Source organism: Fukomys damarensis, unplaced genomic scaffold, assembly GCF_012274545.1.
Source record: "Fukomys damarensis isolate Sample0158 unplaced genomic scaffold, DMR_v1.0_HiC HiC_scaffold_2, whole genome shotgun sequence".
Classification (NCBI taxonomy): domain Eukaryota; kingdom Metazoa; phylum Chordata; class Mammalia; order Rodentia; family Bathyergidae; genus Fukomys; species Fukomys damarensis.
Window position 1 is genome coordinate 39,287,066 of NW_022900914.1, and position 63,571 is coordinate 39,350,636.

General features: G+C 35.7%; 1 pseudogene; it reads left to right on the forward strand.

Moving 5' to 3' along the window:
- The first annotated feature begins 8,019 nt into the window (after positions 1-8,019).
- LOC104852277 lies at positions 8,020-31,882 on the forward strand (annotated as a pseudogene).
- The last annotated feature ends 31,689 nt before the right edge of the window (positions 31,883-63,571 follow it).

The following is a 63,571-nucleotide window of genomic DNA, read 5'->3' on the forward strand; positions in this document are numbered from 1 at the left end:
TTTTTTTTTTTTTTTTTTTTTTTTTTTTTTTTTTATAAATCTGCTTCTGTTCTAGAATCTCTAAGCATAACTTTCATTTTGGTCACCACCTGGGAAATTATTTCTCCTTTGATCTTTTTTTTTCTAGAGCCTTGTTCATCTCTTGTTACTTCCTGTATTATCAGTTCAGGGTGTCCAAGTAGTTGACTGTCAGATTTTTCCACCTCATTGGCCCCAGGATTTGCCTTTGATGAGCTGGAAGTGTCTGGGTTTGAGACTTATTTAGGTGCCTTCTCATCTTTATTTTTGTTGTTGTTGATGGTTTTGGCTTAATTCCTGTGTTGATACTTTTATATTGCTTATTGTGAGTATCTTTATTGCTAATATTTAGAACCCTTAGGGAATGGTTACTTCTCAGAGGTGTCTTCCAGGTATAGCTGGTCTTGAGGTTGTGAGTCTATAATGATCCTTGGTCAATCTCAGTTTTGGTATAACAGGAAGGACAACTGATTAGAACAATCACATCACCTTGGCCCAAGTAATACAATCAGCATCAACCATAGTATCAAACACAGCTTGGAAAATGACAAATTGTTGTAACTATTAATCTGTCATCTTTAACCACATTAACTAGATTGAAATAAAGGACCAACCAGAAAGGCATTATTTTTTAAAAGTAGAAAGAAACAAACACCCAAGAACCTTTGTCATTAGACCTGAGACAACGCAGCTCAGCTCTCCAGGTTGAAGGTAATTTTATCTAGTATACAAAATCCAAGAGATTTGGCATTAACCAGAAGTTCTCCATGTGCCTTTAAAAATGGTCATAAAACCTCTCCTCCAATCTTTCTGTCATAAGCAATGTCCCTTATTCTAAATATTTATCAGATGTCACAAAATTTATACTGGAAGTCAAAGAATAAAACTGTTCAATACATCCTAAGGCAGAGACTTTCAATTGACTGAGAACTCCTTCCATGCCGAGAAAAGAAACAGCAGCTGCTTTCTGAGCTCATCTGTGAAGTAATGGGCTAATCAGTTAGATTTTTCAGAGGTTCCAGCAGAGCTTGTGGAACAGTTAACTCCAAAGCTTTACTTTCCCACAAGTCTCTCTGCTTTTCATGGTAGAAATGGGGCCTATTAGTAAGAAGTAGTTTTTAACAAAAAGGTCAGAGAAAAACGCATACCTTGAAAAACCGATAGGAGTGAAAATTGAACATGAGAAAGATGCCAGGAGAGAATCCAAGAGGCTATTGAGTTTTGAGAGCAGTATGTAGTATACTGCTTTGAAATAATAGCTCCTCGGATGAATAAAGCTGCAGGAATTTGTTGCTGGAGCTTAATTGCTTCAAGCCTTTGGTCTCACTTCCAGAACAGCTACCATTTTAATTGGAAAATCAGGTTTTACAGAATGACTAACAGGAACAAAGGAGTGGACGATCTCTACCACCAAGGTAAAAAAGACAACCCTGAACAGCAACAATAAGCTGTCACATAAGCCACCTCTTAGAACTAAGCAATATAATGTAGAAGAGTGAGTGTAAGATTTAAAGCCAGATGGCCTTGATGAAAAACCCCACTTGCTGCTTGTCAAGCAGTATGTCACTTAGCTCTTCTGAACCTCAACATCCTCTTCTAGAAAGTGAGGTGTCACATGGTCATTATAAGATTCACTGGGAAACAATGCAGATGACTACATTTTAATTTTTTCCCCCTAAATTATAAAGGGGATACATGTTTAATGCAAGAAACTTGAAAAACAGAAAAAGACAAAGGACATCAAAGAAGTATCCATAATCCTACCAAAGAGAACAGATAGTATTACAATATGTCTTTTTAACCTCTTTTATATGAACACACATACACACACACTTCCTTGTCAACAAAAATAGCCTCTCAACTATGAGTATTATTTTTGTAGCTTGCATTTCCACATAGTGATATGTTGCAAATTATTTCTTATACCAACAGTCTTCTACAACATGTTTAGGAAAGCACTTCTAAAACTGTAAATATCAGTAGTTATCAAAACTCAAATGAATAAATATATCCATCTCTCTCTCAGTACATGTATAATTCTAAATACCTTAAAAATCACCCTGCATCATTCCACTGGCAAGTTTTTAAATAAAATGCAAGGTGAGCAGGGTCATTTTTGCCTGCTTTTTCTTATTTTTTCCTGGTTTTTTTCTTTTGGTGACCAGGAAGACAAAAGTAAAAAAAAAAAAGAGATTTTATGTGAGCATCTTTTACTTTGAATGCTTTTGATTTATTCTCTTCAAATTTGCTTTGGCAATGATTCTGTTGAGAGATGCTACCTGTGCACCATGTAACATGACATTCTATTAATATTATTAAAAAAGAACCACCCAGAAAGCTGCCCCTGTTTTCCATGTTCAAGGTCTACTGCTCTAATGAGGAATATATATTCTTTTTTAAACATACTACTAGAAAATAAATTGCAATGCTGAGTTAGAAACAGTAAAAAAATGATGAGTGGACAAAGTTAATTTGGTGTGAGGATATTATGTCTCTTTTTCTCTACCTTACCTGACCTGAGTTTAGATTTTGGAGACATGAATCCTTGTAATTATTTATGTATCTTGAGCAAGCATCTCATCTTTCCTCAACCTTAGCTTTCTCATCTGTAAAATGTAAGGGGTAGAACAGATACTCTCTAAACTTCTAAGGATTTAAGGCCATATTGGAAAGCTAGGAGGGCACTCTGATGGAACACGGAAGATAAGATGATAGGCTCTGGAACAGCTTAGCCACTTACTGCACATTAAAATCTTCCTTATAATTTATTAGCCACCCCTCTTTGCTGGAATCTCGCAAGCACTTCCATTCCCCAATTCTTTGCCTCTCTCTGGCCCTTCCTTTGTTTTATGGTTGATACTCAGATGTTCCCCAACAGCCTCATGCACTCATAAATGGGGCTTTGGGGTGATTGGATCATGGGTATATGATACTGGATTAGTCCACTGACAGGTTTATAGTCTGATGGGAAGAGGAATGGCCTGGAATGATACATGTTCCTCCTCCTCCCGCCAGTGCTGCTGCTTCCTGTCTGTCATGCCCTTCTGCCATGATGCCTTGCCTTGGAACCAGATAACTATGGACTAAAGCCTCTATAATATGTGAGCCAAAACAAACCTCTCCTCTTTTAAATTGTGCTGGGTATTTTGCCTCAGCAGTGAGAAATTAACTAAGGGACCCTGCACCCCTAAACTCTTCCAAATTCCAGCAGGGGCCTCCATCTAGCATCCATTCTGATTGGTTGTGCCCACTACACATAATCTTTATATCATTTTGGATAACCCTCTTTATGTAAGGAACCTTTCGGCATCCTTGCTGCACAATACATGCTCAATTACTACAAAGGTCAAATCAGTATCTCTGGAGTACACAAAATTGGAGACTGTGTTTGAAATTGGCCATTTTTACGTGTAATGAGTAAACCTCAATTGAATTTTGAGAGTTTAACCAGTAAGTATGAAGTATATCAGATATATTTCTTTTTCTAAGTGTGTACTGTTGCAATTTTTGCTTTAAAAAATAAAGCAAAATTTAAAAAGTTTAATTCTAGACTTTGAAACAGCAGAAAATATCATAAAGTATTTTTAAAAAGCATCTTTATTGAGGTATAAATCACATGCCATAAAATTTACTCATTTAAAGTATACCATTCAGTGATTTTTAGGATGTTCACAGAGCTTTGCAACCATCATTGCAATCCAATTTTAGAACATTTTATCACCCTAAAAAGCCAAAACTCTGTCTTTTACACCCCATTTGCCTGCTCTCAGCTTCCAGAAACTTCTGATCTACTTTCAGTCACTGGATTTGCCTATTCTAGACTTTGACTTCCTGGAAATAGAATCACAATATGTGGTCTTCTGAGACTGACTTCTTTCACTTAACGTATTTGTATTCAAGGTTATAAGTGTATTTTTGATGTTTGAATCAAGTTGAAATCAGAAGCAACTGTGGATAAACTTTGAAGTGTACAAGTCTAGTGTCCTCTGGCTTTGTTTTCTAGATTTAGGTCTCCATCCCCAGGCCTTCCCTCCACCAAGCAGTTTTCTCATTCTAGTCTTATCTTTTCCTCCAACCCTCAAGTTTCTCGTCAAATACCTTATCTGTGGATGTCTATTTTACTTAAAACCACACACTTCCTGAAAGTGAGCACGCAGAAGCAATGGTGAGTTGATACATTACTGTCCTCAATGGCAATTGCCCTTAGAGAATAATTCCTTAGAGGCAAGAATAATTTTCATTTCAGAATCTTAACTAAAGGCTCTGCACTAAGTATTTTTAAATACCTCATTTCAGGTCATTCTTGCTAACCAAGGAGGGCCTAATGTTTGCATTTCACATGGGAGGAGTAGGGCTGAGAGAAGACAAGTGACAGTCTCCAAATTGACTCACCTATCAAATGTCCACGAGGTATGTTTGATTTCAAAGTCCATGTCCTAAATTATTGCATTTCATGGAGTCCAAGAAACACATTTTTATAGGGTAGTGTCTCTGTAATTGGGATTCCTCTTGTAACTGGCAAAATGGATCTTTAAAAATTAGGATATTAAAAAAAATAAACTGTTACCTAAGCTTCTTCAAGCTGAGAGTGTAAACTGCCATTCTTCTAACTAACTACAAAGCTTGCTAAATCTACATATGGATATTTCCTGGCTTTTGTTTTGCCCCTTCTATAAATTGGAGTGTTTTTGCACATTAGAAAGGAACAGACCAGCTGCTCCCATGTTATTTGTGAAATTCTAAATTAATTCATTTTTCTGTCTTCTTGGGCTTTTCTATTCTTGGTTGCAGGTCGGGGAAGGAACCCTATGGCCTGGAGTCCAGCTTGAATGAGTCCTAGCTAGGGACACATTTACAATTGGTGCTGTCTTATAATATTGTCTTGTGTTTTTTCTTTCTTTATAGCACATAAAAAGTGGCACATTGTACAATTGATTATGTTTTTGTTTTTGATAAAAACTGATGTAACCCACTCTCTTCCCCTACGGGTTCTTGTTCTGAAGTGTTGGACAAAACATCAAGTGGTGGGGAATGGACCAGGGTGTGGTTTATTAGAAAGAACAAAGAAAAGCCCTCACTAGATGAGGGGAGCAAGAGAAGAAAAGAAGCGCATGGATCTAAAATCTTGTACTGCGTACAGCTCTTTGGGGAAGAGACCCTGTAAAAACACAAGCTGGCCTCTGGCTGCTGTAGCTTTTGCAGCTCCATTCCCGTGAATGTTGTCACCTTGCTGTCAATTTATTCAGTTTATTTAGTTTTGCTCAGGCCTTTGCCCTTTGTCCCTTTATTTTCTGATCTCACTGGTACTAAACAATATTGCCACTTAAACTTCAATGATGAATTTTAGGGCATTAGTGACAGAGATAAGAAGAGAGAAAGAGATGGGGTTTGAGGGAAAATTTTCTGCTCAACACATATACAGATGCATACTGTTACAGTCTGTGTTTACATGTCCTCCCAAAGCCTCTTGCAGATGAAGTGGAACTTTCCTTTTCAGAGGAAGTTGAATCTGGACAGTGTGATGCTTAGATTAAGGATGTGTGATGACTAAACCACTACATGTGAGTGATTAGTTTGGTGTCACCCTAATCCTGGTAGTCTGAATAAGATAAAAGGGGCACAAAAATGCTGTTAAACTTTCCCTTGTTGCCTTTGCTAGCTTGTGTGCACCATGTTGTTTCTGCTCTGCCATGCCTGTTTGTCCTTTCTGCCTTGGAGTTGGCTGATTGTGAATAAAACCTCTATGAACTGTAAGCCAGATAAACCTCTTCCCTTTTAACTCTGGGTGGGTATTTTGTCTCAGCTATGAGAGAAAAGTAACTAACACACCTACCCACTGCTTTTGTGGATAAAAGTGTTGTGGTTAATGTTATCCTCAATATGCATTAATTACAAACACTGCTACTTTGAATTCTCTCACTTTTTACATCTTGGTATAGAATAGAGGTAGCCTTACCACATCAGTTAATGATGAGTCAGAGGTATTCAAACAAATTGATTTTAATTGATTTAATTTTTAAAATATCATGATTATCGAATTCAGGTCCTTGCGCTTGCGAGGCAGGCCACCGAACCGCTGAGCTAAATCCCCGGCCCGATCATGAAATTCTTAAATGATAATATTGCAATTTTGAAAGCTTAAGGGATCACTACTGTAGGGCAAAGTGACATTAGAGTATTGGATTCTATTTGCAATGCCTCATGTAATTCTGAGTTTGTTTTTGTTTTATTTGTGGTTGTATTATTTTTGACACAGGGTCTTGTTATGTAGCCCACATTGTATTTCTGTATTTTCTTCTCATATTTTCTGCCCACGATTTAAAGAAAATGATTATGAATGAATATATCTGTACTCAACTATTTTACTTCCAACATTTTATTTTCTTTATTTTAGAGGTATTCTAAGTGTAGAACTCTGTTATTCTCAGAGCAGGATGAAAATTAAGTAGAAGAAAGAAAAGAGGAAGAGGAATTAAAGGATAAACTTGAGACATTTCTAGATAAGTGGATGCACCTTGAAAACATGCTCTTAAGTGTACTAACTTAGACACTGTCAGAGAGTCCTTTTGTTAGTTTCCAGTGCCCACCTGCCCAGTATATGATGCAGGCCTGAGAAATAAATACACTAAGAGACAGAACTAAGAGAGAGAAAGCAGGGTGTGAGGATGACCAATGCTGGTGTAACTGACAAAGGCCCTGGCCAGTCCCAGGCACTGACTTTTATTGGCAATCAGTTGGGATAAAGGCAACATACGGTTTCTATAGAAATTAATGTAAACAAGGCTCATAAAGGACAACACAAAGCATTCTCAAATTAGGAACAGAATACACAAAATATTTGAATGTAATTACAACATTGTCCTTCTAGTACGAAGGTTTGTCGTGGGAATAAAATTTGGATGCAAGTTACTCTGACCTCTGCACTTAGGCTTCAGCCAGACTCCTGTAAACAAGTCAATTGTGGGGTTAACTCTTCACAGCCTGCTTTGGAGATAATCGGTATTACAGTCCTCTGCAAGACACACATTTAAATATCACATTGTTTCACTGGTGTGAGAAACCAAAAGGATAAATAAGGACCCAAGTGCATAAGAGAGATTGTGAAATAGGGAGAAAATGTTCAAATGGGAAGGGAAACTAGGGAGGGAGAAGGGGGAAAGGAAGTAAGGGGAAAGAAAATAGAAGAAAGTTCTTGTAAATGAAGGGAAAAGGGGCTGAAGGGCAGAGAGGGGAATGGGAAAATAAGAATTAAGATATATCACGTACTGGTGCAAATTCTCTATGATGAATGTTGTCATTATGCATATCTAAAATATACCAATAAAGTTAATTTAAAAAGAAGAAAAGAGGCAGAAGAAAGCTCATATAAGTATTCCATCTGTCTTGTAGTCAAGCTGCCATTCATAGGTTTGTTCTTTTCCTTCAGGGGTTCCTCTGGGCCAAGGAAACAGGACCCAAGGCCTTCTTGTCACACATGGAGTTGAACTGGAGTCAGAATTTAAAGTAGGAGTCTGGGGGAAGGGGGAAAAGAAAGATGGAGGAGAAAAGAGGAGGAGTAGGGGAGAGAGAGGGGGAGAGAGAGAGAGAGAGAGAGAAAGAGAGAGATAGAGAGACTATCATTCACTTGCAGTTATTTATTTCATTTATCACTATCTCTAGAAGCACCTGTAATTTATTTGGTAGGTGTATTTTCAGTTCCTCCTAAGTGTCAGGCATTATATTGGAAGTAGGTGAAAAGAGACAAAGCAGATCCTGTTGTCTGGCATTTTCAGTTTAGTAGAGATGACAGACACTAATAAAACTATTGCACCCAATATTAAAAAATGTGGAAACTTCTATGAAAAAAAAGAACAGAATACATGAGCATAAATAAGGAGGGGACCCAAACTAGGCTGGAAGTTAGTCAGGTCTTCTCTGAGGAAGTGATTTGTTGAGTTAAATCTGAAAGGTATGAAGAGGTCATGAAAGAGAGGAGTCAATGTAGATCCCAGAGAGGCAGGAATGGTCATGTTCAAAGACCCAGAGCCCAGCAGTGTCTCAGAAGGGTAAGGATGCTCTGAGAAGGGCTGGAGAAATGGGGCAAGCCTGCAGGTCTGTAAGGCCACATTAACCACTTACCAGTCAAATAATTTAAATACAGGATGAACAAAGCATGCATATTTTTATTAATTTTAATAAGATGATATAACAGAAAATATAAAAATGACAATTTTATCAAATTTATTTAATCATTTTTCTGTATATGGTATATCTTAAAACATTCACTATACAATGTTACAATCTAGGCAGCATCATCTAGTCTCTTTCCAAAATCTTTTTGCATTATTGTCTTTCTTTGAACAGCACACTTTTTTTTTTTTTCCCTTTGGTTACTGCAGATCAAACTCAGGACCTTGCTCTTGTTAGGTAGATGCTGTGCTGCTGAGCTATATCCCTGGCAGAAGAACACACTTTACACTATTTTGTTGGCCTTTCCTTTTTTCCTGTGAGTGGTATAATTTCAATAAATTGCTTGGCCACTAAACATAATGGTGAAGATGTCAATGATGGACATTGTAGTTGGTGTTTCACAATCCTGTATTTTTCAATTATTGGGTCTATTAGAGCTAATCTAAATTGTAAATAACTTTTTGAACCCCCTTGTTTTGAATAAATAACAAATGAGTTCCATATTGTTTGATCCAGAAGGTGCATAAATATTTTGTAATAATATTTTTTCCTTGCTTTTCAATTATAGAATAGCTTATTAGATATTGGTGAACTCTCTCAATACCATCCATAAAATTATAATCATTGACCATTACTGAAATATTTTTTAGTTTCATTTTTTCTTTCAAGTTCTACTATTTCTGTATTATGAGTAGTTGACAATAAGGACTTTTCTTTTTTCTTTTCTTTTTTTTTTTTTTTTTTTTTTTTTTTGTCTTTCACTTCATAACACAGACTTTTTCTCCCTTTTTTGTTTTTTTCTTTAGTAACAGGGATCAAACTCAGGACCACCACTGAGCTAAATCTCTGGCCCTTCAGTTTTTTCTTTTGAGGTTATTTTGGTGTTTCCTTTCTATTCAGTTGCAGTGTGACACATATGTCCATTCTGTATTGCAAAAGAATAACACTGAGTTCTGGAGAAGTATAAAAATTATATCTAATGTACTTATGACAAGGGTGCTTAGTGTTAACCCAAGTGTGGCTAACTTTTAAACCACATTAAATCACTCTTCTTACATCTTACATCCTTTTCTTTTTATTTATTACTTTTATTGTGGGAACCACAGAAAATGTAAGAGCTTAAAATAAAACCCTAACTCATTTTGCCCACACATCCTACTTATGAACATGCCTTAGCTGGACAATTGGAATGACAGTAGATAAGAGTTAAATGTCAATAGGTGAGCAGGTCAAGCTTTTCCATTATACGTAGGCAAAATTGTAAAATTTCTTAGGAGGAAAGCATTTAGTTATGATTATTCTCTGTGTTATTTTCATGGCACCCCTAAGTTTGATTAAATAAAAATTTTTTTCAGTCTCATATTTTGGCAAAAAATGCATGTTCTGGTTTCTAAGCTTTGGGTTTCATGAACTTAAATTTATAGGAGAGGATCAAATACCAGAAATTCTAAGTTGTCATGTTCCCTCTTCACACCAAACTAAGCCAATTTTGATGAAAAAAATTGTATAATGTAGAGTATAGATAAAAGAACAAACACTTTTTTTAATAATATGAGATTTAGAAATTAAACATAGCAGGCAGAAGATCTGGTAGGAATTTCAAGTGACATTTTACAATAGTTCTCTAAAGGAAATTTTAAGCTCCCGTTTACATAGCATGCCTACATATATATATATTCTTTATTCTTGTGAAGAATAGTATTGCTATAGATAATCATTTTTGCTTCCTTTCTAGCTGATCAGGTGAGAAAAGAATAAACAAAAATAATATCTACCTCATAAAAGAAGTAGGAAAGAAGTTTGGGAAGAATAAATGTTACCATAAAAAAACAAGACAGAGAAAATTTTGAGTAGGACAGTCTCATATTATGGATATCCTAAAAGATAAATACAAGTCAAAAATATATCTGAATGTATTAACTCTTCAAGAATTACTAATTTTATGGCCTTTTCACAGAGGTATATACTATGTTTTTTAATGTATTCAAAGGTTTCATGTTCACTTTATTCATTACACACTTGTAAGGCATATGCTAGAGCCTTTGGGCATTTAAAAGCTATGAAAAAGCAGAGTTCTTGCCAGTGCATTATTTAACATTTGGTTGGAGGGGCCACATCTAAAATGATTAGAGGACAAAAGTAATGCAATGACAATAGTTCAGCAGGAGAGAAACAGATATATACCTGTATGTATATATAGATATATACATGCATTTATTTTCACAATGGATTGGGATATATATATATATATATATATATATATGGAATTAGGTCTGGCTTCATGAACTTAAATTTATGGGAGAGGATCAAATACCAGAAATTCTAAGTTGTCATGCTCCTTCTTCACACCAAACTAAGCCAAAGAGGGCTTAGCTAGGCATAAAGGGGGAAAATAACAACATTTTCATTGCTATGTATGTATGTATGTATGTATTTATTTATTTATTTATTTATGGTACAGGGGATTGAACTCAGGTCCTTGTGCTTGCAAGGCAGGCGGCAGAACCACTGAGCTAAGTCCCCGGTCCTCATTGCTATTTTTATTTTTATTTATTTATTTGGTACCAGGGATTGAACTCAGGACCTTGCACTTGTGAGGCAGGCAGCAACAGCACCACTGACCTAAATTCCTGGCCCCCTTATTGCTATTTTTAAAAACCTGCCTCTTAAAAAGATGGAGACTACTAAATGAAAACCCTCCAACTAAGTAAGGTAAGTGCTATGAAGAGACTGGCCATATGACTTTGGGACTGAAAGCTGAGAAAAACTGAGTTGTAAGACAGAGAAATTTGAAGTTCTTGGTTCAATTCAGGGGAAAGAAGGTAAAGATAAAGATCAAGAGAGAAGTGATGAGTCAGTCAGATAAGGCAGAACTGGTATTAGTCATGAAAGGTCACTGTGCCATTTTGAAATTGTTTGTATCCTTGTGACTCAAGTCCCTCTTTTGTTGTTTTTTCTCATTTGTGTTCTACCTCTGAGCTGCATGTCCAGACCCCAAATCCCTCTTTCCCTGACACTTCTCAGAGCATTATCTGTAATAAATTCTATTGTTTTCAGGAATGTTTGGGTGTTTCCTTTGTTATTGTTTGTGTGTGGAACTACCGAAGAAGCTAAGCATCACACGGTGGATCTCAAGTGGGGAACCTGGGAAAATAGAAAGAAGATGAAGCTATGAGAACCTAAAATTCAGTGGAACTACCAGAAATCTTGGAGGACTGTAGTCCATGGGATTTTATTCAGGTCTTAGAGGAAATGAGGCCCAGATGGAATCCAGTTTATACAAATAAAGAGGAATATAATCAACAAAGGTGATGGTAGGGTATTGGAGCAGGTGTTGCAGAAGGGGAGTTTTAATACAAATATTGGGACAAATGATATTTTATGATTGGTTGTGGGATAGCAATTGAACAATAGGGAGAGGCCTAGCATGAATGAGAAGAGTAGTACATGAAGTGTGTGGTGGGTCTTTCAATATATAACTGAGACTATTTTGACTATAATTAGGAATTCATTGTTTTTTAGGGGCTTTTTGTTTGTGGTTTGTTTTGGTTGGTCCTATCGATTGAACCCAAGGCCTTCACATTAAGCTACATCCCCAGCCATTTTTAAAAAATTTAAAATTTTAGATATGGTTTCACAAAGTCTCTAAGTTGCTCAGGCTGGGCTTGAACTTGTGATTCTCTTGCTTCAGCCTTTCAGGATGTTAGTATTACAGGTGTGCACTACCTGAGACCCCATCTTAAATTCCATTTTGTTTTCCCTTGAAGGAATATGTTTTCAGTCCCTCTTCAAGTTGTTAATAGTTCAGTAAGGACAAGGTCCCACATCACTGACTTCCAAACTTGTTTTTAACAACAGAATCTTACCTGATTAAAGATGAAACAGATAAAACACACACACACACACACACACTCACACACACCAAAAAATCCAAAACCTCAGTTACTTGGTTAGGAAGGGGTAGGTTTTTCCTTTTTTTCTCTTTACACTCATCCATCAGAATCCTGGAGCTTCACTTGGGACAGCCTAGAAAACACCATCCTAAAAACCAAGTAGTTTGATTGGACTTCTTTCTTGATTAAAATATGTTGATTTTTCCAGGAGATATTCCATTTAAAAGTTTGTCAGAACATTTAAAAGGTCTAGTGTTGGGAAGGAAAGGAAGAAATGTTCAGAAACCAGTGGAAGGAATATAACTTAGTGCAGCCCTTTTGGAGAAAATTCATTGAAATTTTAATTGTATAAGCTACAGAATCTTACAGTTTTACTTCTAGAAATCTGCTATGTAGAAATATCACCTATCTGCTCAAAAGTGTACATACAATGATGCTCATTATTTATGACCATAAAATCAGAACCAAATAGGGGAATGGTCAAATAAATTATGCGACTTCCATATAATGTAATATTGTAAAGGCATTAAAGTGAAAGCTATACTTTTTCTCATCTTCTCCTGTTTTCTGTAGTAATATATATATACATATATATATGGCTTTTGAGACAGGTTCTCACTGTACATGTGTAGTCCAGGCTGGTCTTAAACTTACTGTGTGGCCAAAGCTGGCCTCAAACTCATGGCAATCCTGCCTCAACCTCCCAAATGCTGGGATTACAAGATGTGTACTACCACACCTGGCAGCCCATGTTTCTTATATTTATATATTTATATACTAGGATATCTTTGGTACAGTGTAAAGTGAAAATGCAAATTACCAAGTTGGCACATTTTTAAAAGAAGCAAACAAATCCGAATTCCATAGAAAACTATGTGAATACTTCTAATTGCATAGAAAAAAACCTTAAACCTTAGTAATAAATAGTTAGTGTAGGGCTGGGGATTTAGCTCAGTGGTACTGCTGCCAGCCTTGCAAGGGCAAGGACCCAAGTTCGATCCCTGGTACAAAAAACAAAACAAAAAGAACAACAAATGGTTAATGTTAGAGAGTTCTATCTTCTGAAGAAGGGTATAGAGATATTGGTAAGGAAGACATACATATTTTACTCTATAGATATTTGTGTTTTTCAATTTTAAAACAAGAAACATGCAGTAATTTTATAATTATAGAAGCAGTGATGACAAAGATGAAATACTGTAGCGCCATAAAATATTTTGACCATTTTCAAAGTGGGTTTTCTCTCTTCTATAAAAAAGAATTTTTTCTATTCAAAATCCAGATAATACACCCTGTTTCCCCTTTTTCCCCCAGCTATCAGAAAACTCAGAGTCAATGGGGACACATGGAACCTAGTAGAGGCATTGACCTATAAGTCTAGAATATTTGTGCTTTCCTGCTTTTCATTCTATTTTTCTATTTTCAGTTAATTAATTTTTTTCAGGTCTCCCTAAGCTCATTTCTGAAAAAAAAAAATAGTCATAACGAAACGGACTCTCTCACCATCTTACTCTGAGCAGATTACTACATTTCTGATTATGAAATTCTACAGGGTCAAGTGTGGAATAAGGATTAAAGCATTTACCATTTATATTTTATACTCTCATTATTCTCACATATAATTTGAGGTGTCTGAAAGAAAGAATCTGTACACTTATATCAAAAAGCGTGTCCATACTTGGGATTTCATTTTGCTTTTACTCCAAATTTAAAAACTGCAAGGACAGGCAGGGGCCTTGTGTGACAAGTCTTGTCTTCATCCTGTAGATGGTGGGAAACCACTGATGGTTCTTAAGTCAAGGAGTGATTGGATCTGAATCATATTTGAAAAAAATACCTGACAGAGGAGAAAATAGACTGGTGCATGGAAAGGCAGAGATACTCATTAAATATCTGTAGAGTGGTTAGATAATTGATGGTTAAATAACCAAGGTGATTTAGAAGTCTGCATTTGTTGAAAGGGCGTGTGCACCATTTGTTGGTAATGTGCAGTTGGATTATTTGGTCTAAACATGAGCTAGTTAGGCCCATATTATGGGTTTTCTTAGATTCAAAAAGTAGGGGGAGGATCTAGTTCCATAGATTGCAATCATAAGTTCAGCAATCCTCTTCAAAAGTGGGAATGTGCAAACATCTCAGAGCCAAGGCATCCTTGTGGTTAAAAAGAGGCGAAAACAACAGTTTTCCCAGATACCCCCATGGCAGGTGGCACCTTTACTTGTAAAGAGAGGGGCTTCTTCTCTTTGCTAAGGGTAGTGAAGACATACCTGCCTTATTTCTGAGAAGGGAAAGCGGCACCAACTAAGGACACCAGTTGAGGGGTCACATCTGGTTCAGGCTTTGATTCTGTCACTTATCAACAGTTTAAACTTGACCATCTTCTCAGAGCCACTTTTTTCGCTTGCAAACAGGAGGCAAAAATACCCACTTCTATAGGTAGGGGGAGGGGTAAAATAAGGGAAAGCATGTTAAACTTAAGGACTAAGGGTGACTTTTATTTTTTAATCTTGTTTAAAAATATTCCATTTTGTACCTGTACCTCTACTCTGAGGAGGATTTAAGAATGCAGTCATTAGGCTGGGGAGTTAGTTCTTTTTTAGGTCTTTTATATCCCCAACAGCTTGCAGAATTCATAGCTGGTATGCATTCCCGCTTTAGATCCTGGGATGGGGATCACACCTGTCGGGAAACCTTGACTTCACAGAGAATGGAGTAGACACCTCATTCCACACGAGCAGCCTCCAGCTCCCACAAGAATCTGAACCTATCCTGTAAAGCTTTGAAGTTGTATGTTTGCCCCTGACACATGTGCCCCTGCCCTGAGCATGTGTAGTTTATGGGTCCCAGGCTGTCTTGGGAAAATTCCCAGGTTCAAGGCAGTGGCAATCCAATCACCATCTGTAGCTTGAAGTCCACTGACACTGCAGAGCAGGTATCATAGGACTCAGTGGTTCAAAAATTGTTGCCAAATTATATTGGTATTATAAACCTCCCTCCTTCATACCTGGGGTTCTCAGCTACTTTTTATTCCTTTTTTAAATCTCAAATATGGGGTTCTCAGCTACTTTTCTGTCCCCATCCAGCTCTAGATGCCCCTTTTCTGGGTGTGATGGGATGCTTCTTGAGAGGCATGAGAAAATAACTGAGGTTTTGAAGAAAATCTTGTCACCAAGACCTGGAGGTACGGATGCTATGAACTGGCAGTCTTCTTAAAAGGCAGAGTCCTTCCTTTAGCTCATCCCATTCCCTTTCTCCTCTTGAGCCAATCCACTGGGATGACAGGAGATATCAGCCACTACTACTCCTGGTCAGGTCATCCCAAAGAACATATATCTTAGGCTTTTGTTGTGTGACTCACTCACTCTGCACAGCAGGAGAGGACGTGAGGCTACATTGCTCTGACACCTCTACCTTGTCCACATTTCCAACTCCATTCCTGGGGATCCTGCTGAAATCCAGTCTTCCCGGAGCCCAGGGCACCTGCAAGTCTCTATGTGGTGGCAGGTGGCGTGGAAGTACAGAGAGAAGGAAGAGTGCAGTGAAGTAAAAATAGACTTTGGTCAGAGTTTATTAATGAGGTGTCTTTGGCTCTGGGGGTTGGACTCACTCCTGCCAAGTATATTTATGTGAGTAAAAATACACACATTTTTCTGGGGAGAATGTCAGAGGGATGAATGACTCAAAAAATGTTACTACATTAATATCAATATTTTGTGTGGATTATATTTCAAATGCATTGGGATCAGGGATTATATGCTTAAAATAGATAAACCTCTTTCCCCAAAGTCCATGTTAAATGTGACAATCATAGAAGTTCTTGTGATTTTCCCCTTTCAAATATAATTTTTTTGAGAATACCCTTCTCAAAGATCCTCCAGGTGTCTGGCCATCTTTGCTTTTGTCAGTGTTTCCTCTCATTATATTTGTGACATTTGCTGTGCGGAATAACTATATCATCTTAAGAATTTTACTAGCAGATGAGACAAATGGAAAAGAAAGTACATTTAAAAAATTGAACCACAGGCAGGCACAATTTAAACTGTCTTTTTTTAATCTCTATAGTCAATCCTCATTTTACATTATGAAGCAACGGAGGCAGCAATAATCAAGCAACTTTCCCCAATTCACACCATTTTAATATGAACCTGAAAAACTCTTCAGACTCTTCTGCCAAGAGTTCCCTGAGGGAAACATATTAATTACTGGTGAAATTTGTATTTTAATACTAAAATCCTTTTAAGCCTCCTCCTTTAAAAGTGGCTATTATAGATGAGAGTTTTGTAAACTCAAACACCCCATCCCACCCCTGCATTGTGTCTCCTCTGGAGTTACCTTGTTGGGTGGATCCTGTTCCATGCTAGAGGTATGAGACTTGAGGAAGGGCTTTGGGTTGCAAAGGTGGCAAACAAAGCAGCTTGAGTTTTAAGAGTGCCCTTGTCTACCACCATACCACCCTGAACACGCTGGATCTCGTCTGAATTTTCAGTGCCCAAATTCACCTCCATTTGGATAGTCCCTTGTGCATATGTTTGAGTTGCATTATCAAAGGTCCCCTTCTGCTACCTTAGCCTTGACATATTCCAGGTTTCTGGAAGAGGCTTAGGGCCAAACAAAATTTGTTTTTGTTAAGTATTTTTTGAAGGAATGTATGAGATGAGAAAGTCAATATAGTGTGAGGAGATGTCCTACCTTTAAACTCAAAAGCTAGGATTTAGAAGTATATGATGAACTGGTTGGATTGGGTATCTATCCTCATGTGAGAAGGGGTTTTGAGGAACTGCCTAGGAGATGACACATCTTGGGTGATGCAGGCAAATTTGACCTGGTAACAAAATTTGAGTGGAACAAGTAGAAGAATTTACATCTTATGGTTTGCTGCTAGGGAGGGACTCCCCTGATGGTTCTGGCCAATATCCAAGATTCCTACACAAAAGTGTCATTGTTTCAGCTTGGATAACAGGTGTTCCTAAACCAATCAACTCTGGCCAAGATGGGGACCGTGAAAGAACATGTCAGCCATGAGATGACCCAATTGGGGAGCTGCTGGCAAAGTGGAGGAAATGCCAAGCAGACAACTTCATAGATGGTTCCCATATCAAGTCTTAGTAAAAGAATGACTGGAGTGGATTTGAAGGTTAACTGTTTAGGCCAATGCATCAATACATTTGAGAAGATGAGGTAGAGGTGCAGAGTTCTAAAAAGACTGTTCAAAGAAAGCCAGTGGAGTTATCAGTTAAGATGGTGGATTTAAGATATGATTCTAATTTCATTTCCTCTTGAAGTACCTTAAAATGATATTAAGGAAATTTTTATAAAAAAATAAATGTACAAGTATAGGAGACATGATGAGAGCAACAAAATTTTGGAAACTAGAATGCTGATTAAAATGCTTCCCCACAAACACACACACACACACACACACACACACACACACACACACACAAAACAACAAAAACAAATTCCAATCTGGCTTCAAACCACAAAAATCCTTGAAAACCTCAGGAAATGGCAATATGAAGTACATTTGGGACTAAGGTAAAGGTATGGCCTTAAATGAGAAAGAAAAGGCTACTTGAGCAGTAAATAGATTTTCAACTGCTTTTTTATTTGCTCTGTGACATTAGGTGATTGTACCTCCACTATCCTGATAGAAGTCTGGAGTTTTTGTGTCTGTGGGCATAGTTGAGAGCAAGGATTCCCACTAAGGGGGAAAGAAAGAAAGATTATATGTTCCAAATCCAAAGCCTTGTTCCATTATTTGTTTCTTTCATGCCCTCATAGACTAGGAAGAAAATAAGAAAATTCTCCTTTGATAAATATGACCAGAACAAGAAAATGTAAAGCTATTTACTTCATGAGTCCCTCAAGTAACAGCCCACCTTTGTCACCTGAAGTTTCCAAGTTTATAAGTTTTGCCCATTTGTTTAGTGTTGTAATCAGTATTTTTGTTCCCTACTATTAAGACCAGAAAATCAAGGATTACCAGATATTTGAGGATAGTCCTCAACAAATAATGATGGCTACCCAAATAAATGCAAGAAAAAGGCATCATAGAGTCTATTTAGGTAGAAGAAAATAAAAAAGATTTTGTATGTTCTCAGATAATAGATAACGCAGTTTACAAACTAAGAATATGATGTTATTTAAAAAAAGGATCATTTAGAACACAAAAAGAACTCTTATAAATGAAAAACATACCAGGTGAAGTAGTATATGCCTGTAACCCCAGCACTCAGGAGGTAAGGATCACTAAGTTTGAGGCCAGCCTAGGATACATAATGAGTTCAAGGCTAGCTAAGATACACAGTGGGATCCTGCCTCAAAAAAATAAAAAAGAAAAGAAAGAAATGAAAAATGTGAGCATAAAATTAAAAAACTATTTAAAAGGGTAAGAATGTAAGGTTTAAGATTTTCTCAGAAAATATAATAAAAAATAAGCAAAAGAAAGAAAAAGTAAGAAAATGAAAGGTCTGTAATAGAAGGTTTACCATCCAAATTATAAGAATTCTGAAAGATGTAAATAGAGTTGAGATAATCACCAATGAAATAATTCAAGAAACTTTCTCAGAACTAAAGAATGTGAACTGCTAGATCAAAAGGTCCTAAAACAGTGATGGCAAATCTTTTAGAGATGAGTGCCCAAACTGCAACCCAAAATAAATGCCAACGCTGCAATTAAACCAGAATACTGAGGTTTTCTTTTAGAAAAACACAACTCATATGTTAACATCTTTTGTCTTAAAAAAAAACAGTATGCTATATGTTTACCACCACTGGCCTATAAGGTCCTATGCACAAAGGATAAAAATAGACATAAGACCCTGCATTTTCAGTTTGCAGCGGATCTCACAAATTATGGAGTCTTCTCCTAGATACAAGAAACAGGCATTCCAGTGTGGGAGAGAGGTGAATCTCCTCTGGAATCCCTATGAAGATGTTAAAGGGAGATTCCAGGACACCCTATCAACAGACAGAAAAGGAAACCACTGCAGTGAAGAATGTGAGACTCCAGAAACAGATATATTGGTGATTGTCATAGCTAAGTTTCTACTACAATTTTGCCTTCTTTTCCAATGTGAGGACAGAACGCTTGAGTGAATCTGTCTAGACTCTGATCCGTGTCATAACCAATCGCTGGTAAAGTTCCTGCTCTTTATTTTATGCCACGCTTCTTGAATCAATGAGGACATTCATTTTATCTCCCCAACCTTTCTGTTTAAACCTACATCTGAGAGCTGCAGGTAAGTTAGAAAATAAAGAGCATCACCTTCTCTTGACTAAATTTCTGCCTCACTCAACACCAGAGTCACCTGGCAACTTTGTCAGATGAACAGATTATACAGAGCCCTGTGTTTCCCAGTAATGGCTTATGTCCTGTCCAACTGAATTCTTCCAAAAGGGATCATATAAACTTAGAGAGGCTGACACCAAGATATCCTGTTGTATTCATCCCTGAGGTCTCACTTAACAGTGTGACTTTGGGCTTTCTTTAGGCAGCTATACTAAAATTTACAAACTAACAATATAGTTTTTAGGTATATAAACATAGGTGATAAAACCACAAAGAAGGTAGGGAATAATTAACACAAAGATGTGAATGAGTTTTAACCTCTGGGTGGTCACTGAGGGAGAGTAAGCAGAGGAAGATCCAACTGGGATAGGTGGTTGGGACATATAAGTTACTATTAATAGTTTTAAACTAGGCCAGATGGTAAGAACATGGATAGTGGTTTTTATTTTTCTTTAAACTATACCAGATTTTAATAAACTTATCAGATTGCAGTCAAAATAAAGTAACGAATGCCACTGCTCTATTCATAGGATAAATTTAGTCAGTGCCCACATTTAGTCTTTGAGCCACATTTGTCCACAAAGTAATTTCACCATGGAACTTTCCAAAAAAGATAGTGGGCCATCCAGTCCAACCTCCTTTTTATTTATAACTATTATACTTTTAACCAGCTTTTGGCATATTCTCTTATATAAGTTGCACATCAATGTGTAAATTAATATCATTTTAGATGTTTGGTGAATAATTGGACTCATCCATCTCATTTCCTGAGAATGTTCCTGCCTTTTTCCTTCACCTGAGTCTTTTATCTTTTTGAAGGGTGTGCTTAATTTTTTCTTCATTGCTCTTAGTCACTTCATTCTGTTCAAATATGTGGGACAGGGTCATAGATGGAGAGACCAAAGTAACAAACTCTCTTTTACTTTCAAAGCCCAGGAGGGGCCTCACTTCTCTCCTAGTAAGTGTCTAATTGAATTTCACTCCATTCAATGCAAAGAGTTTGGGGAACTGGGATCTTTTTGCCAAATTTGATATGAGCTGACTCACTGACATATTTCTCAAGTGGGCCATTGGTTCAATGAGTAATATCCTGGAAGAAACATGTTTTGTATCAGTCATAATTATTCCTTCACCTTTCCTGGAATGCCTTTGAAGGCACCAGGCATCAGTAATATCTGTCATCAAAAGCTCGTTTGTCTGCAGTTTCTGTGATTGCATTCAGCTTATTCACAGCAGAGAGTTTTCTTTTTAAAATGATGGCTTCCCTGCAATAAAAGGTATCCACTATTTAGCTCACATGGAGAAAGGAAGTTGGCACAGGTTCTGAAGAACCAATCAATTCCTTAGCCATTCTTTCTGAACAAATAATCCTTTCTTGATAGATCTAGAATTTCACTACAATAGTAAAAGCTGAGTAACTTGTCAGCTGGTCATTTGTAACCAATAAACTGAAAAGATTATCCACCTGTACTTAAATTTTGGATAAGTAGACAAGATCTATAATTCTGGGATTTATGTCTCAAGAATTGTCTGGGCTATGGAATCTTATCTGGATAAGATTTTGCTGTAGTTCTTAGAATTCCTGAACAGAATAAAGGGCATGAAGGGACTAGAAATCTGAGTCAGAGCCAGACCTACCAACTTGTTAGTTGTCTTCATGGCATAATGAGTAAAGCATAAACTGAAGGACTGAGGTATGACAGATATTAGTTATAAAAATTTTGGTTGCAAAAGACAGAAACTCTTTACTATAAACTTAATAAAAATAGGAAATCTACTAAAGTTAGAATATAAGGAAGTCACAGAAGCCAATGCAGTGGGAGGATGGATTTACCCTCAAGAAAGGTTTGGAATCAGGAATTAGAAGGATCCAGGAACTCTCACAACTGTGCTCTTCTCTGTACATATATATCATTTCTCTCTCTCTCTCTCTCTCTCTCTCTCTCTCTCTCTCAAAAGTAACTTTTCTCATTTCTTAGAAAAATATAGTTACTGCTATGTTTTCCATCAGTCAGAATATGCTGTACTGTAGTAAGAAATGAATCCAACCTATAGAGTTTTTTTTCCCTCCCTCATGTTACAATCTTGTATATAGTGGATATCTTATCTATCTGTCTGTCTGTCTTTGAGTCATGGTGTCACTGTGTATCCAAGCCTGGTCTGGATCTCATGATCCTCCTGCCTAAGCCTCCTAAATGTTGGGATTAGAGGCAGATGCTACTACTCCCAGCTCATGGCAGTTTTTTTCTACCACACATTTATGTTGTCTACAATATGTGGGCTACAAAGTCACTGTAATGGGGAAACAGATGGAGAAAATATGGGGGATATTTCCAACAGCCGAGCCTAAAAGTGGTTTACATCATTTCTATTTCCCATTGATTAGAACTTTGTCATACATCCTCAATCTAACTGGAAGGGAAATTGGGAATGTAGAAGAGCATATGGAAGTTAGTGAGAACTAACAATCTCAGTTACATTCTCGAAAAAGCAGACTATCCAGACCAATTGACCCAAACTCTTTGTTTCCTAGTGTTTCTATTAGTTCAAACTCCAAATTCTATAAAGAGGAGACTGGCCCAGCTTTGGTCAGGTGTCCACTTCGATCCAATCTGCTCTTAGAAAGAGGATCACTTTGAGCAGAATGGTGGCCATTTCCCCATCATTTTTAACATATGACTTAAAATTGGAGAGGAACAACAGTAGTCAGAAAGAAAAGCCTCATTGGACAAGTAGTGTCTACTATCTACAGGCAAGTTTTACTTCTGAGGCCTCTGAGAATCTCTGTCTCTCTGGCTTTTTCTAAATATTCATTTCTATATTTTAGGGAATATCTTATTTTAAAGATAAAAATAGAGTGTGTTTGCTTGGGAAAATTAAGATTTACTGTCTTTTTCTCTAGGTAATTACCAACAAGAACTACCCTTGGAAATACGGTACCTGAAATTTGAGCGTGATTACCAGACATAGAAATGTGGAAACCATATTTCCTGATCTCAGTTAAGAGCTACTAATCTACACAGAGATGGCCCTGAAGTCTTTCAAAATAGGCCTTGGAAAGATAGTTATAAGGGTTGTCCTACATATTCCCACACTCTCTTCCTTTTGGATTTTGATAAGATTGCACTTGTTTGCCTCTTTGCAAGTAGACATGGACATATGGTTTGCTTTGTTCAATTAAATGGAAGCATAAGTGACATGTAGCACTTGCAAGCAGGGACCTTAATAACCAATTTGTGATTCACCATATCTTCTCTGCCCTGCTGAGGTAATTTTAGAAGTACCCGTTGAGATGGAATTATCAGCACAGATCCCTCTACTTATCCCATGCTGGGCATTTAGTATGAGCAAACAAGCTGTTTGTAGCTAAGCTAATCCATTCTGACTACTATACCCTCATATGCAGCCAGGTACCCTAGTATCCATGCCACAAGAGACCACCACCAATATGCACAATCACTTGTGGCAATGCTGTTCAAATCAAGGTGCCTTTTCTTCTCCATGCTATCCCTTGGAGAAGCCATTATATGGTTTCCACCAACTTGGTAATAGTTCTGACACTTGAGTTCATTTACATGGCCTCTTATTGCAAAAGCCATAGTAATTATAGGACTATTGATATTTTAAAGTGGAAATTGTTTGGATCTGGAGAAATATAGGATAGATTATATGTGAAATAAATATCTAGACACTCTGCATTGCTGTCACCTTCCAGAAGGGTAGACTGATTGACTATGCTTACCACAGACTGCCTGCCACAGACTCTGCTTTGTTAGACATTAGATAAAGATGAAGTTCTAAATAGAGAGCAAGAAAGAGCATGAGACACTGCTATGGTTCGGTACAAAGCCTGCTTGTATAGCTTCAGCAGCTGTAAAATCAAGTTCCCTACTAATGAGGCATGATTTAACTCACTTTCGAACAAGCTTTGCTTTAAGATTTTCTCAGATCAAATCAAGAATCAAGCAAATTTTATTACTTATTAAAGGATTAAATTTTACTTTACTTACTAATAAGAGATATAAAGATAAATAGGAAACTCTAAGAATTTTTTCCATACAGGTAGCCAACAACAGATGATCATACTGAATTTTCTAAAATCTTAGGTAAAGTGCTAATGAGACAAGCTGATAAGGACCTTGAAGACACCAGAGGTAGGGATTGTGATGAAAATTTCCCGAGAGCAGCCAAAAATGATCCCATTGGCCAAAGTCCAAAACCTAAAATTTGATTGTGCATCTTCTTAACATTTCCCAAAATGCTTGCTCCTCAACTTAGTTTTAACATTCCCAAACCGTGGTTTTTGGAACTCCTCCAATTAGTGACTCCTTGTGCATGCTGTTTCTGACTGTGGTGTTCTGTTCCTGGGGTCAAAAATACTCCTGTTTTATGCTCAGGCCTCAGGCCAGCCCATAGCCTGTGTAGAAAATGAGAAAAATGTGGTTGCTCATGCAACCATGAGCCACAATGTTCAATCTGGAAAGTGAGTTCAGAGTCTGTTCAATCTCTTGGCCATATCGTAGGGCTCAGGGTCCAACTTGTACACCTGTACCCAAAGTACTAGCCATTTACCTGTTACTTTTAGATTCTTTCATTGGGTACCCAGGAGCTATAGTGTATCATGTGGAATTTTGTGCTCAGTTCTTCAAAGAAGCTTTGATAATGAGGACAAGGAAGTAGAGGAAGAGAGTAATCACAATAATTATAATTCTTAGTTATCATTAGTAATGTTATTGGGTATCTTAATTATTATGGCAATTACATTTCTATCATACCCCCAGAATGTTGCTGAATCTTCATATTAATAATATTGGCTTAAATTCTTACTGGGAACTGGAGGCTCAAAACTGCACTACTCAGCCATAAATAATGAGAAACTAGAGACATTTATAGCTAAGTGGGTGCACATTGAAGACATGCTCTTAAGTGAAATTAATAGGCCACACATGTGTAAATATCATAGTTGAGAAACTAGAGACATTTATAGCTAAGTGGGTGCACATTGAAGACATGCTCTTAAGTGAAATTAATAGGCCACACATGTGTAAATATCATAGAGTTTCTCTGGTGTGATAAACTAAAAGTGTAAATAAGGATCAAAATATATAATTGATATTGTGTAATAGGAAGAAAAGATCTAAAGGCGTAGGGGAAATGTAAGAAGGGAAAAGAAAAATAAGAGAAAAGAAAAAAATACAAACAAAGTCTTTGGAAATAGGGAAGGGTGGAGGGGGTGAAGGGAGGGCAGGGGATTGGGGAAAAAATAAGAACCAAGATACACCATGTAAAGGTACAAGATCCCAAAGATGAATGCAACTGTATGGTATACCTAAGATGTACTACTGCTACTACTACTACTACTACTACTAATAATAATAATAATAATAAACTTCAATGGCAGGAGAAGACAAGGAGAAGGAAGAGAGGGTGGAGTGTCAACACATACTTTCTGAGGCTGCATATTTAAATTAGTGATGTGTCCTTTGAATACTATAGTACTCTGAAAAAGAGGACCAAGGAGGGCAACAGAAAATGGAAAGATGTGCCTTGTTCTTGGAACAAATATAGTTAAAATGGCTATATTTCCAAAACTGATATATAGATTTACTGCAATCTCAATCAAAATACCAACAACATTTCTTATAGAAGTAGAGAAAATAACCCTAAATTTCATATAGAACAAGAAGAGACCCAGAGAACAGCAAAAGCAATCTTGCGCAACAAGAGCAAAGCATGAGGCATCACACTCCCAGACTTCAAGTTATATTACATAGCTACAGTGATTCAAAACATCATGGTATTGGCAGAAAAACAGACTTTTGGATTAGTAGAACAAAATAGAGGATGCAGAAACAACCCAAACACTTTCAGCCACCTGATCTTTGATAAAGGGACCAAAAACATACATTAGAGGAAAGGCGGCCTCTTTAGCAAATGGTGCTGGGAAAATTTGCTATCCAAATGCAGAAGATTGAAGGGAGACCCCTATCTCTTGCCATGTATTAAGCTAAGATTAAATACAGTAAATCAATGATCAAAATATTAAAAGAAACACAACATTCTAGAAGATAAAAGAAAAAGCTTACAGTCATAGTCATAGGCAAAGACTTTCTGAACAGAACTTTAATTGCACAACGAATAACTGCAAGGGTCAACAATAGGACTATATCTAATAAAGAAGCATCTGCAGAGCAAAGGAAGAACTTAACAGAGTAAAGAAACATCCTACAGAATAGGGAAAAAAATTTTTCCAGTTATACATGAGACAAAGCAATAATATCTAGCATATAGAAAGAACTAAATAAAAAGACTCCCTCATAATAAAAGACCCTAACAAAAAATGGGCAACTGAAATGAACAGATGCTTCTCAGATGAAGAAATACAAACTGCCAATAAATACATGAAAAATATTCAACATCACTGGTCACTAGAGAAATGCAAATTAAAACAGCATTGAGATTTCATCTTATGTCAGAAGATATGACTATCATCAAAAAATGAAATAATAACAAATGCTGTTGAACCTCCTACATTGCTGGTGGGAATGTAAACCAGTATAGCCATTGTGGAAATCAGTATGGACATTCTTTTTTTTTTAAATTTAATTTATTGGTACATTCTAGGTAGACAGTACAGTTACATTCATTACTGGGATCTTGTACCTTTACATGCCAGGTCTTGGTTCTCATTTTTTCCCCTTGTCCCCACCCTCCCTTCACCCTCCCTTCACCCTCCCCCGCTTCAAACACTTTAATTCCATTTTTACATTTTCTCATATTTTTTTCCTTTTCCCTTGTTCCCCCTTCAGTATCCTTCTCACTGTCCCTACACCTTTGGTCCTTTTCTTCCTATCTGTTAAGTGCCCCATTAGGATCTTGAGTACTATTTTAGTTTTTCACACCAGAGATACTATTCAGTATTTGCATATGTGTGCCTTATTTATTTCACTAAGAAGTATATTCTCAAAATGTACCCATTTAACTATGAATGAATCTACTGTCTCATTCTTTATGGCTGAGTAATATTCCATTTTGTAGAAAAGCCACATCTTCTTTATCCAGTTTCCAATTGATGGGCAGATGGGCTGTTTAGTATGGACATTCTTAAAAAAACTAAAAATAGAAATTCCATTTAACCCAGCTGTTCCCTTTCTAGGCATCTTTCTAAAAGAGTCAAAGTCATTGTATTATAGTGATGTATGCATACACATTTTTAAAGCAGCACAATACATAATAGCTAAATCTTAGAAGCAGCCTACATGTCCAGTGACAGATGAATGGATAAAAAAAATATCTATAGATAAGGGACTACTACTCAGCTATAAAGAAGGATATATTTGAGTCATTTGTAGAAAAGTGGATGCAACCTGAAAACATAATGTTAAGTGAAATAAATTAGACATATAAATTATATGCCATATGGTTTTTTCTCATATGAGAAATCCAAGAAATAATTAAAACAAAGAGGAAAATAATGACAAATAAAAGGAAACATAGAGATAGATCTTTTGCAAATGGGAAGGGGACAAAAAGATGGGGGTAGGAACAAGGAAAGAATTGAGATATGTCATGTACATTACCAATTACCCAGGATGAATGTAGTCATTATATGTCACAAACATGAACTAAAAAAAAGAGAAAAGAAAATAGTGGAAGGGGATCTAGAGATGGAGGGAAAAGGGAGGTGATGAGAGGGGAATAAAAAGAATTAAGATACATTGAGTACATGTACCTACTCCCTAAGATGAATGTAAGCCATATACACTTTAGACATGAACTAATAAAAAATTAAAAATTCATATTAAGATGCGAGTGACTCATAGTCACATTGTTTTCCTAGAGGGTTCCCTGATCCTTTTTTATTATTATTTTATTTCTTGTTTACTTTCATGGGGATACTTACCAAAAGGAAGACCCATTGCTGGCTCAATGATTACCCCCAAATACAGCTCAGCAGAGCTGTTTCTACTTTCTATAATATTTTTCTCTGTGAATTTATATTCTAGATGGTCTAATTTTTATTTACAGTGATTCCCCTATAGGACAAGGAGCATTAGTATAGGAATGATATTAGGGAATGGGAATGGAACAGAAATTGAGCCTATTTTTAACTTGGGGACTACACATACTAGGTACAAGGCGAGTTCTGATAACAGCTAGGGGTACATATATAAATCTCATATATCCATACCTAGTAGTAGCACATATGCCAGATGCTAAAAATCTTTGCAGGGAAAGCGTGTTTTCTATAGTAAGTGAGGCATGCCTGTTCAGATTCAAATCAAACATGAATCAATAAAAAAACGAAAGCAGTACAATATGCATAAAATTACTGTCAATGTACTGGTCAACTGACGTTGAATTGCTTGATATTTTACGATATGAGAAACTAACATTTTAATTAAATGACTTTATGCTGAATAGCATTGTTCTAAGGTGAAAACTAAGTGAGCTAATAATGTCTGTCCTTCTTTAAAACAAAGCATGATTTGGGAAAAGTGGGTTGTATTTTAATGGATCCCCAATTATGCCTGAGTCATTATTACTGGAGGTTGATAGACACACTCATCCTGAGAATTTTGATCTCACAAGTACCAAAATTTGATCTTAGAATCTTAGCGAAAAGTAAATATAGTCAGCTCTCAGTATCTGTATCTTTCACATCCATGGCTTCAGCCATGTATCAAAAGTATTCAGAAAAAAATTCACCTATCCTGAGCACCTCCAGACATTTTTCTTGCCATTATCCTCTAGACAATGCAGTATAAACAAGTAGTTAGATCACATTTACATTTTATTAGGCATTATAAATAATTTAGAGAATGATTACTTATATTCATTTCTAGTGATCCAGGAGTAGATACATAGCTTATCTTCAAATGCTATGTCATTTATAAGAAGAACTTGAGTATTTGAGAATTTTGGTATATGCAGGGCATCCTAAAATCAGTCCCTCATGGATCTGAGAGAAACCCTATGATAATTTCATTCATATTTCAGGATTTAAGTAGGAAAACAGTTGAATTACATATCAAAAGACTTCTGCTAGAGTTTCCTCAGCTTCTTGCCTCCACTTTATTTGCAAAAACATAAAAGGAATGTGCTGATCTTTTTGTTTTAAAAACAGAAATTGGAAGCATTTGTTGAGAATATTTGATATGACAAAACTCAAGAACAGTCAAAAGAATTGTCCCCTTGGAATCAAGTTTGGGCTGGGGAAGGGCTTATTCAGCAACACCCTGCCACCCTGGGTACTCAGTGCTCTCCAGAGACAGACCAATATCTGTCAGTGGGTGGGTGAGCAACCTCATTGGTCCCTGGGTCTAAATAAAGAGGCCTACAATGGCTGTTTTGTTTTCTGCTTTGCCAATGAACAAGGCTAAAGAATATGTTACTCGTGATTAATTCTGGAGGAAAAAAAAATTCCATTGTAACTAGCATTTTTTCCAAGATTTAAAGCAAAACAAACAATATTTTCAACCCATATGCAAAACCCTCTTAGGATAAGTGATACTGTGCAGTGGAGGGTGCTTAGGAGAGTTAGCTGTTTGTTCTCTTTCTTTTTCAGGCCTAGCGATTGTGGCAAATTTCAAGACCAACAAAAGAAAAAGGCAAGGCTGACCTTGGGCAAGAAGGAGCTGCGGGTGGGGGGATCACCTTGCAACTCATAAACTGTGGGATCCTGAACTCATAGTTTTGCCACATGGATCTAGTTCCTTCATCTGCAAAATGGAATACTGGACCAGGACTGTCCCTGACTACCCAGTTTTTACTTACATTTTTAAATTAACACACAATTTAAAATTCCCTAATCACAGTGTTCTCTTAGGCAGAATTGTTAGTCAGTACAAAATAGGCTTACGTTTTTCAGCAATTGTAGATTTATAGCTGTGAAAAGAAAGAAATGGAGATTGAAGATGTATAAAAGTCATATTTATTTTAATGAAAGAAAATGTTAATTCTAATGGCTGTAAACTTTACTCCAAACATCATTTCCCCTAACCTGATTTTCACCATATGGAAATAGGTGAACTACAGTATTTCTGGCTCAAAACCATTAAGATCATGGTTTCCATAGTTGAGGAGCCACTGTCATACATCCTGTTCTTAGGTCATTTTTTTGTTTATATTGTACGAATCTATTAGGGAATGAATTTTCTACACTGCGGCAACTCTGACTTCTGGTAGAAGGCAGAGCAAAAGAACTACAAAGTAGTTCTTCATTGTGCTTCTTGATGCCATCTTACATTTTTTTCAATAGTTAGGAAATGATTTCCAAACCTTAAGGAAATGACAAAAATTTAGAAGAGGAAAATATATCTCGATGACAAATGATCACAGTCAAACAGTCCACACATGAGGTGGAGATTCACACAGTATGAATAGGAAACAGATATGAAACATGTCAAGCTTCTCAAATAATTTGTTGCGATAGAATCTGTGGTTGGATCTGGCCACAGCCACCCCTTTACACATTCTTTCTTTGGAGGAATACTTTTCCTTCTTCTCCAAACAAAGGGCTCCGAAAGAAATCACCAATCATAGTGCCCAAGTACCTGGCCACATTTAATTGGTTTAAGGGTGAGCAACTGTCCTAAACCAGGCCCAATATGATTTCTTCTATGGGAAAGCAGAGTTGATAAAGACATGCAGTCATCAACAGTAAGAGCTTCCGACTATGTGGAGAAAGCCAAGTAGAGAAAATGAAACTAATATCTGGAGAATAGCAAGAGGCCAGAGACAGGGAGGACACAAGTAGTACCACATGCCGTGCACTCAGCTGACTCTGAGGCCCAATCTTAACTATCCTCAGCCTTCATATAAAAGATTGAAGTCCGCATGTGAAACCAAGGGCTCCAGCTATCACAATGGAAGAAATGTGAATGTAAATCAATGTAAGGTAGAATACTTGTACCAATAAAATAAATACAATATGTTATGGAGATGAAAGTTTAGGAGCATCTGATGATTCTGTAAGCTGCCACTCTTCCTGTGAAGTATTTGGGCCTATGTGGCATGAATCAGCAATTTAAAATTTCAGATTTCTTATAACCTGAGATTATACTTCCACAATTGATAGAAATAATAAAATACTTCCCAAGTATAGTACTTTGGGTGGATAAAAAGAAAGAAGTTAGCTCCTATCAAGTTTTAGACTGTTATAGATAGTATGCTGAGTACTTAATATAATAACTAACATGGTAGTATGCTTACTATGTGTTAAGTATATTTCTATAAGTTATATGCATATATTATCTCACTTATCATAGGAAGCATGTGAGGTAGAGACTATTATTGATCCTATTTTTTAGATGCAGAGATCCTACCTCAATGATGTTGAGAGATTCTCCAAAATTCATACAAATAGTAACTGATAGAGACAGTTTTCAAACACAGCCAATCTTCTGGAGCTTACACCTTAGCTATTACACCTTACATATTACATCATTTATCTTGGAAAATGTAACTAAACCACAGGGCTAATTCAGAGGGAGAAAAAAAGCACAACAGTGTAAGTAGAAATACTCATTAGCATATGTAAAAATTAGAAAAAGCCTACACACTTGTAGGGAAACAGGTAGACAGCTGAAATGACATATTGCCACAATAAAACATTATTTTGCTGGTAGGAGTGATAAATATGAGAAACATGGGTGAAGAACTATAAGAAACAATAGCAGAAGATAAAAACCACAATTTAGAATGATAAAATAGTGCACAATTACTATATACTATGTACAATGGCTTTTATGCAAGAAGTAGAATGGTAAGTCTTCAGGGTTTGTGAAAACTTGGAAATTTGACAGCTGGTCCAGTGGTGTTTAGAGGGCACATAAAACTGGATGGCTTCAGGCCTCTGATGTAGACAAGATATTTGGATTATCTAATGATGGTTCACTCCCACCAAAAAGCCTAGGAAGCTCCTTCTAAGCTTAACAGCTAACAAACATCAGGAACAAGCTGGTGATCGAAATAGGGATTAGTGCTGCAATTGAACCTCAGATTCCACTCCTGAAATCCTGGAAGGGGTAAAGTTAGGCCTTACTTGATGTTGCCAATGATTTTGATCTTCTAGAAGAGGAAGGGAGCCAAAAGTTTCAGAAATATCTCCGTGAAGAAAAGAACTTTTTTCAATTTACCTATAATTTTATTTAGAAACACTTTCCTCATATTCAGAAATGTTTAATCCACATTTTTCATTGACTTTATATGAAGCATTTGATGCTCTGGAGTCAAGCATGGAAGGTTCTGAAAAATAGCTACTGCAGTCAAGGCTTCACTTGATGTAAAATGGGGCCTTCATTTTTTTTTCTCCCAGGAACTGTGTACAGCAGACCATAGAAAACAGCTTGACTCCTTTGGCCTTACCAATGAGAAAAAGTTCCTGGAGTAGGTTCAGGAGAAGCAGAAGTTGAGTGTGTCACACATCCATAGGGTCTACACCCATTTGAGTGGCACTGTCCTTCATCCAAATGGATTTCAGAATGTGCTCAGGAACACTGAGGTTTGAAAGAGATTAAGGAACTCTATAAAAACAAGTCATTTCTTGGTGGGAGTGCACACTAGTGCAACCACTGTGGAAATCAGTATGGAGATACCTCAAAGAGCTGGAACTAGAGGTTCCATTTGACCCAGCCATCCCTCTGCTGGATATCTTTCCAAAAGAATTAAAAGAATCATATCACAGTGATATATGCGCACCTATGTTTATAGCAGCACAGTTTGTAATAGCTAAATCTTGTGAACAGCCCATTTGCCCATCAGTTGGAAACTGGTAAAGAAGATGTGGTTTTTCTATAAAGTGGAATACTACTCAGCCATAAAGAATGAGAAATTAGATTCATTCATAGGAAAATGGATGCATATTGAGGATATACTCCTAAGTGAAATAAATAAGTCACATGTGTAAATACTGAATAGCTTCTCTGGTGTGAAAAACTATAATAGTACATAAGATCCTAATGAGATAACTGACCATGTGAAATAGGAAGAAAAGGGCTAAAGGTGTTGGGAAAATGGGAAGGGTAGGGGAAAGGTAATAAGGGAAAAGAAAAAAATATGAGAAAATGAAAAAATGGAAATAAAGTGTTTGTAAATGGGGAGGGCAGGTAGGGATGAAGGGAGGGCATGGATAAGAGGAAAAAATGAGAACAAAGACCTGTCATGTAAAGGTACAAGATCCCAGTGGAATATGGGCAGGTAGGGATGAAGGGAGGGCATGGATAAGAGGAAAAAATGAGAACAAAGACCTGTCATGTAAAGGTACAAGATCCCAGTGATGAATATAACTGTACTGTATACCTAAAATGTACCAATAAACTCAATGAAAAAAACAAAAACAAAAACAAGAAAAACCAAGTCATTTCTTTTCCTGGGTTGTGGCTGGACTGTGGATGACACCACTTTTCAGGCCCTATTCCTGGAGGTTAGCAAGCATAAATTTTAGAACATTTCATAGTAGTTTGGAGAGGAGATGTGATGAGCTCAAAAAACTTCAAGAAAATAAATATGCTGGACAAGGGGATTAAGGTCATCACCTATGCAAATGACTATGTTGATTTTCTGGAATATTTCAAGTGATTGATGTGAAATATCCCCCAGCTAAATCGCTTATCTATAGCACACAGTGAAATAAGAGGTTGTAGTACATGAGAAGGCTAGAGAAATCACCACCATTAAACCAAGCTAAATACCCCAGTGTAGACAGTGTTTAAAAGCAGACTTACAAGAGCCCAGCACATCTCCAGGGAAGAACCAATAGCCAGAGAGTGAAGTTTGAGAGTAAAATGGGAGTGGGGTATGTTCCAACTTTTCCTTCCGGCTGACTGGTTCTTGATATTCCATTGCTTGTTCTAGTTCAAGAATACCTAAGTAATAATGGGACCCAAACTCAAGCTGGACGTGCTTGTGTCCACACAGTAGACTAATGTCATACCTCTATTGATTGTGGTTATAACTGTACATGAAGGACTTGGGGAACTCAGCGTCATGGAGTCAATGGGGTCTTGTAGTTTTTTACTTTATACTTGATTTTTCAGGAAAGTTTAATGGCTTTTTAAAAATATCACTTGAAGCTCTAATTTTCTAGATCTTTTACAAGCATACAATATTTAATAACTGAGCTGTTTTAAAGGCTTGTTCATTTATTTAGCAGGGTCCTGATTGTATTTTGAGAGTAGCCTCAGAATTTAACTTACATCAAGATACCAAGAAGCCTAACTTTTACAACAAAACTTAAAATTTAAAAGTTCTGTTCTTTTGCCTTGGTGTGTGGTGATCTCACTCTTGGAACAGCCATTTACTTATGGAATTCACTGGAGCATTACTAATTCTTGTTTTGTTGCCCTGTTGTTTTTCTATCATAAATAAGCCTTACAACTATGAAAGGAAGTAAGGAAAGAAGGAAGGAAGGTTGGGAGTAAGGGAGGAAGGAAGAAAGGAGGGAAGGAAGGAAATACCAAAATTTGATGAAATATTTTTTAGTAAGCTCATGTTATTGCTATTTAGCTATTCCTATTTCATGTTCATCATAGCTGATTAAGTACCCAATTAAAAGAAATTTATTAAAGATTTAAATTAATATCCATTAAAAATGAAGAGAGGCTTGTGAGTTTAGAAAAAGATTTTTTTTTTAATTAGGAAAGCTTCATTTGAAGAACATTTTTAAAATGGGAAGGACTATAAAAGGTATCGTGATGGTTAATTTTAGCTGTCTACTTTTCTAGTTAAGAAATACCCAGCTAACACATAAAGCATTATTTCCACAAGGATGTTTCTAGAAGAGATTAGCATATGAATCAGGACACTGAGTAAAGAAGATCTTCTTTCAATGTAGATGAGCATGATCCAATCTTTGGAGTCCTAGATAGAACATAACGCAGAGAAAGGGTGAATTCACTTTCTTCTTAAATCAGGGCATCCATCTCCTTCTGCCCTTGGACACTGGAGTCCCTGGATTTCAGCTCTGTGGAGTCAGGGACTTACACTAGTGCACTACCCCCAGTCCTAATTACTTTTCAGGTCTTTGCTCTTGGACTGAGAGTTACATTATTGGTTCCTCCAGTTTTCGTGCCTTTGGACTTGGACTGAATTATATCATTGGCTTGCTTGGTTCTCCAGCTTGTAGACAGTGGCATACTGTGGGACTTCTTGGTCTCCATAAGTATATAAACTGATTCCTGTAATAAATCTCTTTTACATATCTATAGAAATCCTATTTGCTATTTCTTTGGAGAACTCTAATACAGGTATTACTAATAAGAGAAAAATTATAAATAAAAAGTTAAATCTCATATTTGCTCACTTGTCCTTGATCTGTTGTAATATTACCTGTTCCTTAAAGTCTTGCTCCAGTGCTACCATCCTGAGGTACCCAACCAGGAGCTTCCTCTGAGCAAAGGTGGTACTTTCTCTCTCTCTGTCCCTCTCTCTCTCTCTCTCTCTGTTTCTCTCTCTCCTTTTCCACCTTGTTTTATAGCTAATATATGTGTGTGCTTAGCCTCTTCTTAATCAAGAAGTCTATAAAAGTAGCAACTAAGCATCATCCCAACATCTTTGTATGCCTCATGCTGCATAATGCCTTGAACATGGTGGATCCCATCATGTATTGTTATATGAAGGAATTCAGGCTTTTTATAAGAGTAAAAAGAAAAGTGACTTGAAAGGCACAGTTTTGAATAATAAACAAGTATGACGAAGGATGTTAAAAGGGCTGACCTCAGAATGTTTTCTTTTGCCACATTGAAGAGGTGGGTGATGTTGTTTTGGCAGACTCCCAGAGGGTGTAACAGAAACATACCGTGATTCTGATTTTATGAGCTCTCAGGACAATGTATTAGAAGATTATTAAAATAATAAACGTATGTCCTGATTAATTATTGTTGCCACAAAAAACAGTACAAAGGGGGAAAAAAGGAAAAGAGGAAAGTTGAAGGCAGAATGAATGGAAACAGAAACTAGAAGCAGAATTTCAGAGGTGTTATCCCAAAGAAGCCTTACAATCTTTTCCTCCCTCCCAAAGCCAAGGTCAGTTATTTATTTATTTATTTATTTATTTATTTATTTATTTATTTAGGTGCTGGGGATTGAGCCCAGGCCCTCACACAATTTAAGCTCTTACTCTACCACTGAGTTATATCTCAGCACACTGGGATACCACCTATTGTGGCTGTTTTTTTTAAAAATAAATCAGAACAAGCAAGCACACAAAAAGTTTTCCTATTTCCAGGTTTCCTATTTCTACCTCCTTTAATCATAGTGAGTCTACTGGAATAAGCAAAGTCAGTTGAGTATTCTTTCTGATTATGAAAGAAAAAGGTAATCATGCCAATGTCTACATTAGTTCTTTACCAAATAAGAAAAGACACGGTGGCAAAGAATTGAATCCCTGAAGCCCCAAGGATCACATACCTTCTTTATACTGAATGTAACCTTGAACACACTGTGTCTCTGATTCAGATGAAAAAATTTGTGATGGTGTAATGGGTCTTCCTTCCTTCTGCCTGCATAATGTATAGGAGCACCTTGAAAGTTGGAATTGTAAGCTCTTTGAGTTCAGGAACTAGGTCATAAATTATATGCAATTTCTGAGCAATGCCAAGCTAAATATTTACTGGTATGATTTTATCTATGACTGGTCACAAAATTGTGTTCCCAGTATCTTCTGTGAGCAGATAATTCCTCTCTCTTGCCCATTAAATACATTGTCTTGTTTAAAGGAATTTTTCTTTGAGTATTTTTTGGCTTACTTTCTATCTTCCCTCATTAAAATGTAAGTTTCATGAGAGCAAAGGCATTGTTTATTTTGTTCAACTAGTGTTTTCTGCTAGCCTACAACAGTGGCTGGTATTCAGTTAAAAACTGTGTGCCGAATAAGTGAATGAATGATTCAATGGCTAGGCATTTTTCTGATTGAGACTTTAAAGTCTTTTGTATGTATTATCCTGAATATCTTATGTGTACACACACAAATATGACTTTCCAGTGACTTTCACTTCCTTCCAGCCTTCCTCACCAACTCATCATATAAACTAAGTAATTGTTGGCTATGTGTAAGGATCCATCTGGCTTTCACTGAATAGAAGATGAAAATGCTTTGCTTTTATAAAAACATGTGGGGAACTTGCATCTGAAAAAAAGATGTTTGTAATACCAAAATGTATTTTGTTTTATTAAATCCAGATTTTTGGGTGGAGTCCTTTAGCTAAAAGTCACTCTCAAGCAAAATGAATTGCTTTCTATTCTCACAAAGAATTTACAGGAAGCAATTTGTAAAGGTTGCCATCAGACTGAAGTCATTCTTGGCACTATGAATCAGTTTGTCATCAACGTCAGAGCAATCATTTAACCTGGATTTGCTCAGAGAAATCTCCATAATGCAAGGAAAATTGAATTCTACCACCTCAGATTACGATCCTTTTTATATTATTCCAATTTGATCATGGAGTTTGAAATATTTGACATATCAGTTTCTCTTATCTTGCCACTATAGAAACACCTATTTTCCATGTGCTTAACTCTGGTCTTGTCGCTACCAACTATTTCCCAAATAGCTTTTAGAAACATGTTTTACTTTCTTCTTTGTCCCCTGGAAGTTACTGTAGGTATACCTAGGAAATGAATGGTTTGCCATCTTGTTTTGGCCTGTTCCACTCCATAGCCTACGAGCTGGTCAGGCAATAATAGCAAAAAGTTTTACTGATCGTGAATGAACTGTCTTTCAATCTAGCTGATAGATGAAATAATTGTTCTATTTAGAGCCACAGAAACATCATTATAGCACAGAAATATTGGATCTAGACATTAAATGAAGATGGACTGTTCTGTGCTCCCAGTTTCCCCCAAAGTGTTTATTTTCACCCTTTGGGAAAGTAAGACTAAAAAGAAACACTTAGATTAGCATCATTAACAAATGTTACAACAGGCTTCTGTATTTCCAAAACCAGTTTCCAACACCAAATTGAAAAACTAGGTCTTGATAAAACCAAAATGGTCATTTTTAGCCTTATCCAAATAAGTAATGATCAATTCATTTACTGATTCTGTAAAAATGTGTAGAATGTTGCAAGCAGTCAGCACAAGTAGACTCTGAAAATAAGGCACAAACATCTTACCGCACAGACTGTCTCACTACTAAATAATTATAAATCAATGTTCCCCTCACTATATTCACTGCGAGCAATCATATACTGACTTATAAATCTCCTTGCTTGCCTTATATAGAAACTACCATCAAGTGTGAGTGCTGATGGGTGCTACAGTTATCCCAGAAAGTACTGATAAGAAGTATGTGGTCCTGTCTTTCTCTCTTTCTCTTTAAACACCATCATGCTCTTTATAGCAGCTCAGACTCCTCTTTATGTCTTGTCATCTCCTATTCTGGTTGTTGGGTCTCTCAACTTGAAAAACATTTCATGACTGAATCAAGTCATATATTTTCTGACTGTCCCAAATAAGTGTGACCTGTATATTGCTGTCACCCTCCAATAGCTGTGCTTTTGGTGGTCTTGATGTGACCTGATAACATCTCTGTTGTCCTCTTGTTGCTCCCATAACTTGTCCATCCCACAACTGATTAGACAGCTTCCTGTCCATGGTTTGTAGGCATCTGGACCGAAGAAATTAATTTGCTTTCATCATTTTTAGTTACAGTTGACTAATAAAACTATAGGTTCACCTTTTTGTCTTACCATATAATTAATCAAAGTTAATTAGTGTGACATTTGGTTAGACATCTATTTTAACACTTACTGAGCACCCTGCACTGTACAAATGCAGAGGCTACAACAGATTGTGCAAGTTTCAGTAGCCTAAAAAATTAATGTACTTCTTTAGTTTATGCCTAGTTTTGCAATTTTTAAACAGAACAAACTTTTAAAAAAACTTTTGAAACCATAAGCCTTGCCTTTGTAATTCTCCTAGCTCATTGAATTAAAAAAAGGATCATCTCTTCTGGAGATCTGATTAAGCCTATAATTTTAAAAACTTTCTTATATATATATGTTTAAAACTATATACTACCTAAGACATGCAGGGATATATTTAGAGGTGTCATATGAAGTATTCAGTCTTAAATAATTTAATTCAAATTTCTAATGAACATTTCCCAAAAATTTGTATGTTCAAATCATCTCTATTATTTTATATTGAACTTGGTTATTTATTTAACCCTTATTTGCTTTTTTTTGCCATCAAAAATGGTTTTTTTTTTTTTTTTTTTTTTTTTTTTTTTTTTTGGTACCGGGGATTGAACTCCGGTCCATGCGCTTGCAAGGCAGGCCACTGAAACACTGAACCACTGAGCTAAATCCCCGGCCCCCTATAACTGAGTCTATTCTTGGTGTTTTACTGACATTATCTTGTTTGATCATTGTCTTTTCTCTTTTTATACAATTTTTGTTATCCTTACCTTTTTGTTTTTTAAATGAATATTGTAACAGTCTTTCTAAGTTCTAAAGAACTTTATGATTTTATCTGGGATTGAATCAATTTTTTAAAATAACATTGAGTCTACATCTTTGTAATATTTTATTCTTTCTGCATATTATTGTCCAATATATTTTATTTTGTTTGTATATCCAAAGACTTACTAGTCTACTTCTTTCTATATGTTTTACCGCTATTTTAAACTGGATCTTTATTTTCAAATTAGGTTTTTCTAGCTTGTTATTGTTGATATTCAAGAATCTTATCCACATTTTATATTTTATCTACATCTTTGTAATATTTTATTCTTTCTGCATATTATTGTCCAATATATTTTATTTTGTTTGTATATCCAAAGACTTACTAGTCTACTTCTTTCTATATGTTTTACCGCTATTTTAAACTGGATCTTTATTTTCAAATTAGGTTTTTCTAGCTTGTTATTGTTGATATTCAAGAATCTTATCCACATTTTATATTTTATATGGCCATTTACTGTTCTATTAAGTCTTTTTTTGTTTTCTGTTTTTTTTTTTTTTGTACCAGGGATTGAACTCGGGTCCTTGTGCTTGCGAGGCAGACAGCAGAACCACTGAGCTAAATCCCTGGCTCATTAAGTCTATAATTTTTAACTAATTCCTTGAGCATTTGGTAGGTACTTGGCGAATTGTCTTCAAACAGTGATGTTTTTGTTTCTTCCATTATTTATTTTTCTTGGATTTTATTCATCTTTCTTCTTACATTAGCCTGAACTCTCAAAACCATATCAAATCAAAATGATGTTAGGGCCAGGGATTTAGCTCAGTGGTTCCATCACCTGCCTTGCAAGTGCAAAGTCACAAGTTTGATCCCCAGTACAAAAAAAAAAAAAATGTTAAAGGCACGTCTGTGGTAGCATCATCTGAAATACTTAAGGCTTAGGGCTTGAACTAATCAGCAAGACAGTAAGAAAAGAAGAGATGCATGAAGTTTTAGAATCAAATGTTGCTGTATGGAAAGCTTGGCCTTTTGTAAATTTAATAACTATAACTAGCTTATACTTCTTGATCTTTTGGCCAATATCTAGCAATTATGATACTGAGTTGCTATTATTAAAATTGACATAGAAGCTAGAAATACGATGTTTGTAATAAGTTAAAGCCTTAATCTAATATCTCTGGCTGACATTGCTGTAAGTATAAAATTCTACTTTAAATGTCAGTTTTCCTCCAAAAAGAATATTTTATGCTGATTAAAAAGCTGTGCAGCTAACAATAAATAATGATTTTTGAATAACAATATCAAGATTGTTCAATCTTCTAGTGTGCTAGCTTCTAGGAAAGCTATTAGATGACAAATTATACAAGAGAAGCTGAGTATTTCCATATAAAAATGGTATAGCAAAATCAGAATTGAATTCATAAGTAAGGGTTAAATGTCCAAACACTGTATTCCTAGCAATGACTACAAATATCACATTAAGTAAAATATAAAGATTATGGAATATAAATTTTTAAAGTTTACTTATATTTAAGTTTATTGGCTAGGGCAACACAGTAACCTATCATCTGACTTTATAGTTCCTGTAGCATCATCTTGTTCTATAAGTTTTTCTCATTTTCTTTGTTGTTTATTTCTATTTCAAGTGAGTAAATTAAAAAGACAAAGGAACACATGTATCAAGGTCATGAACTGCAGAAGGGTATCTTTGGTTGTGGGAAAGTGTTGGCACATAGAGCTTGGAGTGAGGTATACATGGTATAAAGCTTGATTTTACTCATCATTCATTTTTTTTTTAAGATGACACCTCCGCTGTCACGGAGTTTTCATTTCAGTACTTCTCATTAGTCACTGGGATAGGGAAAAAAAATTTTTTTTTTTTTGGTTTTTTGAGACAGGGTCTCACTATATAGTTGAGACTGACCGGGAACTCACTGTGTAGCTCAGGCTGGTCTCGAGCTCACAGTGATCCTCCTGCCTCAGCCTCCCGAGTGCTGGGATTACAGGCATGCCCGGCCTAGGAAAAAAATTTGTAAACATCTTTGGACTTCAACTTATTTGGAAAGTGAGAATAGTAACACCCACCTTGTGGTATTATTTTAAAAATTAAATGAGGAGGTGCCTATAGAGCATCTAGCATAAGTTAGAACTCAAAAACTGGTAGCTGGTTTTCATATTTTACGCTTGATCTTAGCCAAAAGGCCGAGAAGCGATTGGTTTTCATATTTTAAATATCTGTTTTTAAGAAAAATTGTAAGAAATAATTATGGTGGGAAAGGACAGCATTTAAATAATTTGGGATATTGTCATCTAGAAAAAACTAGTATTACTGCTTAATTACATACTGCCAGGTTTTTCTGTATATATTTTTAAGAAGAGAATTTTATGGCATATATTTTAAAGATTTTTGGTATGTCATTCAATTACCTTTCAGAAAGACTTGACGCAGTATAGGTTCCAATAGTCACATGTGGGAGTGCTTGTCCTTCTTAAGGAAGGTTTAATGTCAGTTGAAAACTTTTTGAAAGAATGCTGCCCTTGTCAGACCACGCAAATCTGCTATTGTGACGACTTCCAATTTTTAAAATGAGATCACCAGATCCATGTTATACTTTAGAGCTATTTTGGCTGCAAAAAACCTACTGGAGTTACTTCAAAAACAGAGTGTCTACCCAAACACAAAGGAACTGAAATCAGAATCAGAACCAAAAATCCACAGGGGCCTCAGATAGGTTCTCCCTCTGCCTGCCTTCAGGAACCTCATCAACAAACTCATGATATTCCTCTTTCTTTCTGTACATCTGTTGACTGTTTCTAAAGAGTGGCTTGCAGCTTGCTCAAGACCTACAGACCAGCTGTTATGGTTATTTAACTTCATGAATTTTTCAATTCCTGATAAAGTAATTTATTCAGCCCATCTTCTTTTGAACCAAGTCAGGATCCACTGAAAAATAGGTAGCTTCTCTGGGTCAAGTGTCAATCCTACCCCAGTCCGCTGTGGATGGGACAGAATCATGAAATCAGAGCATGACCATTAAAACATAAGGAGATATGGGTATATGAGGGTATATGAGAAGATAGCATATCTACAATAGTTTAACAAAGGATATTTGCCAGGTGTAAGGACTAGTACAAGTGATAAAATTTTGATGATCAAATATTTTGAAAATATTTTAATTGTCTAGGCTTTAAGTGGTTTTTAGAATATTTGAAATCAGAACTGTTCCTCCAACCAGTTCAATGGCAACTGGCATTCATATTGTAATTATTCATAGTGCTCTGCTGGGGTTATACTAGTGTCTTAACACTTACACTCTTTTCAGAAGCTTTGTGTTTAAGTTAGAGAACACTACATGGACCAGGATAGAAATCAGGAGAAGAAATTTAAGTGCTTTGTCCTTAATTAGGGGAAAGATTGCATAGCCGAGGGCATATCTAATTGATTGAGATATAGAGAAAAACACATGTGAGTCTACAGGGAAAAAAATATCAGAAGTAATAACCTGGTATAGGCCACAAAAATGAAAATAAGGGCCATCAATTAGAAGAAAAGTAGAAAACATAGCAGACAAAATAGAGTGAAATCCAGTATGACCGAGGAAGCAGGTAACTGACAGTGAGGTATAGCTTCCCTGGAACAAGATGGTGGGTGAACTCCAGCAGCAGACACCAGCATCTGTGGTGCTGTCCATTTTTGTCATTGGGACCCGATGCAGAGTAGAATAAATAGATATTTGAATGCATATTCTAGAAAACATATAGGCTTAGTTCTGGTGCCAATTTAATCCCTAAATTTTGTGATTGTTTTTGCAACTCACATAAATGCATAAAACATGGAGTTAAAGTTCAAAATTCCTTCTTGGTTAGGATTTTAGAGAATCACAGTTTATTTCAGCTCTACTCAGACTTAAATTGTGAATTTCTATAAAGTGTGTTTTATATAATCAACTTTGTAATATCCCTTTGAAAACATTTATTAGTATAGAATTTGAAAACAAAAATAAAACAAAATGAAGAGAAACAAAAAATTAGTATAAATTTATTTGTAGACTACATATAAATAATTTAATAGCAGAAAGTGAAAATCTCAAACCATTCATATACCTTCAAAACACCATCACCAATTTCCATACTCATTCTCAAGAAATAGGCACAGTCAAACTTTTGGTATCTTTTAAGACTTTTCCAAAGAACATTCAGGCAAATTGTTTTCACAGAAATGAAATAATATGCTACATATCGCTCCATAACTCTTTACTTAATAATTCCTCACATTTACTGCTAGTCTTTAAATGCCTTCAGAGGTCCTATTTTATGACTAATTCAGCATCCATTCAACCATTGCTCTGTTGTTGAACATTTAAATTATCTTGTATTTTGCACTACTACAAATAATGTTCTTCAGACATATATGAGGTATGACCACAAAGTATCATGAATATTTAAATTGAAAAAATTAAAAAATTTGTCACAGTGAAAGACCCATTGCATTAATCCCCCTCAAAATATCCTCCCTTGCTTTGAACCTGTTAATCCCATCATTATTGCTACTTTCTGGAAGCATTCTAGAAGCATTTTGGAAGTCTTTTTTGAGGCCATCCCACTATCTTTAATCAATTCAAAATATTTACAGTAATTTCTGAAAAATAAAAACATGTGTGCCCTCATCCATCTTATTCAGGGGATCTGGCACCGTGCAACCTCTGGCTCTTTGCCTTAGGAGATAAATGTTTTGAACTGATTCAGGACATTGAGGTAGCCATGTCAGTGCAACTAAAGATCCTCAGGAAAGAGGACTTCTAGAACTGCTTCAGAAAGAGGCAAGAATAGTGGGATGAGTATCCAATCTGAGAGAGTATCTTGAGGGACCTGATGGCAATGTATATTTTACTATAATAATTTTTTAAGTTTAAATATTTTCATTTTTTATCACTTTACATATTATTGCCCACTGTTACAATTCTTTAAAATGTTAATATAAGGATGTAGCTTTAAAATATTTTAAATTTTGATAGTTATTGACACATAGTGATGATAGTTATTTGACAATCATTTGTTACTTCTAATTGGTTGTCTCAATTTGCCCAACACCGGAAATATAGAAGTTTATTTTCTAAATACCTTCAGTAAATTTATCATTGTTTAAATTTTGGTAATTTGATGGATAAAGATGAAAATTTAATTTTAATTTGCATTTTCATAATCACCAGTGAAGCTGAATATCTTTTCATATGGTCACTATTAGCCTTTTGTCCTTTCATGAATTGCATATTCATTGTCCTTTTTCCTATTGCTTGCAATTTATTTATTTATACTTATATTTATTTATTGGAGTTGTTTAGTATCAGAGATATTAAACTTTCTCTGTTGTAAATGCCTTTTATGGATATTTTATATTTTTATGTAGTTAACTGTCCAGTTTTTTCCTTTGTGGCTTCTGAATTTTGTGCCTTGGGAAGAGCTTTCTGCTCTAGGACTATAAAAATGTTTTCTCTGTTTTATTTTAACTGCAAAAATAACTAAATTAATGTAGATTAATTCATATAGATTGACTAATTCTCTGTTTATTATTTTTATTCATATAATTTTCTTATAATTGTTGCATATTTACTTATTCAAATGATCCTTAGAAGTTTCCCATGTTCCATTACAAAAATCCCATTGGGACTTTAGAACAAGAGGCAATTAATTTTCACAACATTTTGTCTTCCCATCTAGAATTATAGCATGTTTTTCTCTTTACCTAGCTCTTTTTCAGTGTTTTATAGAAAGTTTTATAGTTTCCTTTATCTCTTGCATAAATTAGGGTAAGTTTATTTTACTGTGGTTCAGAGTTTTTAGGTAACATAATGGGGCCTTTGTTATTATTTCTAATTGTTACTATTGGCATTTACAATGTTTTCCAGTAATTTATAAATTAATTTTATACATGTATTCCCTACTAAAATCTTGTATTAGTAATAGTTTCATCATTTCTTTGGTGCATAAGATTGGCATTTTTAGATACATAAACATGGCATTTTGAAACTTTTTTCTTTGGTACTGGGGATTGAACTTAGGAACTTGCACTTGTGAGGCAGGCAGTAGAACCAGTGAGCTAAATCCCCAGCCCTAAGCATGGCATTTTGTTTCATTTATTCTAATATTTATCTTTTTATGTATAATGCATCTACATCCAGAGAGAGAGAGAGAGAGATAATTTTTTCTTTACTACATTGGTTAGGGTTTCTAGAACATATTTAAACATTATTGATGATGTTAGATTTTTGCCTTTGTTTGTGACTCTACCAGGAATACCTCTCTGGTAAGTTAAGATTTCATATAGTTTGTGACTGACATCTGATAGATACTCCTTATCAAATTAAGCAAATTTTGTTCTATTCTTAGATTAGGAAAATTTTTGTCAAGAATCAATATTGCCTTTTCTAAATCTATGTTATTTTGTTTTTTGCGGGGGAGGTAGCGGGGATCAAAATTGGGTCCTTGTGCTTGCTATGTAGGCGGCGGAACCACTTAGCTAAATCCTCGGCCCTCTAAATCTATTTAAAAGAGGCATTTACTATAGTAATACCTTGAACTAAAATAATAGATTTTCTAATGATGAACCACCTTTTCATTTCTAAATTTAATTATGTTTTATTTTCTATATACTGCTACATTTAGGTTGTCAACATTTAATTTAGATTATGATTTGTTATCCATATTTGTGAATGAGATTAGGCAGCAATTAGGTGTTTCTATCTTTTGTATTATTTTTGTTGGCCATTGGTCTGAATATTTTGTTAGCCTTATAGAAATAATCTGACATATTTCCATCTCTTTCCATTCTCTGAACCAGTTTAAATGACAAAAGTTATCTGTAACTGAGGATAAATTTGAGAAAATTCACTCACAAAATCACCTGAACCTGCAGCTTTCAGGAGAGAATATAATTTTTAATATCATCTGTTGGACAGGCTGTTCATTTATTTTCAGTTGTTTTCTTTCTAATAATTGCATTTTGAAGACAATACAGTATTCTGAGTAACCTTTTGGCCATATTTCATTGCTTTTTTTCTTATCTCTTTTATTGAGGTATATTTACATGTACATACAGTGTAGAATTCAATGATTTTTTCATACATTTAGAGAATTGTTCAACCATCATCACAATGTACTTTTAGAACATTTCCAGCACACTAAAAAGAAACTTCCTACTCTTTTTTAATCTTTTCCATCCTCTAGAGACTTGGTCATTTCTTAAAGCACTAATGTCCAAATCTCACTGTAAACTATACAAGTCAGAATGTCTGGGGACATCGTTCTTACCTTTGTGCCTTCTAAAACATTCTCAGGTGATTTAGCTTTGATTCAGGTTTAGGAACCACCTAGGAATCAGCAAAGACTTTCTGAACAGAACCCCATTTGCACAAGAAATAACATCAAGAGTTAGGAAATGGATTAAATTGCTCCTGCACAGCAAAGGAAACACCAAACAGAATAAAGAAACATCCTACCAAATGGGAAAAAATTTTTGTCAGCCATTCTTGCGACAGAGGACTAATATCTAGAGTATATAGAGAACTAATATCTAGAGTATATATTTAGCTCATTGGTTCCACCACCTGCCTTGCAAGCACAATGTCCAAAGTTCAATCTCTGGTACAAAAAAGAAAAAAAGAAAGAAATAAACAAAAATCTCAAAGAGAGGTAGACCTGAGGCTGGCCTTGAAAAGAGCTGCACAGTACACAAGCTTCATCTGGAGGCCCTCCATACAACTGGTAAGTGTGTGCAAATCCCAGGGAGCAGCTGTGTTGTCCAGAGTGGTACAACTGTGGTCAGATCCCAGCCAGAACCCTGCCCCAACCCCAGAGGTGTGGGCACACCTGCCCAAGTCACAGGCCCACCTAGAAAAGAGCAGCACAGATACACAAGCTTCAATCAGAGACCCACCATACCATCAGCCATAGCCAAGGGCCCACCTAGAAAAGAACTACACAGATGCACAAGCAACAGTCAGAGGCTCACCCACTACCATTGATAAGTGCATGCAGACCCTAGCCAGAGCTGACACAAACAACAGACACAGGGGAACACAGCCCTCAGCCAAAGGAATTCCCAGAAAACAGCTACATAGGAGCCCTAGTGACAGGCACACCTAGATACCATCCCAAGTGTGCACAGGTCCCAGCCAGAAGCCCACTCAGACAGCAGGTCAGTTCAGGGATCCAGAAGACCACCATTGTAAACCCAGAAATTGGTGTACTGGTGAGCACCAAAGTAAAGACTGCTCAGTGGCTTGCTGAGAGCTGAAAACCACTGGCTGAGCAAACAGTTGCCTCAACAAAGGCACAGAAGGTTGTATCCATTGAAACAAGAAGACATGGAAATATGTCTCAAAACCAGACTTCCAGATCACTTAAGGCAACCCCAAACGGCAATGAGATAGAACAATCTGATACTCAACCACCTGAACTTGCAAAGAAAGAAGACTGGGAAAAAATGAAATCAAAGATAATTTTTCAGATAACAGCCGAGATTGTGCCCATAGTACAAGATATGATTAATAACTCTAGAACAGACAGATTAAAGAAATAGAGAAGCTTAGGAACATGATGGAATCCCAACATAGGAAACAAATGGAATCCATAAAACAAATGCAAACATATTTCCAGAAGATTAAAAACTCCATTGAAAGTTTACACAGCAGAATGAGCCAATGTGAGGACAGAAATTCAGAGGCAGAAGATAGGATTGCAATTAGTAACCAGGAAAAGAAAAATGTCTTTAAAATGGTAAGGAACCATGAGAAATCAATCCAGCAGCTTCCAAATGACACAAAGAAGAATAACATAAGACTGATCAGAATCAATGAAGAAAAGGAGAGAGTGCAGACAACATAAAATAAATTGTTCACAGAAGTAATGATAGAAAACTTCCCAAATGGGAAAAGAACTTGACATACAGATAAGCCAGGCTTATAGAACTCCAAATAGCCATGATAAAAAAAAAAAATCCATACAAGGCATATAATAGCTAAGATTTCAGAAACCCAACAAAAGTACAAAATTCTACAAGCAGTTAGAGAAAAGAAACAAATCACATACAAAGGAAAGCCCATCAGAATCTCAGCAGACTTTTCAATACAAACCCACAAGGCAAGAAGAGGATGGAGTGATATATTTCAAGCCCTAAAGGAAAACACCCTCCAACCCAGGTTGATGAATCCTGTGAAGCTATCTTTCAAAATTGATGGAGAAATAAGATATTTTCACTACAAAGAGCACTTTAGGAACTTCATGAATACTAAACCAGCACTCCAAAAAATTTTAAACAATATCCTAGGAAAAGACAATGAGGATCACAACCCCAGGAAACCCAGCAGAATGGATCCATCTGGCACAACAAGAAATTAAATGCAATGGGGGAGAATCCAACAAAAAGAAAAGGACATGACAAGGATGAGTCAGTGCATATCAGTTATAACCATCAATATTAGTGGTCTCAATTCACCAATCAAAAGACATAGACTGGCAGAATAGGTCAAGAAGCAAGATCCAATAGTATGGTACATACAAAAAGCACCCTTAATTCAAAAAGAAACTCAGACTGAAAGTTAAAGGGTGGAAAACAATACTCCATGTGACAGGAACCTCCCAAAAAAGCAGAAGTAGCTATCTTCTTTGCAGATCAAGTGGATTTCAAACCAACACTGATTAATAGAGACAAAGAAGGTCACTACATCCTTGTAATTGGAACAATCCAAGAGGAAGAGATGACATTCATTAATATATATGCAGTAAACACTAGTGCATCAGCTATATAAAACAAATACTAATGGACATGAAAAATCATATAAGCCCTAACACAGAAGTAGTGGGGGGGACCTCAATACCCCACTGTCACAAATAGATAGATCAACCAGACAAAAAATAAACAATGAAATACTAGAACTCAAACTCTTGAACAAATGAACTTAACAGATGTTTACAGTGTTCCACACCACAAAATCAGAATACACATTCTTTTCAGCTGTACATGGATCATTCTCCAGAATAGACCACATACTTGCTCATAAAACATGTTTAAGTAAGTGCAAAGGACTTGAAGTTATCCCCTGTATATTATTAGACCATAGTGTGATGAAGTTGGAAATCAATAGCAAACAAACCAACAAAAACCCCACAAGAACTTTATAAACACGTGGAAATTGAACAACACACTTCTGAATAACCAATGGTCACAGAGGAAATTAAAGAAGAATCAGACAGTTCCTACAATTAAATGACAATGACAATACAACATATTGGAACCTATGGGACACAATGAAAGCAGGCTTACTAGGGAAATTCATAGCAGTGAATACTCATTAGGAAAACAGAGTGAGTTCAAATAAACAACTTCGGCCGGGGATTTAGCTCAGTGGTTTGGTGGCCTGCCTTGCAAGCGCAAGGACCTGAGTTCAATCCCTGGTACAAAAAAAAAAAAAAAAAAAAAAAATGTTAAACAACCTGATAATGAACCTCAGACTTCTAGAAAAAGAAGAGCAGGACAAACCCAAAGTTCATATAAGGGTGGGAATTATAAAGATCAGGGCAGAGATTAATGCAATGGAGACTAAGAGAACAGTATAAAAAAAATCAATGAAGCCAAGAGTTGGTTTTTCAAAAGAATAAACAAAATTGACAAGCCCTCAGCCAATCTAATAAAAAGGGGGGGAAAGGCCCAAATCCATGCAATTAGGAATGAAAAGGGTGAAATTATAACAGACCTAGCAGAAATCCAGAGGATCATCAATACCTACTTTGACAGCCTATATGCCAATAATATGGAAAATACAGAAAAAATGGACAGATTCCTAGATATGTATGAATTACCAAAGTTGAATGAAGATGACCTAAAAATTCCAAATTACCCAATATCAATCAATGAAATTGAAAACGTAATTAAAAACTTACCAACTAAGAAAAATCCCAGGTCCTGATGGCTTCACTGCTGAATTTTATAAGACATTTAGAGAGGAACTACTGCCACTACTGTTTAAACTCTTCAATGAAATTGAAAGGGAAGCAATACTCCTGAATTCATTCCTGGAAGCATGCATCACCTTGATCTCCAAAGCAGGGCAAGACCCAACTGAAAAAGAGAACTATAGGCCAATCTCACTAATGAACACAGATGCCAAAATCCTTAATAAGATACTGGCAAATAGAATGCAGAAGATCATCAAGAAGATCATATACCCTGACCAAGTGGGATTCATCCAGGGTACAGGGATGGTTCAAATTATGCAAATCAATAAATGAAATATACTATATTAATAGAGCCAAGGACAAAACCATATGATCATGTCACTAGATGCAGAAAAAGCATTTGACAAAATCCAACATGCATTTATGATAAAAACCCTCCAAAAAATTGGAATAGATGGTCTCTACCTCAGTCTGATAAAAGCCATATATGAAAAACCAACAGCCAATATCATACTAAATGGTCAAAAACTGAAATCTTTCACATTACATCAGGAACAAGAAAAGGATGTCGATTATCACCATTCCTGTTTAATATAGTTTTTTAAACAGCCACAGCAATTAGACAAGAGAAAGAAAAAAAGGAATAAAGGTAGGAAATGAAGAAGTCCAATTGTTGTTATTTGCAGATGACATAATAATCTATATAGAAGACTCCAAGAATTCCACCAAAAGTCTTCTAGACTTAATAACCAAATTCAACAAAGTAGCTGGATACAAGGTCAACACACAAAAATCAATAGCTTTCCTGTACATAAAAAACAGACTCACTGAGAGTGAAATGGGATAAACAAGTCCTTTCACATAGCACCCCCAAAATTGAAATTCCTATGAATCAACCTAATGAAAGAAATCAAAGACCTCTACTCTGAAAACCAGAGCACTCTGAAAAAAAGAGATTGAAGAAGATATCACAAAATTGAAAGATATCCCTTGCTCCTGGGTAAAATGAATCAAAATAGTGAAAATGTCCATACTTCCAAAACTACTATATAGATTCAATGCAATCCCAATTGAAATCCCAGCAGCATGCTTCACATCTTGAGAAAACAATCCAAAAATTTACTTGGAAGAAGAGACCTAGAACAGCAAAAGCAATTATGGACAATAAAGACAAGGAAGGGGCTATCACAATCTCCAATTGAAACTATACTACAAAGCTACTGTGATAAAAACAGCATGGTACTGGCAAAGAAACAGACCTAAGGACCAGTGGAACAGATTAGAAGATGCAGAAACAATTCCAGACACACTCAGCCACTTCATCTTTGACAAAAGAGCCAAACACCCTCATTGGAGAAAAGATACCTCTTTAATAAATGGTGCTGAAAAAAAAACTGGGTTTTAATTTGCCAAAGATGAAAACTAGACCTATATCTCTCAGCATGCACTAAACTAAAATAAAAATGGATCAAAGATCTAAATATTAAACTAGAAACACTAAACTGGCTGGAAGAGAGGTTAGGTAGAACTATTGAAGACATTAGTGTTAGAAAAGATTCTTTGAACAAAACCTCAGTTGCCCATGAGCTAGCACAAACAATCAACAAGTGGGATGTCTTCTTATTAAAAAGCTTCTGCACAGCAAGAGAAACCACCAACAGAGTGAAGAGACAATCCACAATGTGGGAAAAACTTTTCACCAGCTGTTCCTCAGACAAAAGTCTACTATTTAGAATATATAAAGAACTTAAAAAAATCACACCCCCCAAATTCAAAGACCCAATCCAAAAATGGTCATCTGAAATGAACAGACATTTCTCAGACAAAAAAATAGAAATAGCAAATAAATATATGAAAAAAATGTTCAACATCACTGGTTGTTCAAGAGATGCAGATGAAAACAACACTGAGATTCCACCTCACTCCAGAAAGAATGGCCACTATCATGAAATTAACCAATAACCAATGCTGGTGGGGCTGTGAGGAAAGAGGAAACCTGCTCCACTGCTGGTGGGAGTGTACGCTGGTACAACCGTTGTGGAAATTGATATGGAGACACCTGAAAGAATTAGCATTGGAGGTCCCATTTGACCCAGCTATCCCCCTGCTGGGTATCTTCCCCAAAGAATTAAAAGGATCATACCACAGTGATATATGTGCAACCATGTTCATAGCAGCACAACTTGTGATAGCTAAAACTTGGAAGCAGCCTAATTACCCATCAATGTGAGTCTGAATAAAGAGAAGGTGTTTTTGTTTTAATAAAAAGGACTACTACTCAGCCATAAAGAACAAGAAATTAAAGACATTTATAGCTAAATGGATGCATATTGAGGTGATACTCTTAAGTGAAATAACTAGGACACATATGTGTAAATACCAAATAGTTTCACTAGTGTGAGAAACTGAAAGTGTAAATAAGGACTAAAAGTTGTAACAGATTATCTGAAATAGGCACAAAAGATGCAAAGGGGAAGTTGGAGGGGTAGGGCAAAAGAAATAAGATAATGGTATTAATATGAGAAAAAGAAATAATGGAAACAAAGTCTTTGTAGATAGGGAGGAGTGGTGGGGCGTAAGAGAGGGCAGGGGAATAGGGGTAGAATAAGAACCAAGATGGGTTATGTAAAGGTGCAAATTTCCAATGATGAATGTCATTGTATTGTATACCTTAAATGTACCAATAAAATTAATTAAACAAAAGAGGTAGACCCTCAAATGAAGGACCCTATAAAAATGGGCAACTGAAATGCATAGCCACTTTTCAGAAGTACAAATGGCCAATAAATACATGAAAAAATGTTCAACCTCTCTGGCTATAAGAAAAATGTAAATGAAAACAACACTGAGATTCCACCTTACTCCCAAAAGAACACCTATCATCAGGAATTAAAATAATAACAAATGATGGTGAGACTGCAGGAAAAAAGTAGCCCTTCTACATTGTTGGTGGGGATGTAAACTAGTAAAACACTATGGAAATCAGTATAGTGATTTCTCAAAAAACTAAAACTAGAAATTCCATTTGAGCCAGCTATTCCCCTTATAGGTATCTTTCTAAAAGAGACATCATATTACAGTGATGTATGCATACCTATGTTTATCACAGTACAACTCCCAATAGCTAAATCTTGGAAGCAGCCTATATGTCCATTGCAGGTGAATGGATGAAGAAAATGTGGTATTTATACACAATGATGTACTACTCTGCCATAAAGAAGGATAAACTGAGTCATTTGTAAGAAAATAATATATCAAATATCACATATATAATATAATATATTAAATATCATATGACTTCTCTTATATGAGAAACTCAAAATATAAATAAATTAAAGAACAAAATAAAAATAATAGGAAACAGGGAGATACATGTTTTGCAGAAAGGAAGAAGACTGAGAATGGAGGGGTGCATGGAAGGGGATGAAAAAGAAATCAAGATATGTTATGTACATTTACTAACTTCCCACAATGAGTAGGATTATTATATATGGCAAACAAGTACTAATAAAAATTTTAAAAGAAGAGCCATTAAGATATGGGCAGAAAGAATTTGAAGTCCTTGGTGAGAGAGGACTTGGAGAGTAACAAAGTTAAATAATTCATTGGAACAGTTTAAGGAATCAAAAATCCCCAAATTACCTTGGTAACACAGGATCCTTGAGTCCAGAGATTGAAGCAATTCGTTTTTATATTTCTAACGATGCCAAGTACAGTGATTTACATAAAGATGATGCTTCAAATGTATTTCTAATGTTGAGTAGACTTTATAAAAATGTCAGATTTACAAGGCTTATTCCCTAAAAGATATTTTTGACTCAACATTAGTTTTAGAAAACTGTTTGTTTTGCATATAAAGTTCCAAAATTTATTCAAGTTTAATTTATATTAAAACATCATAAGCACTGTAATCCCCTAACTCTCATATTTCTTATTCTTTTAAAAAGCCAAATAAACTCATCATAATTAATGTTGCATAGCAAACCTGAATAATAATCATTAGTCACATATTGCTAGTTGCCATAAAAATATATTGGATCAATTAACTTCAGAAAGCATTCTCTGTATATTACAAAATGAGCTAATGTTATTCTTTGGATGATCAGTCTTCAGCCAAAAGTACATTTTTAAAAACAAATTTTTAATGTATACCATCAATAATATTGAAGTAGTACTCTAAGAACTTATCTTCAATGTTACCTCTTTGAACTCTGGAATCCTATTAGATATGGGTTTTTAGTTATGCTATTTGTGATAAAAAATAAAAGAATTCTCTATCTTAGCTATCTTTAAATATTCAGTACATTAATGTTAATTGTGTCCACATTGTCATAGAATAGCTCTCCAGAACTTTTTCATCTTGCAAAACTGAAAATCTATATTCATTGAATAACAGTTCCCATTTCTCCCTTTCCCTAGCTCTTGGCAACCACCATTCTGTTTTTGAGAGTTTGACTATTTTTAGATACCTCACATAAGTGGAATCATTCAGTATCTGTCCTTTTGTAAAAGTTTAATTCACTTAGCCTAATGCCCTCAAGGTTCTTCCATGCTGCAAACTATAGAATATCCTTCTTTTTAGGGCTGAATAATATTCCATTGTGTATATACCACACTATTCATTCATCTGTTGATAAACATTTCACTTGCTTCTACCTCTTGGCCACTGTGAATAAATACAAGTGTTAAGATATCTCTTTGAGATGTCAGTTTTAATTCTTTTAAATATGTATATCCAGAAAGGAGATCACAGGATCATTTGACATTTTATTTTTCTATTGGAAAATATAGAACTATTACCATAGTGGCTACATTATTTTATATTTCTAACTGTGTATAAGAGTTCCAATTTCTCCACATTCCTTCCAACACTTGTTATTTTGTTTTGTTTTCTGTTTTTGTTCTGTTATTTTTAGTAATGATCCTTCTAATGTATGTGAGATGATATTTCATTGTGGTTTTGAGTTTAATTATCCTGATTATTAGTGATGTTGAATGTCTTTTCATATAATTGTTGGACATTTGTATATTTTCTTTGGAGAAATGACTTTAGAGTCCTTTGCCTTTTTTTTCTTTTTTTTTGGGGGGGTAGTGGGGATCAAACACTGGTCCTTGAGCTTGTGAGGCAGATAGCAGAAACATTGAGCTAAATCACCGGTCCTGCCTATTTTTTAATTGGATTTTTATTTTGTGTTTTGCTACTGAATTATGTGTTTTTCTTATATACAAGAAGTGATCACAAAACAGGGTGAATATTTAAATTTTAAAAATTTATTACAATAAAAGTTAATTACTGTTAATTCTCCTCAAAATACCACCCCCCTTGAACATCCTTATTCTACCTTTAGTGCCCACTTTCTGAAGCACTCTGGAGGACTCTTTTGTAAATGTCTTTAGGAGTTGTAAAGTGAAAAGGTAAGTTGTAAAATCATTGTGGATGCCCTTATCCACCTTATACACTGGATCTGGCACTGTGCAACTTCTGGCTCTTCCCCAAAGTCAAAATGGCCATGAAAAGTAAACATTTTGAATCATTTCAGAACAGAAAGGCAGCCAGGACAGTGCAACTAAAGACACTCATAAAAAAGACTTTCAGGACTATTCCAGAAAGTACCAAGAATGATGGGATAAGTGTGTTTAAAGTGAGAGGGAGCATTTTGAGGAGGATTAATGATAATATGTCTTTTACTGTAAAAATCTTTTATTGAAACACACATTGGATTTTTAAATCACACCTCATATTTTAGATATTAATCCCTTGTCTGATAAGTAGTTTACAAATATTTTCTCCAATTATGCTGCACAGTTTTCAAGTTTGATGTAGTACCATTTGTGAAATTTTTCTCTAATGAATATGCTGTGGTGTCATGCACAATAAATCATTGCCAAATCCAAAGTCATAAAGCTTTTTTCTCATGTTTTCCTCTAGTATTTTTATACCTTCAGGTCTGTGTTTAACACTTAATGTATTTTAATTTTTGTATGTGGTATAGCATAAGGATTCATCTTCATTCTTTTACATGTAAATATACAGTTTTTTACAACACCATTTGATGAGGGCATTACCCTTTCCTACCTTGGTACCTCTGTCAAAGGTTGTGTGTGGGATTATTTATGACTTATTTCTCCATTCTGTTTGATGGGTCAGTACATCTACCCTAACTCAAGAATCATGCTGTCTTGATTACTGTAACTTTGAAATCAGGAAATGTGTCTTCCACTTTTGTTTTTCTTTCTTGAGGTCATTTCAGCTCTCCTGGGTCCTTTGAAGTTCCATATGAATTTTTAAAAGATTTTTCCTATTTCTGAAAAAAATGTCACTGGGATTTTCATAAGTATTGTATTGAATCTGTACATTGCTTTGGCAAGCATGGACATTTTAACAATAGCAAATTGTCTAATCCATGAACATGGATGTCTTTCCATTTATGCCTGTCTTCTTTAATTTCTTTCAGCAATGTTTTATAGTTTTCAGAATAAAGCTTTTTTTCTCTTGGGTAAGTTTACACCAAAGTATTTCACTCTTCTTGGTGAAACAATAAATAGGATTGTTTCTTTAACTTTCTCTTCAGATTGTTCATTGTTAGTATGTAAAGATGTAATTTATTTTTCCATGCTGATTTGTGCCCTGAAACTTTTCTGAATTTATTTATTAGATCTAACAGTATTTGTTTGTTTGTTTTAGTGGAACATTCAGGGTTTCTTTTCATTTCTTTTTCTTTCTTTCTTTTCTTTTCTTTCTTTTTTTTGGCCAGGGATCGAAATTAGGTCCTTGTGCTTGTGTGGCATGTAGTGGAACCACTGAGTTAAATCCTTGGCCTACACTCAGGGTTTCTATGTGCAAGATAATGTCAGATACGACAGAAATAATTTTGCTTCTTTCTTTCCTGTTTGAACATTCTTTATCCCCCACCCCCGTCACTTTGATTGTTCCAGCTAGGACTTCTAGTACTGTGTTAAATATAAATGGCTAGGGGATGCATCCTTGCATGTTACTGATCCTAGAGGAAGAGATTTAACTTTTTAAACTACTTACCTCTAATATTTTATTTTAACATTCATTAGAGATAGTCTGTATAATGAAGTTTTAATATATTAGCACCAATGCCCTGATGGTGAGGACCAGCCATAATCTCAATCAAAGTCTTGGAGAAAAATATAACAGTAGCTGATATATGAGGCAAGAGCTCAAATTCAATGAGTTTGTGTTTTACTTTAAGTCAGTCATTGATTTGCAATGTTCCTAGAGACAAGTTGTTTTCCTCCTCTATGTATTTATTTTATTTTCTGTAAAATGGGATGATATGGGTAGATCATTTGCTTCCCAAAGTCCTATGAGACTATACAAGACTAAAATTTATATGTAAATTTCTGTGCTAATGTGATAAGAATAACTTTAGTAAAATGTGGGATTATAGCATAATCTTTTATGGGAAAAGATTATTGAGATCCTCATTTTTATTCTGAAAATAAAATGAAACCTCATAAAGATGGTAATTTTTGGATTTGCATTTATACTAATCTTTAAAAGTCATAATACCAACTACTACCTATATATAAATAAAATAATTATGTAAGTACAGTACTTTGAACAAGTAAGCATGCAAGAAAATCTGTTAAATAAAAAGGTAATTTTTAACTGTAGCTCTTAATGTATATGTTGTGTTAGTTTTCTATTACTCATCACCTAAATCATCTATGAGTTAGAGTCTGGATGGAATATATATTGGGACACATTTTCTCTCTATCTGTGGACCTGTGAAATTATAAAACAAGTCTTTACTACCAAAATATAATGATGGGATAGGCATAGGATAATAGTTACAGATATTCAATTCATGAAGGGAGAAAGTAGAAGTAAGAGAAAAAAGCAGTCATTAATCCCAAGCAATTTTTAAATTCTCCTGGAAAAACTCTTCTGGTTCCAAGATCTATGAATTGTCTTCAATGATGCATGGCGTTTTAAAAACTATCTGTCCTTGTTTATTTTATGAAAGGAAGAACATGTTTGCAGCTGCATAATCCTATCAGCCTGTAGAATTTTACATGCCTGAAAATCTTCTTTCTTTTTATATTGTTTCTTTTGGTCCAAGTTGACAGTGTTTCTGCTGGTATAAAATTCTCAAGAAACTTGTGAATTTCCCTTGAATGTCACACATAAGAGACCCATCCATAGATTTTTCCTTAGATAATCTCATCTCTTTTTAGCTTTTGCTGAGAGTGCTAAGGCACAAGTCTTTATTGGTTCTAGAACTTTTTTGTTTTATTGAGGCTATCTGTGAGTCACACATTTAATTTCTTTTTTTAAATCCCCACAAAGTCCCTCTTTAACCTTTTCAAGTAACTTTTTGTGTGACTGAATCTGCTGACTTCTTGACATTTTGATATCTTAACAAAAGATTTTTCCAGTCACACTTTCATCCCTTTCTCTACAGTATACTTCACAGACAATGACTCTTAATTATCAGGTTGTTTGTAATCTGGATAGGCTGATATTTTCCCAAATCATCAAATCCTGGATTATATTTGTTTAACTCTTCTTTTCTCAATTTATTTTTTTCTCTTTCATTTCACCATCAGCAGAAAGAAAGCAAATTATATTTTCAATAGTTTGTTTGAAATCTCCTTAGCTAATGTCCAGTTTCATTGTTTACAAATTCTGTTTTGCACAAAAGTGAGGGACACAATTCCTTAAATTCCATATTTCTACTAACAATCTGTCCAATGTAATCTAAGCCTTTTCCTATCATACTTCTCAACATTCTTCTAGCTTCTGTCAATTTTAAATTCTCTTTCACATAGTAAGTTGTTACAACAGCACCCAATTCCAGGTGCCAAGATCTACAATTGTTTACTATTGTTTATATAACAGAGGACCACAAATGTATTAGCTTAAAAAAACACAACTTTATAATTTTACAGTTCTATTTTGTAACTTCAATAGGTTAGGAGTCTGACGTGGATATCACTGACTTAGTATCAAGCCATCTACGGAGATGTGTTCTGCCGTTTTGGAAGCTTAGGGGAGAATTATCTCCTGTTCATCCAAGTTGTTAGCAGAATTTATTTCCTTGCATTTGTAGGATGAGGGTGTCTGTTTCTGCAGGCTGGAAGGTGAAGGTTCTTCTAATCCTCTGGAAGCTATTGCCTTTCTTGGTTCATGGTCTCTTTGCTCTAGCTTTAGAGCTGGCAATGACAGATTAAGTCACATCTCTCTGAAGCTCATAGATTTTGATACACAAAGCTGCCATAGTCATTCATTTCTATTTTTTCAATAATTTTATCATTTTATTTTCTTTCTAATCACTTAAACTTGTCTTTTTGAAACTGTTGGGTTTGGGGATTAGGGTGTGTGTATGTGTGTGTGTATGTGTGTGTGTGTGTGTGTGTGTGTGTGTGTGTGTGTGTGCATGTGCACATGTTAATTGCTATATACCATATGGTCAGAAAATGAAAATTCTGTTTTTTACTTAGATAACTTGATTGTGATTGTTTTTGTTGTCTACTACATGACTAGTTTTTATGAAAGTTCCATAGGCTTTTGAAAAAAAAAGCTATATTTTATGTTTATAAGATTCATTTTTGAATTATATTAATCAAATTCCCTATGTCCTCACTTCATTTCACTGGCTTGCTTTGCCCATTTTTGTGTGTGAATTTTATTTTAGATTGGTTATTCTACAAAATTTCTGGAGAGAAAAGATATTATACTAGACGAAATCACCTTATATGTAAAACCATTATTCCTGAACAAAAATATAATTACTTAAAATTGAAGAAATCTGTTTACACAGGATCACAGATGTATCCCAACAGGTTTTTGTCATTTTCTCTGTTCACATGTAATGTGACCAGTTGACCCCACTGACATCCAGTTTCTAAGTTGATTTTTCATTTCTCATCAATTGCTGTTTCCTGGTGTCTATAGTCTAGAAACTATGAAAGAATAAAAGCAATTCAGAAAACTAGTGTTCTGAGTAACATGGGGTTCTATAGCTATATCAGCCTCCAAGTCCCAAGGGGGGAAAAGTGAGAGAAAAGAAGCTTCCAGGAGTCATGTCTGTACTGTGAGTGCAACCTTTAGAATGGAATAGGCTTTCTTTTGACTCCTTTTGAGTTACCAAAACTACAGTAGTTCAGTACTAACCTGATTAATTAATACTGTTGACCAGAAAAAAATATGAGAAAAGGAAAAAATGGAAACAAAGTCTTTGTAAACAGGGGAGGGTGCAGGGGGTGAAGGGAGGGTAGGGGTATGGGGAAAAAATAAGAACCAAGATCCGTCATGTAAAGGTACAAGATCCCAATGATGAATATAGCTGTACATATACTTAAAAAGTACCAATAAAGTCAATAAGATAAACATTAATATTGTTGATTTTTGTTTTATTTTGAATATTTTAGCTTACTCTAGTGACTTGCACCATAAAAACTATAGTATATAATTTGCTTATTATAAACTAAAATGCCAAAAGTTATTATAAAAGAAACTGAAAAAAAGTTTTAAATCACATAATTCCTGTCTTCCATGTAGAGCACTCTACATCCTACATGAAGTCCATCCAGAAAGAACTACCCTCACCCTTTTAAGGAAAAAAACTATCCTTCAAGATTTATAGGTTTTCTATTCTTAACTTAATCTTACAGACCTTAAGTGTCCAGTAGTAAAATATGCTTACTTTGAAGAGCTAAGAAAATGTAAAACCTATTTTAAGAAACATTTTGCTAACTTTTTAAGGAAGCAATTCAACAGGGTTCTGTATGATAATGGACTAGTGAAGACTGACTGCCTCAGTCATTTCAAGGGCTGCACCTATTGGTTTTCTGTGCCTTACTAAACTAGTTACTCTGCTGAACTTTGAATTAACAAAATAAGAACCATCTGCAGCAGAAAAGGAAGGCGGCTGCAATATCCTCTTATCAGAAGAAAGAGACAAGGAATAAAATCTGTGGCTTTAGGAACAAATGGTAAATCATTTATGCAAGAGAAATTTGGGAGAGGAAATGCGGCATGAGGACAAATAAATAAAACACTGACAGTGCAGTATTAAAATGAATTTAGCTAGCTTTAACCAAAGACTGAAAAGAGCCTGAGTTTAGTTGCAGGCTGGTTGGAAAGCACAAACTTCTTAGGCTGCTTACGCTGACCTGCAGACAGAATTTTTCTGTTGATTCACAATGCACAGGCTTTCCCAAGAAACACTGTCAGGTTTTACATGCACCAAGACCGTGATACAAGATCATGAGGGATACACATCTTTTCACAGGAAGATACATAAAAGACAGCGGCAGAAGTTCAATGTATAAGGTGATATTTATCTGTCCATGTTCTTTCTTGTCAGATGCTCACTGTACCCACTCTTTAAAATGCTCTTTTTCCTTTTTCTGAGCCAGAAACTTGAAGCTCCCACAAGAGTTCAAACTAAACCTTCCACTTCCCCTGACAAATAAGCCTGCCAGTCACTCCTGACTTCACTGACTTAAAGTGGTCTTTCTCTCTTCCTTTTGAATTTTTATACCAATTAGTACCCATTCATTTGCCAAATAATCGCGCCAATTTATAACTTCTTTTTATGGTACTTAAACAAATACTTCTTTCTTGTTATTCAATTTCCATCTTTATATTCCATCATATTAAATTGTGAATTTCTTGATGAGACAGTGTACACATTACTTAAATAAAAGGGGAAAGAGGAAACAAAAGGCACTTATTCTAATTGCATGAGGGCTGTCAACTACTTCAAGCTTGTGAAGCCAAAGAAATACATTCCTTTGTTAGGACAATGTACAGAGCTCAGCCAGACTGCATAGAATAGCATGATCCTTATGATTGTTATTATCTCAGAGATAATCACCAGTGGTTTTGTAGTGACATCCCATCAAATAAACTGATGAAGAAGCTCAGGAGGGTGAATTTAAAAGGATAAGGGAGGAATAGGGGTATAGTTTAGAGGTAAAGCACTTACCTAGCACACATGAGGCCCTGAGTCTGATCCTCAGCTCAGTGGGAAAAAAATGATAAGGGACAGGCCAGTAAAGTATAAGGGTCCAATGAACCTCAGGCATATTCCAGAGGATGAGACCTAGGATTAGCTGGTCAAGTGAAGAAATGGGAAGAAGGCCTATTAAGAATCAAAGATGATGGAAATAGGATCTTCTTTCTGTACATAAGTGCATGCCTGGATCAATTTAAACAACTGGAGATAAAGCAGACATATATGAATCACAAGTTCAAGGCTTCACTAAAGTTGTATCTCCCCAACTACAGAGCTTTTATGCTTTAGTTAGAATGAAATCTCTTCCAGAACACACAGGTCTCTCAATTCAGGTCCAATAAATAGGCTCTTTTAATTCTTTCTATTTTTTTTTTCTCTACTTCCTGGCATCCTTGCATTACTTTAGGGCACTGGAACACTCCTATCTTCTTCCTATCAACTCCAGGTCCCACAACTTGTCTTTTATTCATATGATCAGCCTTATCCAAATTCCTCTCCCTGTGTCTATGCATTCAAGCTGACAACAGGAATTCCCTAATTCACATTCTCAGGCAAGAGTTGCACTGTGAAGCTCCCAGTTTGTGGTTGTCTTAGCATGTGTTTGCAATATCAGTGCCTGGAGTGGCAATAAAGCTCTATTCACAGAAGATGCCATGTCAGACTCCTACACTGACTTCTATTATTCCAATCCTTTGGGCTATTTTAAAGAGCTTTATCTGTTTCTCCCACTTTCTTAGCATTAGCCATGTGCCCATTTCTCCTGGCTATTTATTTAAGTAGAGTGTACCTGTTCGGCCTGTTTGAACAGGAATTAGAAAGTCCCGTTGATGGTAGCTTACAGGGTTACTTGGGGTCTGCACAGACTTGCTATTTCTTAGATTATTTATACAATTTATTTGTCTACATTCTCTTACCTCTGTATCTCTAAATTCATCTTAATGCAATACAGCCTTTAGTGCCAAACCAATTTTTTCTAATACATGTTTTCCCTAAAGCCCCAATACCTTCATTCCTTTGTTCTGATTTATTGCTACTGCCTAACCACAGCTACAAGGCAAAAAAAAAAATAATAATAAAAAATTTAAAACCCTAGTAACAAGCACATCAGGATTAACATGCTAGGTCTATGTTAAACCACCCAACAATGAACTAACTCATCTTTAATTTATTAGCTTGATTCTGATATAAATTCTGAATGAAAAGTAAAAGGTTGTGTAGATTAATAATATTAAAGTTGCAAAACAAACCCCTGAAAAATAGGAAATGTTAAGCAAAGGGAACTGTGCCATCTTTAATTCATTGCTCTATTCCTAGGCAATTCCTTGCATGCAGGATGCAAACTCACAGCTGTGTTTTTGAAAAGACCCTGCAGTACCAAAGATATCAGTACAATGTATAATCAGTATAGCGTATTACACCAAACTTTAGAAAATAATTTGTGTATATTCTGTGCGATATTGGCATAAAAACACTTCATTATAACCTTTTATTAAGTGTCATCTGCTTCTGAATTTCTATGTAGATGAGTCTAATCATTCCAGAAGCCAAATTTGCAGGTCAAGTATTAGATAAGTCCCATATAGCCTAAAAAAGGCATTATCTGTCATCAATAGTATAGTACTCAACCTACAGACAGGGTTTAAACCCTGTGAAGTTGAGGAATCTAAATCAGTCTCAGAACAAAGAAACCATCATGGCCCAGCTTAGTGGCACATTCCTGTAATTCCAGCACTCTGGAGGCCGAGGCAGGAGGATCACTGTGAGTTTGAGACCAGCCTGGGCTACATAGTGAGTTCCAGGTCAGTTTCAACTACATAGTGAGACCCTGTCTCAAAAAAAAAAAAAAA